Source organism: Rhipicephalus sanguineus, chromosome 1, assembly GCF_013339695.2.
Source record: "Rhipicephalus sanguineus isolate Rsan-2018 chromosome 1, BIME_Rsan_1.4, whole genome shotgun sequence".
NCBI lineage: Eukaryota > Metazoa > Arthropoda > Arachnida > Ixodida > Ixodidae > Rhipicephalus > Rhipicephalus sanguineus.
This window is the reverse complement of record NC_051176.1, coordinates 24,936,402-25,008,490: the sequence shown is the minus strand read 5'-3', so window position 1 is coordinate 25,008,490 and position 72,089 is coordinate 24,936,402. Positions and strand designations below refer to the sequence as shown.

General features: G+C 46.7%; 2 protein-coding genes across 2 annotated transcripts; both read right to left on the bottom strand.

The window, feature by feature from the left end:
- Positions 1-13,951: 13,951 nt before the first annotated feature.
- Positions 13,952-53,911, bottom strand: LOC125756980 (uncharacterized). The gene is made up of 5 exons (XM_049412062.1): positions 53,779-53,911; positions 37,144-37,355; positions 35,491-35,610; positions 14,973-15,142; positions 13,952-14,240 (listed from the first exon to the last, which is right to left on the bottom strand). The coding sequence occupies exons 1-5, from the start codon at positions 53,870-53,872 to the stop codon at positions 13,952-13,954; spliced, it is 885 nt and encodes a 294-aa protein (XP_049268019.1). The 5' UTR covers positions 53,873-53,911.
- A 717-nt stretch (positions 53,912-54,628) lies between these two features.
- Positions 54,629-62,386, bottom strand: LOC125756946 (uncharacterized). Its single transcript, XM_049412022.1, has 2 exons — positions 61,655-62,386; positions 54,629-54,682 (listed from the first exon to the last, which is right to left on the bottom strand). Exons 1-2 carry the CDS (start codon positions 62,384-62,386, stop codon positions 54,629-54,631), a joined length of 786 nt encoding a protein of 261 aa, XP_049267979.1.
- Positions 62,387-72,089: the final 9,703 nt, after the last annotated feature.

Below are 72,089 nucleotides of genomic sequence, written 5' to 3'. Positions count from 1 at the left end.
AAGTGCTATTAAAGGGAAGCTTAGTGCTATCGAGGTCGCGCAGGCGGAAAACCGAGTAGCAATAGGTGAACTTGGTGGTCGTATTGCTACGTTAGAAACAAAATTGTCGAGCATTGATAATCTGAACGGTGCAATATTAGACTGTCTTAAAATGCAGGAAAACCAAAAGAAAGAAATAGAGTCACTGACAAGAAAAGTGGAAAAATTAGAGAGCCGTAGTCGACGCCATAACCTCGTCTTTTATGGTGTGACAGACAACGAAGCCAAGAAAACAAGTAAAGAATCGGAGAAGCACATTACTCGGATATGTAGCTCCAAGTTGGGCATCCATTCTTTAACTATAGGACGAGCGCACCGACTCGGTAAATTCCGAGTTGGCGGAAATAGACCGTTAATAGCCAAGTTTCTGCATTTTAAGAAAAAGGAGGACGTTCTCCATAACGCGAGAAAACTGAAAGACTCGACTATTACTGTCTCTGTGGATTTTTCTCAGCAGGTGCGTCAGGAAAGAAAAATACTGTGGGATTACACAAAAGCACATAAAAAGGAAGGTGAGAAGATCGTACTGAAATATGAAAGTGATACTTAATGGTACACAATATGGTTACGACACAGAGAAATAGCAAGTTCTAGCACTGCAATGACCTTGTCAATCTAGCGAGGGAACCTTTCCTTCCTGGTAATTAACTGTAGAAGCATTAAAAACAAAGTGCGTGAATTTTGCGCATTTCTTCAGATGTCTAGGCCGTCTGTGGTACTTGGAACTGAATCTTGGTTAAATGACGAAATACGCGATGACGAGGTGTTTCCGGTAGACTACACGTGCTACCGTAAAGATAGAAATGGTCATGGTGGTTGTGTATTTTTTTTTAGTGAAAAGTGACATAGTGTCTTCCAAACTTGACGTTGTCGTCGGAACATGTGAAGCTGTCTGGTGTCGAATCGAGCTGGCATGTAAGAGACTAATAACTGTGCGTAGTTATCGTGCACCTGATTCTCCCACACACGTGATGTCACAGCTTGCAAGTGCCATTGATAAGGTGCATTCGGACTTCATGGTTATCGGGGGAGATTTTAAGTTGCCAAGCATTCATTGGGGGCATGAGCACTCAACTACGCTAGTGCCATATGAGGCATCTGCTGAAGAGATGATTAATATCGCCAGTCTGCATACACTACACCAAATGGTACTACAGCCGACACGTTGAAATAATATCCTTGATTTAATTTTTCCAAAGCAACCTAGTTTCGTAACTGCTACTTACGTCCTGCCCGGGATAAGTGACCACGATGCCGTGCTATGTGAAATGAATGTACATTACGTTAAAACATCAGTGTGCGATCAAAGGCGCGTATAAAATTATTCTAAAGCTAATGTTGAAAAACAAACGAATCTCTGGATAATTACTTTGTTGTGTTTGAGACCCTTGCGGAACAACAGAGCGTCAATGAATTGTGGATTCTTTTGAAAACAAAAGTCACAGTTTCGCCGCAAGGCCGAAGCAATGAATGCGATAGCAAGAAACTAATGCTATATGAAGTGACGCTCGCCAATGGATACTCTCAGTTTCAACAGCGCTCCTGTTGCAAAGGCGGCCGAAGCAGCCAAGGGAACTATATACGTGCTTCAAGTGTCGAGCTGTGACACTTGATAGTTCGCGCTCATCTTCTGTTTGTTCGTTTAGCGGCGTCCCTTGAGCTCGAGTGGCTTTCGTACGCTCCGTAACATGAGCGCGGACATCACGGTGAAAGCGTGAAACATCCCTCTTCCCCTCAGCACAAGAAAACCGCGCGAGCAGACAGCGGAAGGGCAAGGTTCTCCCTGCGCAAGTATAAGAAGAAGCGAGCGAGCTCGCCGACGACGTTTAAATGCGCCTGTCGCGCTCCTAACGCCATCTCGCTGGTAATGAAGAAACGCTTATAAGCGCAGCCGTCTCTGAGTCCGTCCAGCGGTAAAGGGTGTGTATATAACGCTCGCCGTTACCTAAGTGGAGGATGTGCGTTTCGTGGCGTAGTGGCTAGCGCCACTCGCTGCGGAGCAAGAGGTCCCTGGTTCGATTCCGCGCTTCGGAAGCACTTTTCTGAATTATTTTTCTTTGGGGCTTTTATATATATATATATATGTATATATATATATATATATATATATATATATATATACATATACGGTGCATGACGGCGGCGACGGCGACGGCAAAATCCAGCCGAGACTGTCCATATAATTGCCAGCGCAATAAAACAAAATGGTTGATTTACGAGATGCGTTTGTTCCACGGTGGCATTTAACGGCTAAGAAAGTGAAAAGTAAGCCGTGGGTCACGAAAGAACTGCGCAGACTTACGCGAAAACGGTTCAGATGTTACCGTACTTTTTGTGATACCTCGACTGATATTATTAAGGCACGACTGAAAAATGTAACACTTGAAGTTAAAACACGCACCGTTTAAGCAAAAAAAAATATTACACTGAATCTGCAATCCCTTCTCAAATATAAACCAAAGGAGTCCTGGAAACACGTGAAAAAAAAACGGTAAAGAAATGTGTCGATACCAACGCTTATTTCAGGTGCTGACGTCTTCCACGACAACATTGAAAAAGCTGAATGCCTCAATCGTCATTTCAGTTCTGTTTTTACGCCGCTGATTACACCCGGAGACGGTGATCACCACTTAAAACAAATACGAACAGATAATATGAAGTATATTAGCATCAGCACGCACGGCATTCAAGTGTTCTTGCAAAGATTAGATAGCTCAAAAGGATGCGGTCCAGATGACTTCACAAATGCGTTTCTTAAGCTTTGTGTGCCAACACTAGCACAGTTTATAGAGGTACTATTTGATAAATCACTTCTAGATACAAGCCTTCCTTTAGACTGGAAAAAAGCAATGATTATCCCAATCATTGTCCACGTGGGACGTCTCTAATTACCGACCAATATCGCTGACTAGTGTGGCATGTAAAATTCTTGAACACATAATGTATACCTCCATTGTTGAACACATGAATAAGTATTAACTATTTAGGCCTCAGCAACATGGTTTTCGAAGAGGTTTTATTGCGATAGCAATTATATGGACAGTCTCGGCTGGAAAATGTCCGTCCCCGTCGCCGTCATGCACCGTATATGTATAAGTATGTATATATATATAAAAGCCCCAAAGAAAAATAATTCAGAAAAATGCTTCCGAAGCGCGGAATCGAACCAGGACCTCTTGCTCCGCAGCGAGTGGCGCTAGCCACTTCGCCACGGAACGCAGGTCATCCGCATAGCTAACGGCGAGCGTTATATACACACCCTTTGCCGCTGGACGGACTCAGAGATGGCCGGCGCTCATAAGCGTTTTTTCATTACCAGAGAGATGGCGCTAGGAGCGCGACGAGCGCATTTAAAAAGTCGTCGGCGAGCTCGCTCGCTTCTTATATTTGCGCAAGGAGAACCTTGGCCTTCCGCTGTCTGCTCGCGCGGTTTTCTCGTGGTGAGGGCAAGAGGGATGTTTCAAGCTTTAACCGTGATGTCCGCGCTCATGTTACGGAGCGCCGCTAAACGACGCCGCTAAACGAACAAACAGAAGATGAGCGCGAACTATCAAGTGTCACAGCTCGACACTTGAAGCACGCTAGTTTCCTTCCCTGCTTCGGCCGCCTTTGTAACAGGAGCGCTGTTCAAACTGAGAGTATCCATTGGCGAGCCTCACTTCGTATAGCATTAGTTTCTTGCTATCGCATTCATTGCTTCGCCCTTGCGGCGAAACTGTGATTTTTTTCTTGTATTACCCAACTGACCGAATTTGCGCACGACGTATAATACGCGTTAGACAAAAGAAAAACAATTGACTGTATTTTCTTAGACTTCAAGAAGGCCTTTTTATACTGTCCCATACCGTTTACTTCTTGAGAAAATGTCTATGTATGGCATTAATTCACAGGTAATCGCATGGGTCGCTGATTATTTGACATTACGCCAGCAGTTTGTAATCGTTAATGGTGCTAGTTCATGCACATCGCAGGTAACATCAAGCGTCCCCCAAGGGTCAGTACTAGGACCACTTTTATTCCTGATATACGTCAATGACATAACTGAAGGCGTAGTATCCAATATACGGTTGTTCGCGGACGACTGTGTTTTGTATAGGGAAATTACGGATTCGCGGGACAAAGTGTTCATTCACAGAGACTTGGCCAAAATCAGTTATTGGTGTACACGATGGAACATGCAGTTGAACTTGAATAAGACAGTTTACATGGAGTTTACTCGTAAGAAATTAGTCTCAAACCTTGTACACAGTTAACAACGTCTATATAAGTAAGGTAATGAATACACATACTTAGGAGTGTACTTATCGTCTAACTTATATTGGCAGCAACATGTTGACTATGTAACAGGCAAGGCCGGGAAAGCTCTTGGGCTCCTTCGCCGTAACGCGAAGAACTTTAATATGTGAACTAAAGAATTGCTTTATAAAACGTATGTGCTTTCCGTTCTAGACTATGCGTGTGTCGTTTCGGACCCCTCAACAGTGGGCGACACAGAAAAACTTGAAAGGGTGCAGAACTTGGCCACTCGATTTGCTTCTGGACGTTATGACAGAAAGTTCAGTCAGAATTATTGCAATGGGATACACTAGAATGTCGAAGACGCAGACTTCGCTTGATGTTTTTTCAGATCTTTCATTCAAAAGTTGGCATTGATAGGCATCTTTATATAAAGGCACCTAACTACTATTCCTGTAGAGTTGACAACGAGAATAAGGTTTGGAATTTCCCTGCAAAACACACTCCTTTAGCAGGTCTTTTTATCCCAGAACAATACGGCACTCGAATCAATTAGACAAGTCTGTCGCAACAATATCGCCTAATGACATATTTTTGCACTGCTAAATTAATTCTTAGCGTATTATAGTTACTGCTCACCTTATGTTACTGCTAGTGATGACTGCTATATGCTTGTACTTCTAATTTGCTGTATTGTGCATTATTGTTCATATAATTATGCTTTTATCACTATAACACACTTCATTGTTAAACTAATTATATGCATTCTTGTGTACTTGTAATCTTGTTTCTTTATTTTTGGTTTGCACAATGATTCACTATGGTGCACTTTGGTGTAGACTATTGCTCTTCTTGTATACGTATTTATCTATGTTCCCTTCGTGCTGCTAGAGATTGCTACCAACTGTACGGTTTGAATTTTTCTTTGCTTTTTCCCCACCACTGTAATGCCATGTGGCGCTGTGGGTATGGCATAAATAAAAATAAACAAGGCAAAGTTGTTTCGCAAAGCCAATACAAAATGCTGTGCCGCTAACTTCATGCCGACGTCAGACTGTTCTTAGAATAAGTTGTGGCGTTTCGTACTTTAGTCATAGTTCATGTAACTGACAAATATCACTTTGGCATGACTGACCCATGCCAAGTATTGCTTGACGCTTATTACATATGTTTTCATGAAGTAAAAATCGAGTTCTTCGTGTTGAACATTTTCGGTAAAAATCAGATTACGGCTGCGACACAGGCGAGTGTCGTTGTCACTACAATCCCCTTGGGGGTGCACTTCCTAAAAAGTACCCGCTTCTCATGTAGGAGGATCTGAAACCAGGCAGCCGTCTTCAGTAGACACGAAGCCACGTTTACGTAAGCCATAGACTGAACACAGTCATAAGTGCATTCTTATTCAGGTTGGTCAAAACACTGTTGATATGACATGTGGGATATTAAATTCAATAATAATTTTCCTCAAAATGTACAGTGTCCATCAAGAAAATGTATTAAACAGTAATTATAGCAGTGAATATTTGCTATTTATTTTACGTTTGTTTGTTTTTTTCGAGTTAATTTTACCAAAACCAGTAGAGGTTCTTTAGCACCTAAACGAAGTGCTGGATTTGTGTTCCACAGAGTGTGTTCATACGAAGACTATCGGTTGCACGAAATGTTAGAATGCACAGGGTAACGAAAAGAGCAAAGCATGATCCAGCCTTCACAGACAACCTTATTACAGACCCGCCACGGTGGTCTAGTGGTTATGGCACTCGACTGCTGACCCAAAGGTCGCGGGATCGAATCCCGGCCGCGGCGGCTGCATTTTCGATGGAGGCGAAAATGTTTAAGGCCCGTGTACTTAGATGTTGGTGCACGTTAAAGAACCCCAGGTGGTCGAAATTTCCGGAGCCCTCCACTACGGCGTCTCTCATAATCATATCGTGGTTTTGGGACGTTAAACCCCAGATATTATTATTATTAACCTTGTTATTACACAGGAAAGCGCAGTCTGTGAGTTCCAAGTTTGTTGTGGCACATTTACGCATAAAAATTGTTTAGTGCTCATGGGTGCTTATTGCTCTGCACGCATTTGGGTTTTGATACAGTTAGAATTGTGAACATGGTATTTAAATAAGCATTTACAAAATTTAAGCACTGTGTGGTGCCAGCTTGTCCGGCGTGGCACATTAATTGAGAAGGATGAGTGCTCTTCCTAAAATAACTCCCTTAACCGTGCAAGACTGGCATAGATATTTTGCCTCGGTACAGTTTCATAAAAGAAATTGTGAGTTATGCATTTTTATCACCTAACCAATAAAGATACATATTTTTTAAAGCTTGTTATAACAATAGCCAGTGTTTTAAGTCCATACTTGCTAAGAGGATCACATCAAGAATCAGCTTGGAAGAGAGATGCTAATTGTTTTGTGACCAATTTCAGGTTTACACAGCTCTCATCTATTTTAGTAAAGTTAAACACTCAGAAAGCGCCATAATCGCCACCACAGCACAGGATGAACGAACGGCGTTGTACAAAAAAAAGTTTGTCAGCTATCCCAAGTTTCACACATCCACTGCACGTCAGCACACATAAAATTTAATCAGTTTCCTTAGCGTTAAATTATCGACAATAATTTTTAACCCTGGATAAAGAAGCGTTGAAAAAATTTGTGCATATACATTGTTGTGTAATATTCATCTTGTCCAGGGCTGTGGTTATGATCTCCAATGTCGAGGGAAATCTCGTAAATAGGACTAGTGTAGAGGATGATATGCGGTTAGTTCCGGTTTATGCTTCAGTTTGATTTTATTGCTATTTCAGCTGTGTATTGAGGCAGAAATCAGGTTTCGTCTAAGCATCGTGGACCTGGTGAAAAAGAAAACCAGTGTTGTAAAAGTGTTCTCAAAAAGCCAAGAACATGAATGTACTTTTTTTGGAATTGATGAAGTACTTGCAACGGAAGGTCACACATCCTCTCATAAATGAGGTATGAAATCAGTAAAACATCTTCTAAGATTGTTTGAAACAAACTGCAAAAGGAAAAGCCAATTTGTAAACTTAATGAGTAGGATTACAGAAATTAGGCTGCTCTGTTTAAAACAGTGAAAAACTAGTGCTGTAATGCCCTTAGGGAAGGCACATTTTCTGCACTTTTCGTAGGAACCATTCATTGACTTTCTTGTTTTGCGCTTGTTTCATGGTGTAGTGCTCTAGGCCATTGCAAATCTAACAATTGCATTATTACTGTCATCTTTTGCACAGCTTAGGTGCCACTGCCTTCAGGAGAACTTGGTGTCCCCCCCCCCGCCCCCCATATACACCAGATCGGAGGGAACTTGCATTTTTGGTGGCAGTCGGACAGAAGGTATTGATCTTTCTGCTGGCGGTCTGGAGCGTACCCTCATTCTACGTCTTTTAGAATACTACATTTATAGCCTGCATTACCCTCACCCTTTTTTACGAATGCTTTTACTAACGCAAAAGCTTGTAGTGCCATAGTTTTACCGGCGGGAGCTACATGGAAATGTTTTAAGTGCTTTTTAGTATTGCAAAAGAAAAAAAAAATATTGCTTAGAAGCAATATTAATGCAGTCTTTTTGTGTTTATTGTTCTTTTCTCTACTACAACAGCTGTCAAAATTTGAGACAGCGTTGTAAATATGTCTATTTAGAAATAAGGCTTATTAGAGACGAGTTTTCACACATTTATCAATTTAAAAAGTAACAAAACTCTTTGTTTCAACATTATTAGCCTAAAGAGCAGCCCAAGTTTTGTAGTACTTTTAAGTGCATAGTCTTCGCATGGTTATTGTCTTCTGTTATTTTTGTCAGTGTAGACAAATGCAGTCCATGTTGCTTATTGGCCAGCAGTGTTTCTTGGACATCATTGTCAAATAATAATCATTTTTAACAGTATTTCTGATGAAACATTGTTCTACTGCACCGCTTTGGACTGTTTTACAAGTAGATCACGCATTTCTACGTGAGACCGAAAGCTGTGCTCGAACGTTCGATGAGGGCGAATCTTGGCGGCATGCAATATTGCGGCAACATTATAGCCAATCGAGTAATAACACTGAGCGCTATTGCAGTAATACATCCTGACGTTTACCATGTACTTTATTCCTTTTGTACAACACATGACACGTTTATAGTTTTATGCTTTAGGTCCTGAACCTGCCCTAAAATGTGGAGCTTTATTTGGATGGCATAGGCTGCATTTCAGCACATGGCCGACAAAAAATGGCATTTAATGATGTAACCGAGGTTGGTTAAAAGCTGACGTTCCTCTAAGGCGTCTTGTCAGTGTTGATCCATATACTTTTTGTCATTTTTGAAATTGAAAAGGTGCGTGCGTGTGTGTGTGTGAAAGAATTTTCTGCATTGGCACTTTGACAATATAGGTTTTCCACAAAGTACCAACGTAATGCGCTCAGATTTCAAAACATTTGCCAAGTTTCATCAGGTCCCCGTTTTCCTTCCGCGCCCACAAATATTGGCATACAGTGTGTTTCCCAAGCAGCGATGTCTTTAACCTCGCCGATGTGCGCCAATAAAACTGAATGACAAGCGCTTTTGAGAATTATATTTGAAACGATTGGCCCAGTTTAAAGGAATTCCCAATAGAAAAGGTAAGATGGTTTCTCTTTTTTTACGACCTGCGCAGTACTATGACTCAGAAAACTGTATTCCAGCATTGCTTGAACCGAGAGGAATACACCAACGACCGCTACCAATGATATGCACATTGTCACAACGTAGTGCCCGTTCCATTTCGATAAAACTGACGTCCGTGCTCTAACGTGAGAGCCAATGTTATTTCGGACAATAAGTTACCCTTTAGGCACCAGTGTAGTCGACATGCCTGGTAAGCGCTTGATACGGCCGCAGCTTATCAATCTACACAAAGACGTCAATCCACCTCCTAATGCTGGTATCAAAGCAAAAAAAAGTTGCATTTGCAGCAACTTGCTGTCGGCTTCGCATGAAATCGATCTCACAATGCGTGAGATCGGCCAGAATTTTTCTAAATGCTTTTCACTGTAGTTGTGGCCATGGTGTTAGAATGATGTCTCCTGCAAACTTGCACTTATTTGTCCCCGTAAGCACTGTATTGGTGTGGTAATGATTGTGTACTTAACTTTTGCTTTGAAGGACCACAGAAAAAAAGACTCATCTTGGACTTCTGTGCTTGTGAAAAATGTATTGGCTGGAGGCATTATTGATATTAAAGAGAGATAGACGACTTCAGTTCATTCTGCTTTTTACCCACCATGGTAGTTTAGTAGCTATAGCATTGAACTGCTTAGCATAAAGCGTGCACATTTAAATCTGTCCATGATAGGCATACTTCAATGAGGGTGAAATGTAAAAACATGCATGCACTTTAAATGTGATTTAAGCACAGAATAAAGCTCCTGATGTGGTATAGATTATTCCAGAGTCCCCTGCTACACCTTGCCTCATTATGTTTTACGAATGTATAGCCCAAAAATTTCTCTTGTTCACCTCCTTTGTGAAAATACTAGTAAATAAATAAATAGTAAATAATACTAGAAAATACTAGTAAATAAAAATGTAGTACTACAGAATTTGGTCGCATACTCAAGAGACACTTGTGTTGTCACAATTGGATGCATGCTTAGACAACAAATGTCTGTTGTACCACGAAACGTGTTCGTAGTACTACAAATTTTTGTCGCATTAGTTAAGGAAGACTTCCTTTGTCACAATTCAATACACGCTAAGACAACAAGTTTATGTTGTAGCACAACACATTTCTGTAGTACTAGGAAATTTTGTCGCATACTGCAGGGACATTCCTATAGTAGCAGCCGGGTGCCTATTGTGACGACACATTTTTACACAGTAGAATAAACATTTGTCGTAGCACTTCAGCTTTCTTTTGTACCACTACACATTCGACACAACACACTTCTGTTGTGACGACAAAAATATGCGCTGCACAACAGACAAGTGTGTCGCCACAAAAGGAATGTGTAGTAACTACATGAAAATCTTGTTGTGACAAACGAAATTTCAGTTGTCTCAAAGCAAGTTCTGTTATCATTTTCAACTGGGGTTACTGCAATTGTTATACAACATGCAAGAAACAGGTCTGTGCGATCAGTCTGTGCGATTAATAAGTCGGCGGGTTCTCATTAAGGTTGTGTGTAAGGAAGAATAACGAGCCCTTAAATTCTCCTAGCTTCGTTCATGCAATTAATACAGTGACATATCTATGCAGCGTTTATTCAGGATTGAAGCGCAGGGCAATGAGCTCATTCATTATATGCATCAAATGCGTACGTTAATTTTGGCGCACACTTGTGGCATTTAGTTTGTTACTGTATTCACTGCACACTATAAACGAATGCAGTAAGTTCGCAGGTTGCAAAAAAAGGAGAAACCATCTCGACTTTTCTATCCGAAATTTGCTGAAACTCGGCCGATCGTTTGAAATATCGTCTCTAAAATATTTTGTCATCGATTTACTTTGGGGTGTAGTGGTGAGATTAAATACATTCTTGACTGGCCGATACACGCCAAGACCCGTGACCGCGGAAGACAAAGAGTAGATGCTTGAATTGTAACCCGTAAAATATTTGGACCATGTATACCTATATAACTACGGACAACCAACAGACAGGCAAGCCAAGGAAAGTGTAGGGGACGTAATTTGTGGCAATAATAATACAAATGTGAATAAATTAAAGCGGACGAAGAGACAATGTGCAGCCGGCAGGGACCGAACCTGCAACCTTCGAATAACGCGTCCGATGCTATACCAGTTGATCTACGGCGGCGGTCGTCTTCCTGTACACTTTATCGGGTATATCAACAACAAAAGACAACTTTTATTATATTTTGTCCACTTTAACTGCTGTTGTCTTTTCGTCCACTTTAGTTTCTTCAGGTTTGAAGCTTACCACAAATAACGCCCCCTATGCTTTCCTAGGCTTGACTATCTGTTCGTTGTCAATAATGTTGTGTCTGATAAAGGAAACGAGCCCTCAAAATTCCGCTTCCTTCGTTCAATATATGAATGAGGGTTACACACCTAATGAATATCTACAGAATGGCTAGCAATGTATGGGGTGCTTTGTAACCATTAAAATAGTGGTTTATACTGGGATTTGAAAATGTGAACCTATAGTAAGGGTTACCTAGTTTAGGGCGTACGAGCCGTCTAGTCATAACTTTTGAGATAGCGCTCGCGACTTTGCCCTTATAATAAAAGTTCGCAGTTTCTGTTTTAACGAGGCAACCAACATCGCGGGGCGATGTTACCCCTTGTGCTAGAGTGTACTAGAACAGGGGAGTGCTCGGAACGGCCGCGGCACCAATGTACAGAAAGTGAAGCCCAAACAGGGTCAATCCACCTGCGGCGCTGCGATTGGTAGTCTGCAATGTGTCGTCGTTTAAGAGTAGCGCGTGGCTCCGCCGATGTGATGCATGGGTAGAATGCCCGCTACCCACCCAGAAAGCCCGGGTTCGATCGCAGCTGTAAATGGTAGGTTTTTATTCTTAGTGTCACCTTTTGTAGCTGTGTTGGTTTGTTACTTTGTATCTTAAAACGAGCTTCTACTGCTACGTATTGCTACAAAAAGTAACGTAAAAGGTGAAATCTTGTTTCGAGTCTCGTATTCGCGAAAATATCGAATGCCATACTTCACGTTTTTGTTCCATCCCGGGCGGTGGCGCTGCAAATAACTGCGCTCACTGTCAAATTTCTTCTATTTTACTTCACATTTTGCGTTACATTTTGAACCAACACGTAGCAACTGAATCTAGTTTTAAGAAACAAAGGAAAACCAATACAGCTATAAAAGGTGACACTAACAATAAAAACCCATCATCTTCCGCTGCGATTTGAACCCGGGTCTTTTGAGTGAAAAGCGGGCATTCTACCCCTGCACCACTTCGGCGGAGCCACGCGCAACTCTTAAACGACGACACATTGCAGACTACCGATCGCAGCGCCGCAAGTGGATTGACCCTGTTTATGCTTCACTTTTCTAAGCTCGTTCCGAGCACTCCCCTGTTCTAGTACACTCTACTTGTGCCCTTCGTGCGACGGAGACGGCTAACTCTTATTATCCCTGCTTGAGCGGCGCTCGCACGCTTTTACTAGCGCGTAGAACATACTATGCGCGTGGCGGTATTCTACAGTTATAGTTTGATAGGACTTAAGGAGGGGCTTGTTGGTGGTGATACAAGGTAAAACTTGTGGCTCACAAAAAAAAAAGGAACGGACAAAGAAAGTAACTATTGGACGACGCGCTTACTTCGTGCAGATTCTGTTGGAAGTAAGCGTATCGTCCAGTCGTTACTTTCCTTGTCCGTGACTTTTCTTGTGAGCCACAAGTTTCACCAGTTATTGTTTAGCGGCCTTAGCGGAGTAACGTGATCGAAATGTGTATGCACAGTAAGCTAAACGACCCGTAGCGTTTACCGTACGCACGCTCTTTTTCAGATTTAGCGTTGCCGTGTTTGCGTGGTTAACGTAGTGTACGTAAAACATGGCGGCGGTTTTGGACGCCCACTTCGAACTGAATGTAGCGTTGATGTGGACAGATTCTCTTCTTTCGCAGCAAACGAGTGTGTAGAATAGCTTCGCTTGCCTTCAGGCACGCTCGACGCCCGAGTATTACGGATAACTTAACGTAATTTTTGAGATCGATTCCCATTTCGAACGTCCCTAGGCCTAACTAGAAGTTTACAATGAAGTTTACAATGTCGGTGTAGCATAGTGAAACACACAGTGCAAAATTACGACGGGGACGCAGGAAGGAAACACACACAGCGCTGTGTGCAACGTAAAATCTGCAACGTAAAAATTTTCGCTTTTGGTGCTTGGTTCATATTTATCTACTTTTATTGTTACTAAAAAAGTATTAATATTGCTAAAAAAGGATCACTATTAATATTTAACGCATTCACCCTACGCTAGATGACGCCACGGCCACAGCTTGGGCACGTAAACGCTATGCCGCTAAACTAAAACGCGCTCTCCGCAACGAACGTTTGCGGCACGGTGACGCTATTCCCTTAACCCCCGCTACACGCTAACACTAAGCTATAATCGTTTGTTATCTATTTGGACTTTGTGCGGAGCATGACAGCGACGGCAAAAGCCCGCCAACAGTGCCCATATCATTTCTATCGCAACAAAACAGAACGCATCCTAAACTCAGCAGTATATTTTGCATACTACGGTTCGTCTGCTCCGGTCGGAACGAATGGCGTTGAGAAAGAATACCAAATGGCAATGTAGCAGTCACAATATCTTCGCTACTGTTCAGTGATTACGAAGAACTTTTTCGACTCAATATTTCTAGGACGCGCCAAATCTATTCCAAGAATTTTTAGTGGCAAGGCCGAGGGAGGGTCCAGGGCCCTGTTACACATTAGGTGGATATCTCGAGCATGGCCACCGAAATTAAATCTGATACCCGTCTAAATCATACAAAGCTTAGCTTAGGTTCAGGCGTTTAAACATGTCGTCTGTTTTAGTGTGTGTGTTTGTAGAATTAACATTCAACGTGTTGTTCCTTCTTAGTCTCTATCGGTTATCCGTTAGCTTAGAAAAACGTCTCCGTGTACAAAATTTCTGGATACTCTAAAGGAGTCAGAAACAATTCCCCGAAGTTTTTAAAATCTTTATTTCTCTCTCATGGCCAACTTACAAGTGAGAAATTATGGGAAGGCGCTTCAGCCTGTTGCGGCGCCGCCTGATGCCAATACGGGCCACTGCAGCCCCAATGCGTTGTCTGCACGCCACGACTGCCTCGCCGATTGTGGCTGCGGCTGCCATGCCCATTCCCATTATCCAGACGGCGAAGAGCCCGGAGATGTCTTCAGCACGAATGGCCTCAACCGCGTTGTGCGGGCTCTCAATCTGTCGCCATGTCTGCAGCAGCACTTTTTCCAGGTGGCGATCGACCAGTCCGGACTCGCAGATCCAGCGTGTGCTGTGAATATACCAGGACAAACGCACAGATTACTGCCTCAAAACTATCATTCACGAGGAACATCAGCACTTGCTGAGAGGGTTTCGCCTCTGAAATGTCCGAAAAATCTCGACCGCTTAACTACATGCGTTGAGCCTTTTGAGACCGTTGCTTACTGATGCGTATCGCAGTTGCAGTCACTTGGTATTTTTCATATATCGTGTGCTAACTTCTTTAATAAGAAAAACTAAGCACGCAAAAAAAGAACGAACCCTAGAACTCCCCTGAAATTTACCGAAGAAAGATTGCTTAAAACTTATATCGTATTACGTTCCAATACCACGACGTCATTATGGCGCACGTCGCCGTTTCTGAACACGCATTTATATTGACTATCTGCTGGTTTCAAAGCGAACATTCCTCTGTCTCAATGATTCGTCCGCGAGCACCGAAAACGCACTGCAGGAAAGCCAAGTAGGTGGCGAGAGCTGTAGCGCTCAGCCAGGGGCGAAGGTCCCAGTGATATAGAGCGCTCCTGATTGTCTGCCACTATGTCTGTTGGCCCTAGCTGGGCGCTGTAGCTATCGCCACGAATATGAAGACAAATATAAGAAAGTAAGAGCGTACTAGCTTCCATAGACCGTGGTCACCAATAGAGCAAGTACATATTATCTGCACATGAAGAACTTCAAAGAATGAGATTGCAAGAAAAATGACGCTCTTTCCGAATGTCTTTCCAGACATTCAACTCACGTTTGATGCAGGCTTTTCTGCACAATCTTAGTGGCGTTGTAGCTCACGAATATTGCACACGGAACTGTGAGCACGTTCACCTTTCCGAAATAGAATTGACCCCTGGGAGGCTCGTGTGAATAGTGACGCCGAATGCCGTAGTGGTAAAGAGACTGCTCCATGAAGACCACCTGTAGTGATAGATCAAAGATAGTACAGTGCAGAAAACGCTAATGACCCAACGGTAGGACTTCAAAGAAAGATTTCGGTTCATTCCTTATTTATTTATTTATTTCAAGCACCAACCCGACCCACCACGGTGGTGTAGTGGTTATGGCGCTCGACCGCTGGCGGGATCGAATCCCGGCCTGTCGCGGCCGCATTTCAACGAAGGCGAAATGCTTGAGCCCCGTGTAATTAGATTTAGGTTCACGTTAAAGAAGACCAGATGGTCAAAATTACCACAGACCTTCATTGCGGCGTCCCTCATAATTATATCGCGGTTTCGGGACGTAAAACGCCAACAAATAGTATTATATAATAATTACAGTACCCTCAATTCCATAATATGTAACAATGATGTGTCACGTCTGTGTTGCCGGATTAAAAACGCACTGACAAAGAGTATGGATGTAAGTAGGGTGTGTGAAATGATAAAGAAGGCTACAACAGCAAATGCTCGTGTGCACATTTGGACAACAAAAAAGAACGTCAATGTGTATGTGGCACCGACAAAATTCGTTATCATCGAATAATACGTGGCAGCAAGATATTAATGAACATGCGAAATAAATAAATACACATGCATATATTGTGTCATCTACCGTCTAAGAGTTATAGAGGAAAATATGTATAATAATAATAAAGGCCGGCGAAAGTCAAAATTGTGCTAACGAAATGCACAAAACATTGTTTGCCAGCACTTGCATTGATGCCACAAGCGGTTCTGGTTTATATGCGCAGATGTACAGTCGCGCTCAATATGACTTGCAAAACGGGAGCGCGTGACTTCACGAGTTCAAAGACTGTCCATGGCTTCCACTAGTCCTTATCTTCATAACTAAACGCTGTTCTCGCACTCGGGAATGATTCTTAATAAGAAAATATCATTTAGTTGATGAAATGAAAACAAGTTGAAGCCATGCGCAATCTTTGAACTCATGAGGCCACACGCTCTCGTGTTGGAAGTCATATTGAGCGCGACTGTAACCGTACTGAAACGGGGGCGCGAATGAAACAGTACACAAAAAAATATTGACACAGGACGACGCGCTACTACCAACTGAGTTCTTTATTCAGGAAAAAAACATATTTCAAACACATTAAAACGCCCCCGTTTCACTGTGAACCAACACCGACTCTCCCAACTTATTATACTATGATATACCCGGTTATGTGGACGGCAGGATGAGCGCCGCCGTAGCTCAATCGGTAGAGCATCGCACGCGTTATTCGGAGGCAACAGGTTCGGTCCCTGCCGGCGGAAAGTTATATTTTTGTCCACTTTAATTTCTTCTTATTGATATCACAATCATTACAAATAACATCCCTTATAATTTCCTTCGCTTGATTGCCTGTTAGTTCTCATTAAAGTTATTGGCTTCAAATTATGAATTAGATCATCCTCTCGAAGCTCTCTTTAGTGATGGGAATGATATCCAGATTGAAGGATCCTTAGTTAAAATGAGTTGTATGGTGCAAAAGCAACTGAGGCTAAGCCGCGCCAGACACAATGTGTTTTGTGATAACCAGTAAATATGCAATTCTATAGCTTATGTAAAAAGCCTCTTTCCTTTAACAAACTGATGACATTAAACAGGGATAAGTGGACCATCTCCTAGAATTACTCTGGGGCGCATAGGTACGTGATATCAACACAATTCTGCAAAATATGTTTCTCCTTCCGTCATAATGTGATGGAAACGTGATTAAAATATGTATAAGTGATAACGGCTGTTTGCATTTTTCCCATTCCGGCAAGTATTCCTTTCTAAGCATAAATTTGTGTGCGAGTTACGTGTGCCGCATTCGAAGTTGGCATAGAATAACCTAAATGAACCATTCTTGGTGATGGCGCGTCTTCAATTCGCCCACTACGGGCTTTAACCACATGAAGCTTATTACTTGTGCAGGAGTCCCAGTGTTGCTGCCATTTTGGTAAGAACGACTGACGAATAATATTGCCACGCGCGCTTCTTCTTTTATTTTGATGTATTCGGACTTGACCCGTAAGGACGGTTAGCCACGCTCGACGCTTACCGCACCGCAGTGTTGTGAAGGTTCGCGATTGTCGTAGATCATTTCGTTAACATTGCGCGCAGGACGGGAATAGTCAAGATTATTCCCGATCTTGCGCGACCACCAGTGATAAGGCTGGAAAGTTCGATGCGTGATGTATAAAAGACGGCGCGTCCCACCCATGAGCAGTTTATTGACGGCCGACGCTTTGTTCGCCGCTATCAGGATACAGTGTGTATTGCTGTAGTTTGACTTTTCGTTTCCCGGCCACAACTTCGGCCAAATAAAAGTTTCATCTTGGACACGCCGACTGCTACCGTCGTCCACGTCACGACCACGTGAAAATAAGGTGGATGTATTTAAGGGGAATATTTTTTTGCAGAGCTGATTTTCGTGCTGCTAGAGACGCACATTCGTCTGCCCTTTCGTTGCCTAGTATCTCTATGGGTCTTAGGACCCAGCATAAACGGACAGTCACACCCTCCCTATTTAAAGAAATCATGCTTAGGGTATTGCCACGCGCGTTTATTGCTTCATTTTGATGTATTCGGGTTTCAGCCATCAAAGCAAGCCTCCGCGCAGACCGCGCCGCAATGCTTGCGAAGCTTCGTGATTGTTTGAGATGATTCTGTTAAGACTACGTGCAGGATGGGATTAGTCAAGTTTATTCTAGAGCTTACGCGAGCACCAGCGATAACGCTGGAAGGTTCGATGACTGCTGTATAAAAGACGACGCGTTCCGCCGATGATCGGATTGCCGACGACCGACGCTCCGTTCGCCGCTATCAGTGTACAGCGTGAATTGCTTGTACTTTAACATTGCATTCTCCTGGCACAAGTTCGCCCAAAAAAAGAGTTGCGTGTTCCCAGTCTTGCTACAGCCTTTTTTACCGTCACAACCACGTAACTATATCACAGAGTAAAGGTTGACACTCAAATTTTGAATGTAGCGCTTTTAACAAACTTAATGATCGTTTGATGGAGTGTGCCTCGCTAGAGTAGTGTAGGCGTCAGTCACATTTCCCTCTATGTTCGCAAAGTGGAGGTTCATTACAGTCTACTTATAAGCTATGCACCGGGGATGTTTATAAGCGCCATTAGATAAACGCAGACCGAGATTGTGTACGGGATCTAGACTCCGAATATGGGATTGTCTTGCCGAGCCGTAAAGAACGCAACATAGTCTAAAATATTCAGCACAACAGAACGATAAACCTTCAGTAAATATAGTCTATCGGAACCCCAGTGGTTATACGATAAAAAATGTACTATGTTAAATGCTCTATTTGCCTTCATTTTTAGTGAATTTTTGTCAGCCAGGAAGTTGAACTTTTTGTCAAATATCACGCCTAGAAATTTGTGTTCATGCTTTAATATTATCGCGATGTAGTTTAACGTCAGTACTGGGTGAGGGTGTAATCCTTTTTTTTTGCATAAACAGAACAGCAACAGTATTCTGTATTGAGAAACGGAAACCAGTTTTGTCAGCCGAATGTGTCAATTTATTTACGGTAACTTAGTTGCCTCTCATAAGCTGATAGGTTCGAAGCGCGGAAATCCATCTGAAGGTCGTCAACATAGAGAGTGTGCATAACTGTGGGTGGTATGACCTTATTATTACAATTGATATTAACTATGACCAGAGTTGTGCTAATAACGCAGCCTTGTGGTACGCCATTTCCCTGGATGAATGTGCGTGAAAGTACAGTGCTCAAACACACCTGAAATGTTCTTTTAGTCATGTAATCAGACAGTTTAGCACTTTACCGCAAATGTGTAGGTTAGCGAGGTATGGTAGCATTGCGTATTTCCATGCTGTACCATAGGCTTTAACTAGGTCAAAATAAACCGCAAGACAGGACTGCTGGTACCGAATTGCTTCTCGTATTTCATGCTCCAGTCGGACAAGATGATCTGCGGTAGAACAATTTCTTTTGTATCCGCATTGACGATCATCTGTCAAGTTTCTTTAATAGTAGACAATTTATAATACTTTCATATGTTTTCGCCAAACAACTGGTTAGAGCGATCGGTCTGTAGCTGCTCGGAGATGTTGGGAATTTACCAGCTTTTAGAAGTGGAACTATTATAGCATTAATTTTTTGGCATTGCTCCAGATTACAATTTTATGTTGAAGACAGTAAGAGCTTGGGAGAGAGGTTCTAGCGTGGAATAGTGGATGCTATCAGGACCCACTGCAGCTTTTTGTTGCCATTTGAGAGCACTATTTTTACTTCTTGTGTTGTTAGTGGACTATACTATATTCTGACAGGTGTATAGCACCTGTCAGAGACAGTTTTTGCTTCCCTGCAGCCTGTGTGTTTCAGCAATGTATCAAGAGTAGTTGGCTGAACTGGAAATGTTGTACAGGCGTTCCCCTAATATATCTTCTTGTTCTTGCATCGTTGTCTGGAAGTATGGACTTGTAAGAATGGGCATAGTGTAGGAGGAGTAGTCGCCCCTTGACTTTCTCAGCTGATCCCACATTCTTTTGGATGTGACTGCGCTATTAATAGGGAATATATATTCCTGTTGTGATGTTTTTTCAGCTTGCTTCCGGATATATCGCACTTTGGCTTTAGCCTGCTTCAATTCACGAGGTTACTATAAGCGGGGTACCCCTTCGGGACGCCACTAGCTTTATTTTGTAGTTTCTTCGCTACATTCCTTTGTGCACAAAACATTTTACTTTAGGGGTGTGCGAATATTCGAAAATTTCGAATAACGAATCGAATAGCGTTCTATTCAATTTATTTTAGGCTGGTGCGAATATATGAAAATTTTGAATAACGAATCAATAGCATTCTATTCGATTCGGTACTTGCGTCAAATAGTACATATTCGAAATGCTGAATATTTTTCGAATATTTTTCGAATCCTCAGCACCGACGGGAGAACCCCAAAAGAACGAAACTTCATCTCGCCATCTCGGGCTGCATCTCGGGCTGCAGCGCCCCTTTCGATGGCTATTCACCGTCGCTGACGTCCACGGGCAGATCATGAGTGCCGCTTTTTTGGGGAAGTTCAACTTGCTTGTCGACCTACGCCAATACTGCCTTCTGGACTTCACGACCAACCTGTACGTACAAGGCATCACCACAACTGCACCGCCCTTGCGTCTCCTACAATGAGAGCAGCATTTTGGGCTAGTTGGTGATCCATGACGTCAAAGAAATTGCGCGACGAAAACACGGACAGGAGACAAGCGCAAACACAGTGCAAACTTTCAACTGGATTTATTGTGCCACTGGATCTGCTTATATATGCCACATTATAGATCACGCATGCGCACGAATGGACGCGACGCGAAAAAGACCGCGCATCCAAAAAAAATAATAATGCGTGAAATAAACAGTTACGCGTAAGATGTTAGGAACACACGCTCCTTATCGGTGAGGGCCAGTGATGGTGAGCTAACGCACAAATCGCCTAATTTTATAATCGCCTCTGCCTCTGCCACTTCGCGAACTAGCTGCGTTCTGCCGCGTGAAATAACCGTACACAAAGCAAAGGAAGGAATACAGCCACAATCTCGACAGTGGTTCGCCAAAAAACCCCCGGTGCCATTTTTTACATTGTTGTGATGTTCACGTAGCCGGTCATTGAGGCATCGCCCGGTTTTCCCAATGTACTACCTCCCACACGAAATAGCGAGGCAGTACACGACACGCTCGGCATACTCAACGAACTTGTTCCGGTGCCGCTTAGTACACATCTCTGGCGGGACGGCACTTGGATCCGTGATCCTGCATAGCTTCGCGAGCTTGTTGGGAGCCGAGAACACCAGCTTCACGTTTGCCTTCTGGGCAATCTTCTTCAAGTTGTGAGAAATCCCATGTATGTAGGGTACAACGCCTGCTTTGGGACGTCTGCCGGACGGAGCGTCAGCGGCTGGCAAGTGCCCTCTGGGTCGCGCTCCTCTTAAAATGTGTTCCGCGACAGACACCAGCGCGTTTTTGGGATATCCTGCCGCTGACAAACGTTTAATTTGCTGCTCAAAACTTGCGCCCACTACGTGGCAGCAAGACTTTTTGAGGGCGTTCGGGAAGCACAAATTGACTATGGCTCGTTTGACAAGCTTTGAGTGCGCGGACATGTGTGGCAAAAGTGGTTTGTTGGCTCGCGGCTCGTACGACCAACACGTGTGGCTGTCATGAAAGGTTAGGCTAAGATCAAGGAAGCGAATAGATCCTTCCACTGGCAGCTCCTGCGTGACTTGAAGGGGACTAGCCACTTTTGAATCGTGCCTAACGCCTTGCTCGCTTCTAAAACAAAATGATCAGAAGGACAGTCAATAAAAATGAGGAAGTCGTCAACGTATCTAAAAATTTTAAAAAACGGGGTGCCTTGCGTTTGAAGCAAAATGTGATCCAAACGGAATAAAAACAAGTCACTAAGAATGGGAGCAATTCAAGAGCCAATACACACACCACTCTTCTACAAAAAATATTGGCGATCCCAGGTGATAAAGTAGAATTAAGATAAAACTGTAAAATGTTTAAAAAATTACTGCACGAGATTCCTGCCTCGTCTTGGAAGGAGACAGCACCGTACTCATCAATGCAATGCTCGATACAGGACAGTAGGCTCTCATGGGGTAAAGGATAATATAAGTCATTAATATCAATGGAAAAGGCCTGGAAGCAGCGGTGTGAATTAGTCTTGAAGAAGTCTATCACCTTGTCGGAGCTCTTAACCAGAAAAGGATCATTGACCGGTAAAAGACCCAGCTTATCTTGCAGATGCACGGCCAAAGGTATTTGCCAAGCATCATTCTCTGACACTACCACCCGCAAAGGAACATCAGGTTTATGCTGTATTCAGTGCAAAACGCACAAACATGATGTTCCTTTGCGGGTGATAGTGTCAGAGAATGATTCTTGTCATAGATAGTGTCATAGAATGAAAAAATCGCACCGGGGGTTTTTTGGCGAACCACTGTCGAGATTGTGGCTGTATTCATTCCTTTGCTCTGTGTACGGTTGTTTCACGCGGCAGAACGCAGCTAATTCGCGAAGTGACAGAGGCGATTATAAATTTAGGTGATTTGTGCGTTAGTTAGCTCACCATCACTGGCCCTCACCCATAAGGAGCTTGTGCTCCTAAGATCTTCCTACGCGTAACTGTTTATTTCACTCATTATTATTATTATTTTTTTGGATGCGCGGTCTTTTTCGCGTCGCCTCCATTCGCGCGCATGCGTGATGTATACTGTGGCATATATAAGCAGATCCAGTGGCACAATAAATCCAGTTGAAAGTTTGCGCTGTGTTTCTACTTGTCTTCTGTCCGTGTTTTCGCCGCGCAATTTCTTTGATGTCTCCTACAAGCCCACACCCAGGTATCGGCACCTTGGTCCACCATCCTACAAGAATTTCCTGAGCTATTTCAACCCCCATCACCAGATCGCCCAATCCTGCAGAAGGTCATGCACCACATTCCCACGAAAGCACCACCAGGATCACGTTCGCCTTCTGCTCATTAGAATAAGACATGGCGACAAGCACGAAGCAAAAGGCACATTTATGCTGAGCTTGCCGATCCTCTTATGTAGTGACAAGTTCTGTGGCGCAACAAACAAAAACCATTCATGCACTATCTACGCTAAGACAACAGCTATCGGCTCTTTTCCAACTAACACCAAAAGTGACGTGCTGCTTCGGGTGGGGCGTCCGCGGCTAGGCCCGTATTCTCAAACGATCGCAAAAGGCGATAGTATCACGTTTGGCGCGTATCACGTTATGCGTTCCATAACTGAAGAAACACTTGCCTGTGACGTCATTGTTGCACTGGCCGTTGGTGATACGAATGTCTCACAACACAGGAGTGAGTGTACCGTACGAGCGCAGAGCGACGTACGGTACACTCACGGCGTTTTCGAGCGTATGCTGGCTTCTAGGCAGTGGCCAGTCTTGGCTGTGGCTACTTGAAATATAGGACGTGTGGAAAATGCTTTCAACATTTTTTGTGCGATTGTTTAATGCACAGTATAATATTTAAAGAATGCAATTGCGTGAAATGTATTTTCGTTGAGATTATAACACGGCGTACTCGGAGAGTTAAGCTGTAGTGTGCCGCCGCAGTGATAGCAAGGTAAATGTAAATGGTAGCGAAGCTTCCATAGAAGCCCATACGTTCAAAAAATGGCTGCTCATCAGCTGCTCATGGGGCTTAGCGCCATCTGTGTGAGGAGGGAACACTTCCGGCAGAACAAAAAATAAAGCGGATGTGATGTAATATCCGGTAAAAAAGTGACGTCATTTTGTTGTCACTAGCGCGAAATTTGACCTCAAAATATTTTTATTAGGCCCCTGAACGCTAAGGACTCGCGCTACTGCGAGCCGGCAAGCCCTTGGCGAGTGCGCTTGAAGCCAACGCTAGCTAAACTAATATCGACCCGTGACTAAACAGCGGTGTTTAAGTGTACCGCTGTTCAATTCGCTTTGGTTTTACTAGGAAACCTTATTCTTGGAACTTTTATTCTGCGTTCGCGTCATCTTCCACAGCGTGAATAAAGTAGGCAGCAGCGTACCTCTCATGTTTGCAACGTTGCTGATTTGCTTCGCACATACGCAGGGGACTTAAAGAGCACTTTGCATGTGTGCTTCAGTTCTAACGAGAAGAAATGACGCCTGGTCCCGCCAAAATAATGATATTTCAGTTTTATTCAATGGTCACAATAACGCAATTTTATCACACCCTACACAAAGCGCAACAAATGTCGTAATAAGTATAAAAAGTGCGTACACTATATGCACTATGTTTTGCCTTATGTTCCGATAAATTAAACTTACGTGTAACGTATCAAAACATGCGAATTGTAGCGCGACAGATAACTTAGCGATCTGCTCACCGATAGCAGAAAATAAGGTAGGCACTGCGTGTTCACGAAGGAAACCGGGCAGCAGGAATACTGATCCATGAAAATCCAGCAAGCACACTACTCCGAACCGTTGCTCCGGTGTCTTATCTAGAAGAGAGGGCTCGCCAGGCATACGCGTGTTGCTATGCATCCTTGGAACACCACATCGTTTCCGCGATGTGGTGTTTCCGCGATGTGGTGTTCAACGTTGCTCGTTGAACACCGCAGCCAACACGTTCACCAACAATGAAACGCACCTCGCCACTTCGGGAACACCAAAATCAAGTTCTCACCACAATAATTCACAGAACGCATGCAAGTGCGAAACACCAGAACACGTGAGGGGGCGTGTCGTTGCAGAAGAACTTACGAGCGCGCCTTTCGACGCACTGCAAGAGCTGCACTGAATAACACTGACGTGCGCCTTTCTTCAGGGGGCGCTAAGAAAAAGGTTTTTTGTAATAATTAAACACTATCATACATTATTGGCACATTGCACCTACATAATATTGTTCCGAAAATAAATGTAATTTGTAAAATATCAAGATTGCTTCGCCCTTGAATAAAACTTGGTTTTTCGGTATAAGTGTTTGTTCCCTCCAAACATAGTCGCGCTTCAATCGCAGCACCCATAATTCCCCTTGCTGGCGTCGTTGGCAATAGGTTCTGAACCGCTTTTCGCCCGAAGCTTCGCGACCTATTTGAATCGACCTTGGTGATAGCGTCTCAACATCTCAGCATGTTGCCAGCTCGCGATGAGTCACGCGAACAACGACAACGCACGGTTGATGTTCCTCGGACGTTCAAACCACGAAGAAAGAGGCGCTGACAAAGAACGAGTACTGATAACACCCCAAGGTAATGCTCGCTGAAAGCTCCAGCGCAAAAAATGCTGCGTACTATCGCGCTCAGTATGAGCTACATCACGCGAGCGCGTGTTCTAGCACTCTGCAAGGTTGTAGAGTGGCGCCGATTATGGCATATTTTCGAGTTATCGGGAGAGAGTTTGGCTGCTCGCACGAGCGCGCATCGCCCCCGCTTGCTTGCTCTCCACTTGCTTTCACCCTCGCCCTCGTTTTGCCCTGCGGTGATATCATCTTGCAAAATGATAACTTCGAGGGTAAGAGCAAGCAAGCGGGGGAGATGCGCGCTCGTACGAGCAGCCAAACTGTCTCCCGATAACTCGAAAATATGCCATAATCGGCGCCACTCTACAACCTTGCAGAGGGCTCGGCCACGCGCTCGCGTGATGTAGCTCATACTGAGCGCGATAGTACATCCACCGAGGATGGAATACTAGCAGCTACCGCCTACGTCACTGAAAGGCTAGTCTTCACCACTAACCGACGGTGATAAGGTGTGTTCGTTTATTCCAGGCATTGCAGAGCGCCGTAGAGCACCGTCACGTCGACGGAAATACTAGATGGCGCCCTCACTTTCCCTGTTTTGGTCGAAACAGGGAAAGTGAAGGAAACGTCCCTTGATAAGCATAAACTCTGTCACGATTTCCTTTCTACCTTTCCTTTGTTTATTTCTTTCTGGCTAACTCACAGGGAGCCTGTTCAGGGGCGCTGCTTTACGATATCTTCTCCCAACCGGCTGCCGTGCAGGCGCCGGCCCTATGTGTTGGCTGGTAGGTGATAGAGTGATAGTCATCCGGCTAGCTGATAGCGCTGGCGCAAAATGAAAACACAAGAAAAATGTTCGTGCGCGTTTCCCAGGCGACGGCCCGGGCAAGCCTTGGTTTACGCCGGAATTGACGGTTGAGCGTTCGGCGGTCGCTGCTAAGCCCGCCGCTTCCAGCAGGCGCGTGACCCGCAGCTGCGCGCCGTATTCCGTAGGGAGTATACCTCGGCTCTTGCGGTGTTCCGCAGGCACATTCGCTAGGCGCGCGATACACGCTGTCGTGCGTACGCGCTTCCCTCTTTTGGCTTTTGGCAGGTTGCGGCAATTCCGTTGCCTGCCTTCTTTGGTGGCACCGGACGGCATTTTAAGGTCCACGCACTTAGTCTGCCGCGCTGCTTCTCCGCACGAAGATCGCGGTCGACAATCGCACCACGGACGAGCCCATTCACGCGTCTATGCGCTCACTCGCTTCCGCGCCGTACCAGTCGTCGTACCAGGATGTCCCGTTTACGTTCACTGAGGTGGTGGACGTGGTGCGCAACACACCCGATAAGTCGGCTCCCGGCCCTGACAACATCTCGCCGGCCATAATGAAGGCGCTGTTTCGATACCATCCGCGCTTCTTCATGATGGTCTCCGATGCCGCTCTCGCGCTCGGGTACTTTCCGCGCTGTTGGACCGCTCGAGTGACTTTTAAACATAAGCCGGGTCATCCGTCAGAGCGCACCTCTTCGTACAGGCCGATTTGCGTCAGCTTGGTGTTCGGCAAAACCCTCGAGCGTTTGCTGAACGGCCGTTTACAACACTACCTTGGGAGACGTGGCCTCGTTCATCCGCGGCAGTATGCTTTTACGCGGGGGCGCAGCTCGCTCCTAGAGCTCCACGCCTTGAAGGCGCACGTCTTACGCCTGAAGGCTGAACGCATGCCTGCTGTGCTCATGTCACTCGATTTTAATGGGACTTTTGACAGCGTATGGCACCCGCTCGTCTTGCGTTACTTTCGCGAACGTGGACTACCCAGTGAATTGTACCATCTATTGCGCACGTTTCTCGCCGATCGTTCCGTCTTCGTCCGTTCACATGCGGGACGTGTCGAGGCGCATCCGACCCTGGGCAGCCCTCAGGGCTCTCCCCTTTCCCCGCTCCTGTGGAACGTGGTGATCGATAGCCTCTTGTCTTTGCGCATGCCCCGAGGAGTCGTCGTGCAGGCGTACGCCGACGACACTATCATTTTAGTGCCAGCGCCCTCGCGTGATGCGCTCGGCGTCTTGGCGTCTGACGTCCTGCGCCGCGTCACTGAGTGGTCACGCGCCGTAAAGGTCTCACTCAACTGTGATAAGAACTTTTGTGTCTTGGTTTCTCACGGAGTTGGAGGCACGGAGCGCGTGCATCCCACCGTGTGCCTCAGCGGGTACAACCCCACTCTTTCGTTCACGGACTCCTTGCGCGTCCTGGGAGTAGTTTTCGATCGGCGCCTCACGTTTTTTCATCACGCCGATTACCCCGGAACAAGGTCGCCGTTCTCGCAGCCCGGGTCGCCGCGTTCTTTGATATGCAGCGGTCGTGCGTTCGCCTTGCCCACAAGGTACTCATGTACCGTGAAGCGATCCTCCCGGCTCTGACTTACGCGCGTCCGGTGTGGTGGGGCGAGAACCATGTAGATCGCCGCCTTTATGCGCGCCTCGTAACCATCCAGAGAGTTGCCTTGTTGGCATTAACACGTGCCTTTCGCGCGACCAGCATGGCGGCGTTGCAGGTCCTTATGCACGCGCAACCAATAGACATTGAACTCGAGCGGTTCGATGCCGAGTTCAGACTCTTCACGTTACGTCAGCACATTGCGTTCGGGGTCCTCAGGTTTCGGCCGGATTTGGTGGCGAACCCTCACCAGCAGGTGACGCTTCATCCTCTCAGTGCCTGCCGCGGGGCCTTTTGTACGCCTCTCGGGTACGCAGGCCCGTGGCGCCTCACGAGCTCCCGCGATCCACGTGTACACAGATTGATCGTTTACTACCATCTCGGCTGGCGCGGCGTTTGTCGTTTTCGGACTTCCCGATCGTTTCCCGGGCGTCGGCCGCTTTCGGCTTCTCCGGGCAATGTCTGCATACACCGCCGAGGTAGTCGCGTTCCACGAGGCGTTAGGGCATGTCATTGCGGAGCAGTACACCTAACCTGTCGCCTTTTACAGCGATTGCCTGTCGCTGCTTCGGGCCCTGGCTTCGCCCCGTAACGCCGAACCGCATGTAATCGGTATACGAGATTTACTGCGTCGTATATCACGGTCGGTGCCGGCGAACGTTTTCCATGTGCCTGGGCATGCCGGGGTGTTCGGCAATGAGGTCGCCGATTTTATCGCACAGCGCGCTGTCCGTGCGGGCCTGGAAAGGTCCCTGCCGCTCCCTTTCAAGGCTGTCAGGAGTCAACTCCAGCGGGAGGTATTGGTCCTTTGGACGGCCCGTTGTCGCGAGGAGAATCGCCACACCGAACTCTTTCGGTGGGTACAAGATCTGCGATCCCTACCGCCGTATTTTCCTCCCCCACCTGTGCTGGTGACACTCTTTACGGGCCATGGGCGCTTCCCGCACCAATTCCACCGTTTCAACCTCATGCGAGAACCCCGGTGTCCTTACGGGTCCTACTGTTTGGACATGTCGCATGCCCTCCACGCGTGTCCTCTGACAACTCCGTACCCTACACGCATAGAGCCACAGGGCGCATACCGCGCTGCCTTATATAACGTCGTCCTGCAATGCCCTCGAAATAGGGCACTCCTCATATGCTCATTGCGGTCACTCAGTGCCCAATTGCCTCACGTGTCTTGAGGTCCTCGTTTGCCTGCACACGCCTAGGACTACATTTCACATGTACTGGGGTGTTGTGTGGTGGGGCTCACGCAGGGGCCATTCCGGTGAGCCCCTTGGGTCTCGGTGGGCCTAGCCACTAGTGATGCAGAACTATCGATGGTACTATCGATACTATCGATAGCTGAGTCACTATCGAGCTATCGATGGTGAAAAATACTATCGATAGCGCTATCGATAGCAAGAAATTCGATGGTACTATCGATAGTATAAAATCAACAGCGCGGACTCACTGCAGAATAAACTTGGTTCCCCGCGCGCGTGGTACATAGTCTAGCCGTAGGAGCAGGCTGAAGGGCAAGAAAGTTGACATGATTGTGTTCGTCACCAGAGTGCTTTGCTGACACATGATCATAAAGTCAAACTGTTCAGCTGCAGCAGAAAGGAAGCCTTTACATGTGGTGTGACTGCGCGGCTCCAAATTGACATTGCATTTTATGATTTCAAAATAAAAAAAAAAACTATCAAGAAGGTAATTGTAGGGTGTAATTGTTTGCTTTTGGATACGAGTTTATCGATGGATATACTCCGCCATTTTCACGGAGGAAATAATTAATTTCTCTGCCAAAACTTGCTCACAAGTTAAGTGAAGCTGGTAGTAGGCTATCGCAAATATTTTGGCAATATGGCCGGCCAGAAACATCATCATCATTCACACCGCTATCTATAGTGTTGCCAAGTGGTTGTGATTGTGGAGAATGCTGCAGCAAGACTGGGAAATACGGAGCTCTTTATTTGGGCGAACTTGTGCCCAGAAAATCAAAACTCAAGATACAAGCGATGCATGCTGCGCAGTGATAGTGGCGGGAGCAGTCGTCAGCGGTTGAGTAATCTGATCATCGGTGGAACGCGTCGTCCTTTATACTTCTGCCATCAAACCTTCCAGCGTTATCGCTGGTGCTCGCGTAAGCTCTCGAATAAACTTGACTATTCGCGTTCGGCGCGTAGTCGTAACAGAATGATCTCAAACAATTGAAGCTTCTCGAACATTACGGCACGGTCTGCGTCAAACATTGCTAACAGTCTTTGTGGGTGACTGAACACCAATACGTCAAAACAAAGCAATAAACACGCTACTGCATGGAACAGCGCAAAAAACGGGACGGAAAAAGATTGAACACACGACACAAGCGCTTGTGTATTCAATCTTTCTCCGTCCCGTTTTTTGCGCTGTTCCCCTCAGTATCATGTACGAACTGGCCCTTCAAGAAACCCTTCTGCAATAAACACGCGTGGCAGTAATATTGCTAGTAATAATAACGATGGCACTACCGATTGCACTATCGATAGTTTGGCGATAGTAGCACTATCGATAGTTTGTTTACACTATCGATAGTTTCAAAAAAACTATCGATACTATCGATAGTCAATTACCGATAGTTCTGCATCACTACTAGCCACACGAGGCTTTCGGGTGCGCAATTGCATGTGAGCGATACACTGGGGACATTCTCGTTGTTGCATTTTCCGCTGCCACGACAACCTGCTGCGAGGCTGCCTGGCCTGGTCATCCGGCTTCCCTGACGGTCGTCATCGCCAGGCTGCGCTGGACATGGCTTGGATGATCACCGTTGCATTTGGACTTCGCGCGACAAGGACCACTCTAGCGGTTTCCCCCTTTTTGTGGGGGGGATTCCGCACTCCAGCGGGCCTCGGACTGTTCCTGGTGGCAGTGTCAAGCCTTGTTTTGCCACTAAATTTTTTTTCTCTCTTCTTTTACTACTCCTTTTAACCCTGTCTTTTTTATTTATTTCATTTTTTCTTTGCTTTCTTATTTTTATGTTTCATTTTCATTGGGCACGTTCTGCCCCTTCGTCTCCTGTCTCATTATTCATTAAAAAAAACGCCAGGCCTGCGCTGAAACCGCAGCACAGTCACAGCGAAACCTGGAAGAGCGGCGTTTCTAGAGCCCGTTAAGCTCTCTTGGGGCTACAATACAAGTACACTAGAAAGGTACCCACTACGCCATAAATCACAATTTTTGTGAAGTTGGGAAGCACCTACTAAGCCATTATTCGTCATTCTGCGGAGAAGCGAGGCACCAGCTACACGTCTGTAAGGCATTATGTGCACTTTGTTGACGCGACGACTGATGACGATGAAGAATTATGGCTCAGCCCTTTGTAATGGGTTGAAACCTTTAAACGGCCCACCAGTTATGTATATTTGCATTGGGTGACGCCCGGTCACTATTTCCCTCTCCCGTCATGCTGTATAACATACGTTGACGTGGGAGAGAGAGGGGGGGGGGGTGAATAACTTTACTGAGACCCCGAGGAAATGGACCAATACAAGTGGACTTGCGAGGAACCCACTACGCTATAAATCATTGTAATTTTTGAGAAGTGGGGCAGCAGGCATTGTGCCATTTTTCGTCATTCTACGGAGAGCGTTGGTACCTGCTAAACCCATGTAAGGCATTATGCGCACTTTGTTGATGCTGTGCCTGATGACGATGAAGAATTATGGCAGAGTCCTTTGTAATGGGTTGGAAGCATTTAACAACCTAATCGTTGCGCAATTCGCATTGTGTGACGCCTGGTTACAGAATTCGCGTTGTGCGAAACTTGGTGCTTATTTTACTCTTCTACCACGCTATATTGCATATGCTAATGTGGTTCCTTCCCGACATGAAGCCTGTATAGGACCTTTTTGCAAAGCAGTTTCAAGCACCGGCATGGCTCAGAGGTTGACTACTGGGCTCCCACGCAGAGGACCCAGGTTCGAACCTCGTTCCATCCTGGAATTTTTTTTATTTCGGTTTTTTTTTCTTATTTCGAGCGATACTGGTTACGGACACCGGCGGCGGACAACTACGGCGCCAAAAACGGCCGGTGAAATGATCTCATAACAGCTTTCGCTGTAAAAAAAGCCCACGGGGTATCTGCGCTCGCCGTCCCAACACCTTGGGACCCAAATGTGTTACCGTTGCCCATATTTTTCTTTTATCTAATTGGCTTTCCTTCTAAATTTTGCGCTTTGGGTTATATTTAAACCGCTTTTCATTTATATTTATTGGCTTTAAACCTCGTATGCTTCGGCAGGAACAGGTCTTTCCCGTGACTTTATTTTTTATTATTTTTATCCTAACAATGGGAATGAATTTTACTGGGGCGACGGCCCTAGCGGGGCTCCGGAGAGCGCCGAGACAAGAGGCGGGAGAGGATGGTGCGCGTCGCGGCGGCTCGGTTAAAAGACAGTACTTTCCAAAAAAATATCCAGCGACTTTAATGCGGCTGGGAGCGCTGTGACGTGGTGCTTTTCATATTGCGCGGGGATTGTTTATCACTTAGAAAAAATGAGTACGCACTTAGTACGTCGTTGAAAATTCCGCAGTTAGATGCCCCACGTGGCTGGCTACAACTGCCTCATTGGCGCTTCAATGATTAGAACAGAACTTCTCGAATTAAATAATCACAATTACATAAATAAATCTAGGTAACGAAAGAACTGCTCGCGGCTACTCCACTGTACTAGGAACAATATGCAGCAGGTTTTTTTCGGGTAATGCGATTGGTTTTTTTCAATCGTGCTGCGTGATAATTTGGACGACGTGTATACTTTTCATCTGAAGCTGTCAACGGAGCCTTACACACGTTTACACCCGTAAGCCTTCGCTTTCGTCGATTACCAACACTGACAAGCAAATGTTGATCGATAATGCTCTAGCTCACACGTGCGCGCGATGTCCGTGTTCTTTCAAAATGCGCATATCAAACATTTCTTGGGCAATCCTAGCTTATATCGCAGCCGAGGCAAAAAAAAATTGTACGGTGACATACGAATTCATGTTGAAGAGCGCTTTTCAGAGCGCCGGTAATTTCGGAAGCCAAAGCGCAGTGGGCTTGTTGACGAAATGAGTTCGCATCGGTGCTCTTATATTGCGATAGCAATTATATGGGCAGTCTCGACGGGTTTTTGCCGTCGCCGTTGCCGTCATGTCATTCCGGTATGAAGTACAAATTGCTAAGATCCTCCGCGCATTGTATGTTCTACCGCGGGTAAAAGCGCGCGAGCGGGGGCGACGAATGCGGCCGAAGCAGAGGTCAAACGAGCTGGCCCATTTCTGTCGCTCGGAGGGTGCAAGCGATAACATCACCCCGCTCGGGAGACCTGCCGTCGAAGCAGACAGGAAACACCCCGCCCGTCTTTAGCGAGCGTGAGGAGACGCGAGGCGGGTGGGGGGGGGGGTGTCGCGCGAGCAGCAACTTTTGACTTTAAATGAAATGGCGCGGTCACGATCGCTGGCGCCATCACCTCGACAGCCATCACAGCGGGCGGCTTGTATACCCTTCTAAATGCTGCGCTCTCAACGCGAAGTGCCTATGCGGCCAGAGCACATAGTCACTTCTTGGAACGGCCGTATTCTCTTACAGCAGCGTTTTGTAATTACGCGAGATCGGATAACAGCAGTTAGCTACCAGCCTCACTTCGTATAACACTTCAATTTGTTGCTATCGCATTCATTGCTTCGCCCATGAGGTGAAACTGTGATTTTTTTTTTCGTTGCTCAGATACCAAACACATCGGATTAAAATCAGCGTTACCTTGTGGCCGCCTTTGTCACGGCTTCCTTGTTGCCTTAACAGCGCACGAAGCGTTGGCAATGCATAGCAGAGCGAAGATGAAAAACGAGCAGCTAACAATTGACCGCTGCGATTTTCGACTGGTTTCGTTTTCGCGCCCATCAAATGATGGTGGATCGAGCTGGCGCGCTTGTCGACAGATGGTGCTCTACATTTTGAACAGCTAGGGTGGCTCGATGTGTGGGCCTCCTCCGCTACAGGGTGGAGACGCTGCTTTTGTGGGCGCCATTTTGGTTCAAACGTTCCCTTTCGTTGGCACTGCCTGGGATGCAGCGATGGACCGCCTTCAGTAAAATGCGCGGACATTTGGCTCAGTTTATCTGTTCTGACGGTAGGGCTTGCTCATATATTGGTTGTAACCAATGTGTTATGGAATTATTATTAAACCTAAAGCATTTCACGGCAAACCAAAGGCATTCTGAGCGTATCTATAACCTAACTGGACGCCTAGGTTATCGTGCTCTCGCGGCCGTTTGATTAACTTGATGTATACCAAAATTAGCAAGGAATGACAAGAGCGCATTACAAACATAAGTGACTGGTCATAACATGAAAATCATGTTATGCATTTCATGTGCGTCATGACATACATGGCCTGGTCAAGGTGCTCTAGCGGTTGTTATGGTCATCTAGGCGTCAAAGCCTTTTGCTAGCACCTGGTGTCGTGGAAGTCTTCGCGATGGCATGCCTGAGCTTCGCGTTGTTTTGGCGGGAATGGGTGTCTAAGTTTTCACGGGTTTGTCAGTGATGCTTTAGTCAGGTCAATCCGGATGAGCTTAATCCGCGCAAATCCGGATAGGCTTAATCTAGCTATACTATTCATATAACTGACAAAGCAATCTGAACTTACTGAAAATTGACTTGTTCAGGTTTAGATTATTCCTGATGAGCTTAATCCGGCTTAATCGGAATCGGCTTAATGTGGTCATTCTCAGTCATCTAACTGGCTATACAGTCTCAATTTATTCAAAATTAGCTTGTTCAAGACTGCCTTCATCCAGATTAGCTTAATCCAACTTCGCTTAATGTGGCCCTACGGATCCATCCCACTGGCTAGGCATTCTCAACTTGCTCAAAATTGACTTGTTCATTATTAGCTTAATGCAGTGATACTGATTAATCCAACTGGCTAGGCATTCTCAACCTACTCAATATAGACTTGTTCAGGATTAGCTCATCCAGATTAGGTTAATCCGACTTAATCTGAATTAACTGAATCCAGTCAGGTGTAATCTACCTCATGGCTAGGCCATCTCATCTTAGACGGGATTAGCGTAATTAAATTCAATTGAACACCAAATTATTCGGTCCTTGGATTACTGTAATCCGACATAATCCACACTAATCTGGCATAATCTGCCTTAATTCTTATCAGTCAATATTGATTGGCATCGACTAGTGTTGGTCGAAGCTTAATTGGGCCGGGATATACTGGCCTAACCAGGCTTATTTAAGCTTAACTTGGCTTAATCCGGCAGCTTCATTAGTATCGATTAGTATAGATCAGTATTGAGTGATATCGATTAGTATTGATTGGCTTGACTTAGCTTGATTAGCCTGAGCTTTAATTAGCTTGTCTTAACTAGGCTTATCTAAGCTTAAGTTGGCTTAAGTAGGCATAGGCAATATGGGCAGAATTTCTCTTGACTGCGCACGGCCTCACGAAAAGCGTGACAGATCCTCTGTACTAGCAGTTTCACACAATGATTATAGATTAGCTATAGCGAGACAACTCTTGAATTTCTGCATGAATTCGTTTAACAGCATGTTCACGGCCAACGATAAAAATGGACGGTCATACGCTACGTAAGGTCAACAACTAATCTCGGATATCTTAGTACTGTTTGTGGGATGCCAGTTGTTGCGTTTCGCTTGCACCTCTCACTTTTTACTGCGTTCGCTGTTACGAGGCGAGCGAAACATCCGTTGGCCTTTCGCGTGTGAAACAGCGAAACGAGCGACCGGTTTTCGGCAGATAGGCGCTGGAAACCGCGTGCAGCAGCCCCCCTTCGTTCAGCTTGGCTTCCCTGAGACATTGATCTACCCATGCGGGCTCAATATATACACGTAGTAGCAGTGGTTGTTTCAGGATAATAACGACTGCAACCTATAAACGAGCACAGTTCAGCATCGCTGAGGAGAGCGCAAACGGGAGTCAAAGAGAATATAAAAAAGCAGATGCCAGCTTTTTGAGAAAGTGCACGCAACACGGGCACCAGGTACCACTCTCCGATTATAAAAAACCGGTGGGCGCCTAGCAGCACTGAGAACTGAACACAGTACCACTCACATTGGAGGCGGGCGCTCGAGCTAATCGACCACCGCTGCGGCAAAATAAAATATACAGCTCAACCGGTTTATCTTACCTGTCGGCCATCCAGTACAGCTTCATATGTCTCCCGTCGGAAAACTTTATTGAACGGTAGCTGGCTGCGGTGTTGCTGGACACGGTGCCAAAGCTCTCGGTCCTCGGCATTGGCCGAAGTCTGCCAATTGGAAAATAAATGAATGAGGCGTCTGATACAAAAACGGAGAGTGATGCTCTATTGCACGATTGTACATGCACTATACTTTGTCTCTTGGAGATATATAGAGAGAGGCATACAAGGTCATTCCCGATAGAAGTGCAGAAAAACACTCCACAACCTTCACGCAAGGACACTGCGATATATCATAGACGACATATCACGACATGTCATATGGCGGCATATACACGACATATTGTACTCTGAACACGAGTTCAGAGTACAATATAAAATAGCGGAAAGTACTCGGGAAGTTCGTTGACAGTATGTTTTTTAAACTACAAACTCCGGGCGCAAAGTTGTAACAGCATAACTATTGCTATTCCTTCATATATTTAGGAGCTTAAATATTTTTCCTCAAAATTATTCATCATTACACAGTTCTAATTACGCTGTCTTCATTATGAAGTTTTACGTGCCGATACCGGTGTGACAATGAGGCACGCCGTAGGGCGTGACTCTGCGCTTACTTTGGCCAGCTGGGGATATTTAAAGAAGACCTAACTGTAAGTGCACTCGGGCTCTTACAACTTTATCCATCGAAATTCGACCAACATGGCCGGGAATCGAGCCCGCGTACTCACAGCGCGACACTTTACTGCTAAACGACTACGGTTACGCTGTATGAGGTTAAAGATGCAATTTGTACTGAGAAAACTGTTTAGATAGGTATACCAGAAAAAAATCATAATGCTTCCCACGGTCAGCTGAAAATGCCTCTTTTAAAAATTTATTTGCCATTCTGACTCTTCGAAATTGGATGTCCAGCCAAGGGGGCCACGCTCGTCACGAATACAAGCAGCCGCTTGGAGAACTACATTTCATCATGCGCAGTCATCTTCGGCAATTTCCTCCCGTCTGAGCCAGAGAAATCTTCAAACGCAGTCGAGACGAGAATACGCTTTTCAGTGCCGACGTCAAATCGCACCACTTTTATTAATTTCGCTCGCGTCAGGTGATACGACGGAGCGACACTGCCTTCTCTGGCATTCCTACCACATGTGTAGACGGCAAGGCACTCGCACGAGACGAAGCGAAGCATTTTGCTGCCTTTTCCGCGTCAAGACATGTGTCACCTCGGCCTCTCACCGTGCCGGGGTGACGTATTCCGAGCCATACACACCGTTATTCGGTTATATTATTATTAGTATAAGTAGTAACAGTAGGAGAATTCGTAGTAGTAGTAGTTGTTGTAGCAGTAGTAGTCATATTGGAGAACTATTCGAACTTTTCTTCACCTGCGCTGGTATTCTGCAACCTTCCAGATCGGCCACTTTTTTCAGTTGGGAGAATGAAAACACGCTGTGAAAAATCCCACACTACCAGTGGCTTACAGTTTCGCTATAAAAGTCTGAACTTCACTATGTCATTGCGCGATCTGGTGCGTAATAATTCAATATAGCTCACAGTATTACGGCATCACTGAGGCGATTGCCAACTTTGTCGAACACGTCTATTGGACACACTCTGTGCGCAATGAATAAGCATACGCACCCTGAAAAAGACGTCGAAAGCCATGCCATCGATAATAGTGGGCACAATGCGTCGGTGCTTGATGATATCTGCAACACTTTCTAGACGAGGAACCTCAGTCTTTATGGCCATGCTGGCCTGCATGTGACTTGTGAAAGAAGTGGTAGCAAAGACAACGGCTAACCACCACACACCGATGAGCACACGGGTGTTCTTCGGGCAGCTAGAAGGGCCTGCATGTAAGAAGCACCTCATGACATCTGAAAATGTTCCATCATCCACAGAAGTGGCTCGTCACGTGCACAGTTTGAAAAATGTCGACTGGTTCTGTGCTTTTAACCGCGGAGTTCCTTAAGGACGAGGTAAACCACTGCGGAGCGTAACGCTGCTTCTAGCGGGTATGTGTCACAGGAATTGGAAAGCTCCACTACTCACCTCTGGGCCACTACAAAATCTTGAAGGGTGCTTGAGCTTCGGCGTCAAGAGTGCAACGCGATAGCGTAATGGGGCCCCGTGCGCATCGCCTTCTCAATTGCTAGCCTAGCTTCGGTTCTCGGTGCATGAGTCTACCATGCCGTAAGGAAACGAATGTCAGTGTGCGTAACATTTGCCGTTTCAAACTATCATAGAATGCCTACTGCAAGTACAGTTGTTGAGTGCCCACTGCGTCATAATTCTTCCTTTTGCGAATCTGCAAAGGCCCCACTACGCGTCCGCAAGGCAATGAGCGAGCCTACTCAGCTGCTCACTTTTGTTGATGCTTTTGCAGCTGATGATGATAAAGTATGTGTGAGCGCTTTGTAATGGGTGGGCTTTTGAAACACCCACTCGTTGCGCAATCCACATGTTTTGACGCCTGGCGCGATTCTATGCTTCTGCCACGCAATATTACATGCGTTAAGGAGACTCCTTCCACTACATTACACTCGTATAGTGTTTTTTGCCGAAGCAGTTTCAAGCAATGGCGTGCCTCTGTGGTAGAACACCTGCTTGCCACGCAGACTGCCTGGGTTCGACTCGAACCGAAGATTTTTTATCATTTATTTTATGTGCATCTTTCTCAATTGTTCGGTCACGGACAAGGTGATCATTTTTCGCGCACAGCCAACGACGCCGACACCAGAATTTGTGCGAAACGAGCTCTTAAACGCTATCAGGTTAAAAAAAATGGAGAAGCTGTCTATAAATAGCCTAGCTGGTATGTTAATGAGAACTAACAGACAATAATTCCAAGGGAAGTACAGGGGATGGTCTTTGTAGTAATTATAATATAATTGCGAAGAAAGTAAAGTGAACGCAAAGATAACTTGCCGCCGGTAGGGACCGAACGTGCGGCCTTCGAATCACGCATCCGATGCTCTACCACTGAGCTACGGAGGCGGTCATCCTCCCGTCCACTTTAGGACGTATAAATGTGCATTCAAACCTAGGAGTGTTAGCACCAATCGCAGCCATGGCAGTGAGTGTGGAACACGCTTTTTCTGCCTGTTGGCGTCACGTAGCACGTGATGTTTTAACGAGCTGGCAGCTGACCAATAATCTCTCCCATACAACCTGAAGGCATCAAATCTGCCAGAACGAGACCCTCGCTATGAATGAAGGAAAGAAGATGACATTTAGGGCTCGTTTTTTGTTTTCATAGACACAATAATAATGAGAGCTAATAGACAATAATGGCACGCAAAGTAGAGGGTAGTAAATAAGGTATAAATTCGAAGAAAGTAAAGTGGACGAAAATATAACTTGCCGCCGGCAGGGTCCGAGCCGGTTTGTGCCACAGCTATTAAACAACGTCCACGACTCACCTCCGGTCAACTAAAAGATGAAGAAGCTGCCTATAACTAGGCTAGCGGGTATATGCCACAGAAATTCGGCAAGCCTCACAACTCAACACCGGTCCACTAAAAGTATAATAAAAATAGCAATATGAAGCCACCACCAGCGTTGTTTAACCAGTCTTCGCGACGTTAAGCCAGTCAAGCTGCTGCAATTTTTTTTTCTGGAGCATTGCTTCGTTTAGTAATGGCCACATTTGCACCAGAAAGGTACTCGGGCTAATAATATATTCCCTCATCTAAAAATCTAACTTACAGCCTGTCGGCTTACGTAAATAACATGATCACATTAACCGCAGCTCTGCTCTTAATATGTACAGCCTGTTTTAGAGCACTGCACGGGCCGGGCCCGGCCCGGGCCCGCTTTATGAAGCCCGATCCCAGCCCGGGCCCGTGGTTCCAAGTGCGGGCCGGGCCCGGGCGTACATGACCAAACCCAGCCCGAGCCCTGCCCGGGCCCGGGCGTTCATTATAAACTAATACAGGCCGCGCTTGTTAATGACCAGGCCCGACCCGGGCCCGCTAGAGGATATTAGTTGTTGATGATGATTATTAATGATGCCGTGCGCTTTGTAGCGGGCGATCGGTCGGAAAATCCGGTGTGTACATGCATCGAAATGTTGCTTTGCCCGCGGTGGTAGCTCAGCGGTTAAGCTGTTTCGCTGTTAAGTCCTAGGACGCGGGTGGGATTCCCGCGGCCACGGCGGCCGCAATTTGATGGGGGCGAAATGCAAGAACACCCGTGTATACAGGGTGTTTCAAGAAATGGGTCCAACCTGCTAAAAAAATCAAGAAAATGCGATATTTGCTCGCGGCTTTCAGAATTGCTTTTTCTGTAGCGGGAGGAATCTTAACGTAGTTAAGGACATCCTTTAGGACAGTGACTAAGAAAGTTACATTAATTAACTTTTTAATTAGTGGAGTTAGGTGATTGTGTGAAATGGGAGCATTGAAGTTCTTCATGCGAGGAACCTATCCGAGCTTTGAGATTTCGAAAAACGTCCTCTAGTAATGTTGTGCCGTAATGAAATTCAACGAAATGCAACGGCTTTCAACAGCGAAAGCCATCGAATTCGGTTGAATTTCATTAATTCGTAATTATTACTAGAGGCCGCTTTTTCGAAATCTCATTGTTGGGATGGGTTTCTGGCACGAAGAAATTTAATTCCCTAATTTGACAAAGTCACCTAACTCCACTAATTAAAAAGTTAATTAACTTTCTTACTTACTGTCTCAAGTCATGTCTCTAACCGTCTTAAGATGCCTAGCGCTGCAGAAAAAGTCATTGACTCATTTTGGGCGTCTCAGAAGAATATGGCAGTTGCGTTCTTCCATGTTTCTGTCTAGGTTTCGCCATTAAATTTGGTTGAATTTCATTACTTTGTATTTATTACTAGATGCCGCTTTTTCGAAATCAAAAAGTTGGGTTGGGTTTCTGGCATGAAGAACTTCAATTCTCCCACTTGACACAACCACCTAACTCCACTAATTGAAAAGGTAATAATTAAACTTTTTAATTACAGTCCCAAATAAATTATTTAGCCATCTTAAAATCCCTGCTACTACAGAAAAACCAATTCTGAAGACAGAAATCAAATATCGCATTTTCCAGATTTTTTTACAAGGTTGGACACATTATTTCTTGAAACACCCGTGCATATACTGATCTTTAGGTGCACGTTAGAGAACTCGAGGTGGTCCAAATTGATCCGGTGCCACTACGGCGTGCCTCGTAATCATATCGTGGTTTCGGCACGTAATACCAAGGAATATAAATGAAATGTATCGTATGTGTCAACCTCGAATAAAAGATACACAGTGTGTCCCAGCTATCTTTAGCCAAGGGTTTAAAAATACAATATTAGAGGCAGGCGAGTGCAATTACTTGCAAATTATTGACAGTCACCTTGCGCACTACAGACAATATTTTGTTTGGTAATTAACTAATTTGTTAATTATGATTATTTAATTAAATTGTTAAATATTGACTGTAGGGAAGAAATGCGGCTTGCAAAGTTCGAGAGCGTCTTCAGAAACCCCAATTCCATTATTTGCGATAAAGAAAGTCTCACTTATACCATTTTTTCCAAGCTGCAAAGAAAGCCCGCGAAATACAAAAAGAACCACGTGACTGGCGCATTCGCCCGCCGCGAGAATGCTGCCCTCAGCCGTGGTATGAGAGAACGAAATCAGCTGCGGCCGCCATATATGTATGTATATATATATTGTAACGGTCATGCGAAAGACAGAGAAGAGAAGGAGAAGAAGAGGAGAACGAACGGTTTTACAGCGAAAGCTGTTATGAGATCATTTCACCGGCCGTTTTTGGCGCCGTAGTTGTCCGCCGCCGCCGCCGCCGCCGCCGCCTCCGCCGGTGTCCGTAACCAGTATCGCTCGAAATAAGAAAAAAATCCAGGATGGAACGAGGTTCGAACCCGGGCCCTCTGCGTGGGAGCCCAGTATTCAACCTCTGAGCCATTCTGGTGCTTGGAACTGCTATGCAAAAAGGTCCTATACAGACTTCGTGTCGGGAAGGAATCACATTAGCATATGCAATATAGAGTGGTAGAGAGTAAAATAAGCACCAAGCGTCGCGCAACGCGTTGCACAACGCGAATTCTGTAACCAGGCGTCACACAATGCTAATTGCGCAATGAGTAGGTTGTTGAATGCTTCCAACCCATTACAAAGGACTCTGCCATAATTCTTCATCGTCGTCAGGCACAGCATCAACAAAGTGCGCATAATGCCTTACATGCGTTTAGCAGGTACCACGGCTTCGTAGAATGACGAAAAATGGCCCAGTGCCTGCTGCCCTACTTCTCAAACATTACAATGATTTGTAGCGTAGTGGGTTCCTCGCAAGTGCACTTGTAGTGGTTGCCAAGGAAGCCCATAAGCGCATGATCCATTTCCTCGGGGTCTCAGATAAATTACAGTGATTTAGAGCGTAGTGGGTTTCTCGCAAGTGCACTTGTATTGGTTGCCAATGAAGCCCATCAGGGCATGATGCATTTCCTCGTGGTCTCAGTAAAATTACAATGATTTAGAGCGTAGTGGGTTCCTCGCAAGTGCATTTGTATTGGTTGCCAAAGAATCCCATAAGCGCATGATCCATTTACTTGGGGTCTCAGTAAAGTTCTTCACCTCTCCCCGTCTCTCTCCCACGGCAACGTATGGTATACAGCATGACGGGAGAGGGAAATAGCAACCGGGCGTCACCCAATGCAAATTACTTAACTGGTGGGTCGTTTAAAGCTTCCAACCCATTACAAAGGGCTGAGCCATAATTCTTCATCATCATCAGTAGTCGCGTCAACAAAGTGCACATAATTCCTTACAGACGTGCGGCTGGTGCCTCGCTTCTCCGCACAATGACGAATAATGGCTTAGTAGGTGCTTCCCAACTTCACAAAAATTGTGATTTATGGCGTAGTGGGTATCTTTCTAGTGTACTTGTATTGTAGCCACAAGAGAGCTGACAACGGGCTCTAGAAACGCCGCTCCTCCAGCTTTCGCTGTGACTGTGCTGCGGTTTCAGCGCAGGCCTGGCGTTTTTTGCAAGGCCGCAGCGAGCTACCACCATCATCCATCTCCTGTAAATAAAACCCTCTTATCACAACCCGCTGTAACAGTTGTGGTGGAAGGTGCTGGGTACTCGACACCCGAAAACGGAGGTTGAGCCGCAAGTTCTTCGACGGAGCCGTCGCCTTGCTGGACTTCCACCGAACCCATCTGGGCTGGACATGTTCCACAACACCGACGGACCACAGCCCCCCTCAACTTCTACGCCGACCAGTTCTGCTCCACAGATACGAGATGCCCGTCCCTTCGCCGGAAGGCCGGATGAAGACGTCGAGGCTTGGCTCATCCATTACAAACGGGTGAGTGCCGCCAACAAGTGGGATGTCGCTTCCCAGCTTTCGATCGTCGTGTTCTTCCTAACAGACACTGCGTTAGTATGGTATGAGAATCACGAGGAAAAGTTAAGGACGTGGGACAGATTTGTTTCTGAAATCAAAGAGCGTTTCGGTGACTCCACGACGAAAAAGAAGAGAGCAGAACAGACGCTCATGCAACGCGCACAAGTGCCAGGCGAAACCTGCACGACTTACATTGAGGAAGTCATAAAACTGTGTAGGATGGTGGACTCTGGAATGACTCAAGAAGACAAAGTTGGACACATTCTAAAAGGAATCGCCGAGGACGTTTACAGTTTCCTCATCGCGAAAGGCACCCTGACTTCCGTCGCCGATGTCATTCGGCACTGTCGCACTTTCGAACAACTCAAGACGAGGCGCATCACGCCGAAGTTTGGCAGGCTAGCCAATGTGACGACAGTTGCAAGCATAGAGAGCAACCAGCCGCTCGATCTCGCATCAACGATCCGGCAAATAGTCCGTGAGGAACTCAACCTGTACGCGCAAGTGGCACAACCAAGCAGTCATCACTCCCACCTGCCACTAGAGTTCGAGCCACACGTTGCGTCCTTCTCCTCGCATCAAGCGGCGAAGGGGATTGAGTAGTACGATCTCACGCCTCGACAACAGCCACGTCTCTACGATAGAGGCCCTTCCTATCACGCTCGAGCACAACGAGAACCGAGTTTTTATGCTCGAGACCCCGTACCTGACTACGTCCCGCTGACACAAGGACAGCACCGACCCTATTACCGTGATGCGGCTTACGACCGATATAACGGATTCCAGCGAGCTGCAGAGACCCGTTACCCGCATGATAACGAACTTGCTCGTCGTCCGCAGCGGCCTAGGATTCGTTTCGACGAACACAGCATGAGCCGCGACCCTCCCGTGTGCTACAACTGCGGTTCCACAGGACACATAGCTGGGTATTGTCGTCAACGCCGCCCATCACGAAGGACACCACCCATGTTCTCGCCACCAGGAACCGGTACATCATATGACCTGCGGACGACCGACTTGTTTCCGAGGGACCGTTTTTCGCACGAGACCAGACGCAGCGATTCCCCAGCCTCTGAGCGGAGTTTTACACCACCATCTAACCGACCCCGTCGCTCGCCGTCCTCTCGGCGTCGTACGTCTCCTCCGCCGCCGGGAAACTAGCATCCGCGGCCGATGGAAGTGAGGTCGCCGGACGGTCTTTGCAAGATATACCTCTGCCTGTTGTGATGATAAAAAACAAAGTGAATGTGTTGATTGACGGAATACCGACGATGGCTTTAGTTGATACTGGGGAGACTGTGTCTGTGATGAGCCTCGCCTTCAAAAATCGGCTAGGCCCCAAAGTTATGTTTTCTTGGACCGACGCCATTACCTTTCGTGGAGTAGGCGACGAGTGGCTTCATCCCCTCGGTGTTTGTGCTGTGAGTGTTTTGTTGGCTGGAAAAGTGTTTGCGTTGGAATTCCTGGTTCTTCCTCGTTGTTCGCACGACGTGATTCTTGGTATCGATTTTCTTGAGCAATGCGGCGCTTCCGTCGACTGTGGTAGTGGCGAAATATCGTTAAACCAGTTATTCATACCGGCACTTTCTGAACAAAGTTCACGTGGCGAAGACAGGAACACACTCAGCGTGATCGATGAAGTGATAGCACCATCTTGGTGCCTGACACCCGTTCGTGTCTCTTCAAGTGCCGTTGATGCTGCTTGTGTTGACCTTGTAGTTGGGCCTCTCAGCATAAACTGTGCTAAAAAGAATATACTTGTGCCCTGTTCTGTCGTGTGCATGGCGAAAGGAGTCGCAACATTGTGGGCGCTGAACTGTTCCGCCACGCCGGTTGTGCTTACTCGCGGTATGAAGATCGCTTTCTGCGATGAAGCCTCATGCAGCTCAATAGCAGCACTAACTCCGGACCCCGCCACAGCTTCCTCTCCTTGCGATAATCGTCATCACGATTTAATGCTCGGTATCATCAGTAAGGCTATATATATATATATATAGTAACATGGTAGGGCGCAGACAAGAACGCCAGCGAAAGAAGAAGACGAAGACGGTTGTTGTTGGTTCAGCCACAGAAATGCGTTTGATGCCGTGTGTAGCTACCTTCAAGAAACAAAACGAATACGGCTTTAAATTTCCGCTTGTATAAGTATTATTATAACAAAAAAAAGTTTTGATATTATTTTCATTATTATTGTGCTTCTTCTTCTTATTATTTTTATTCTAATTCCTATTCGGAACAATGATTAAAGTGTCTGATCTGTATGTTTAAAAAACTATTATTGCACTCTTTCATTGATGCGTACGTGTTTTTTTGTATATGCATTGCTATTATTTATTTATTTATTTATTCTTTTTATTGGCATCAGCATTCAATACTCAAAATATTATTTAAAAAAATTTTTTTTGTAAGACAACTTCTTGGCCAATCCCCCTGAGTGGGTATGAGCCATGCAGTAGAGGACACTACTACTACTACTACTGGTGCTCGCGCTTGCTCGGCTTGGACCGCTGATCGCTTCAGCTGCTGCAATCTTCTAATAAACGCGTTACTGCCTCAACGTTAAACGCATACCATCAAGTGGTGGAGAGTGCTGGTTCTGTTCTCCATCCTGGAACTCCGCAGCCGGACTCTACTTTCCCCTTCAACAATGCCGAACGATGCTACCACACCCCAAGCTGCCCGCTGTCCCGGTGTTCCAAGAGAGCGGGACCCCGTCATTTTCAGCGGTACTGATGAGCAAGACGTCGAGGACTGGCTCTCTTCTTATGAACGAGTGAGTGTCAACAACAGGTGGGATGACAACGACAAACTTGGCCGCGTCCACTTCTACCTGAGAGGAGTAGCGGAACTCTGGTTGAACAACCACGAGGCTGAGATTTCCAACTGGGCCTCTTTCAAAACGACCTTCGCGGACGTATTCGGCCGACCAACCGTGCGCAAGCTCCGCGCAGAACAGCGCTTGCGTGATCGCGCCCAACTGGCTGGCGAGTGCTTCACTTCGTATATTGAGGACGTCGTAGGCCTCTGCCGCCGCTTCAACTCTGTCATGTCCGAAGCCGATAAAGTCAAGCACATCTTGAAGGGCATTGAGGACGATGCGTTCCACATGCTTGTGGCGAAAAACCCTGAAACAGTCGCAGACGTCATTCAGCACTGCCAGAGCTACGATGAGTTGCGAAAGCAGCGCATTTCCACGCGACGTCCTAGTTCGGACATGACCAGCACGTCAGCAGCGACCGTTGGTGCAATATCTTCGGACCCGGCGGTCCTGACACAGCAGATTCAGCAGTTTATCCGAGAGGAAGTGGCTCGCCAATTGTCTCTTGCGCCCTTTCTCCCAGGCAATACTCATGGGCTCACTTCATCGCTGCGACAAACCATCGAAGAGCAAGTCTCCGAGGCACTACCACCCACGTACCAGCCACCGCCTGTATCCGCGCCCCTCACCTACGCTGACGTCGCGAGAAGGCAGCCACATGCGCTGCCGCCCATCGCGGACACTGCTCCCCAAACAAACGCATTTTACGCAACGCGGGCGCCGGTAGGCCCGCACGTTCCTCTTTATCGCCGTCCTGCAACGCCTTCCAATAACCCTTGGCGCACATCGGATAACCGGCCAATCTGCTACTACTGTTGTCTACCCGGCCATGTTGAACGGTTCTGTCGCCGGCGCGTCCCTCGTCCAGGTACCATCGAGGACAGCTACAGCTACGTCCGCCCAGAGCCACCACAGTCAATGCCTCCACACGCTACTTCAGACACCTTTTCATCGAACCGCCGCGCCTTCAACCCACGTCGATCGCCCTCCCCGCGGCGACGTTCGCTTTCACCTATGGTTCGTCGACCACCACCCGCCCAAACGGAAAACTGACCATCGCAGTTCCGGAGGCAAGAACTGCGCCGCTGTCGAACTCTACAAGGCCTCGTTCTCTACCTGCCAACGAAATTTCTGTGTGCGTTGATGGTGTTGCCGTGCAAGCATTAGTCGATACTGGAGCTGCTGTATCTGTATTGAGTGAAGCAATGTGCCGCAAGTTAAAAAAAAATCACAGCATATCCACGGAATGAATGATGATGAGTGGGCGAAGCTGCGGAGGTTCATCGGTAAACCGTGAATCTTCCGTGAATTCTGCCCAGTACATCATCACCGACGTGAGATCGGGCGCGTTTATACTAAAGGTTCGATGAGTTATGACGACTTGCAGCTCACTTTAATTTTACATGTACGCTGTGAATTTTCATTGTTTAGAAAACCATTGCTTTAGAAAACATCTGGCGTCTTTCGTTAAGCAGCTGGCGTCTTTTCATTTTGCTTTAGAAACATCTGGCGTTCTTTCGTTTGCTTTTACAAAACATCTGGCGTCTTTCGTTGGTTTATTTCATCAATCAACGGCGTTTTGAACAAGATTTTTATTGTTTAATGACGCACAGGAGAAATCTCACCAGGCACTACCTTGGAGGTAAACAATGGCTGCTAATGGGAATGAGAGACAGAAGAAGTCGGCTTTTAGCTAACACTTACACTTCTACTTCTACTAACGTTTCCTACTGGAACATGCCAATGGCTGCTAATGGGGAATGAGAGACAGAAGAATTCGGCTTTTAGTTAACGCGCACGCTGCGAATTTTTTATTGTTCAACAACGCACAGGAAAAATCTCCCACCGGCACCACCTTGGAGGTCAAAGCGTAAGAATGGTTACGCACTACGACTACTACTACGACTACGAGGGACGAACGGGTGCCGCCTTAAGGAGCTTCGCCCCTAAAATTACTATTCCGCTTTCTGGCGTCTCCCTGCGCACGGCAACCGCGGATCACGTAAAGCCTTCTATGACGTGCACGGCTCGGCTACTCATTCAGGACGTTCTCTATGTGGTCGAATTCGTTGTCTTTTCGCAGTGCTCGCACGACGTCATATTAGGCTGGGACTTCCTTTCCGTCACGACGTAAACCTGCCTACTCCGTCATATTCGCCTGGAACGTTGGTGTGGCTTCGCGTTCCCTCCTCTGCTCCTGGCCTTTCCACAAAGCTACTGCCTAAGTACGAAGGCCCCTACCGCGTCCTACGTCAAACATCCCCAGTCAACTATATTATTGAGCCTGTTCAACCATCTACGGACCGCCGTCGTCGCGGCCGCGAGACTGTTCACGTCGATCGACTGAAGCCGCACTATGACCCACCAGTTGTACCTGTTCCTTAGGTCGCCAGGATGGCTCCTTTTCCGCGGGGGAGTGATTTGTAACATGGTAGGGCGCAGACAAGAACGCCAGCGAAAGAAGAAGACGAAGACGGTTGTTGTTGGTGCTCGCGCTTGCTCGGCTTGGACCGCTGATCGCTTCAGCTGCTGCAATCTTCTAATAAACGCGTTACTGCCTCAACGTTAAACGCATACCATCAATATATATATATATATATATGTATATATATATATATATATATATATATATATATATATATATATATATATATACGTTATCCGGCGTGTTGTTTATAAGGGAACCCACCACGATGTACTTGTTACTTTGACAAAGTCTGGTCCAGCAGACGAAACGTTAGTGAAAATATACAGTGCCAATCTATATCTATACTGGTGAAACAAAATAGCACTTCAACTGTTTTTCTATTTTTATTGCTAAGCTTTACTAAGAGGCAGCTCTTTGCACGTGTCACTTCAGCTTGGCACAGTATACCTTAGACCATGCAATGCATAACGTTCGCGTGTGCTCGAAGGCCCGACTTACGCCTTTTAATGAGCGGGTCCGAGTCCGGCCCGGCCCGCAGCCTCAAGCCTGTGCCCGGCCCAGGCCCGCGGCTTCAAGCCCGGGCCCGCCGGAAGACGCTTCGGACGGCCCGGCCCGCGGGCCGGGCCGGGTCCGGGCTTTCGGGTCGGCCCGGGCGTGTGCAGTGCTCTAGGCTGTTTCACCCTAAGGGAAAACTCTCAAATGTGAAACAGTTTCTACATTGAAAACTGTACTTATCGGCTGAATCGATAACTACACACACGGCCTAAGGTTCCAAATATTTTTAAAACCATTTCCCATAATAAGTTATTAAAGAAACATTGATTCATAATGGTAAAGCGCTAAAATAAATGGAGACTTATGAAGAACACAGGACCCGGCTTCTTCATAAGTCTTCGTTTCTTTTAGCGCTTCACCATCATGAATGTATACCAACACGCCCAAGTGGCAGTTGACATTGATTGATTGACAGTGACATAGCGTGGCGCGACAACAGCGTGCTGCCAATAAACGCCAGGACATTATATGAATTGTAATAAATAGCGCGAACAAAGGCAATGGGTGCGTGTACTGTGGCAAAACAGGGCGATAAAGCAGCCACTTCAAATAGACGAAATTATGTGACAGTAACATTATCACAATGATGAATGATATGTAAATAATTGTCACAAATATGAAATAAATTCTGACAGTGTTAGCAAAATAAATAGCCTTGGCCTTTCCTGCTTATGACACAGAAATTCTTCATGGTACCTGTTTTTGTTATTGCTGATATATAATTCGAATTATTGCAACACTACAGTTCTATGTGCCCCCCCCCCCCAAACACAACCGTCGTCACTATGAGCGTCTAAAAAAAGAATAAATGATCAATCTACTTATATGTATTATGGTGAGTAACCCTCCTGCCGCACGAGTACCATTCGTTTGAAGGGGCTCGAGGAAACCGCAGCAGAACGTAATACCATCCCGGCATCCTAATTGAGTCTTTATTACGCAGTATTCCAGCATGTTAAAAAAGCTTAGGTAACTGTGTCAGAAATAAGCTTTGTTCTAAAATAGTATGAGGTGATCAAGAATACATTATGAGAAACCTAATGCGAAGAGCTCCTTTCAGCTTCTTTCCTGCAATCAAGCTCGGCTTAAACGTTGGTACGACTCTCGTCACAATGACAAAAATTGGACGCCTCTGACCAATCTACATGCATTTGCGAGGTATACCTAAATTCGAACTATTCTTAGACAAGTCAGAAGGACGTTGCATCATTGTTATTTCGATATTGACATTAAAATTACCAATTGTTACCGTAACTGAAGATTAGTGGATGTTTCAGTATTCCAGAAAGTTGTAAATTTCTGATGAGATTCTCACTAGTAAAGTTTTACATTTGTGCTTATTACATTACCAGAAGTCTCACAATTATGCGTTGCTGTCATAACCGTGGTTTTGTCGGGAAGCAGATTACATTTGAGTCCCATATGACTAGACATCTCATTTGACAACGCGACGCGTATGGTGGGACGCTAAGTTGTGAATATAGCTAAAGCACTATAGCATGTTTATGCTACCTCGGCAATAATAAAGAGTTGATGATGACAGGCAGTGCTTATTGATGCAAAGGCGAATTGTGACCAAACAGGCCAAACTGGTGTAACGTGACACCAAGGGTGTGACAAACTATAATTGGTAAGGGTAACGTGCATGTAATGGTACCAAAAACCGTGCGCAATAAACGTGCCTGGAACGCGTGTAACGCCAGTTCTAAAAAAATACGCCAATTATAAAATTGTAATACGAAACAAATAAAAAACTGTAATACAAAATCGAGTGAGAATCGAACCCACGTCGTCTGCGTGGCAAGCAGGTGTTCTACCACAGAGCTACGCCAATGCTTGGGACCATACTGAAATTAACTTTCATGTTTTACAAACAGACGCGTCTTGTGCACAGGTGCACGGTATGAAATGTGATATCGCATTAAAACGGCGTACAAGTGTACGTTGGAATCAGGCGTCAAACCATGTGAATTCCATAACGAGTTGGTTGTTTAAAGCTACACGTCCGGCCACCCATTACAAAAGGCACACACATATACAGCGCGTAGTCCCTTACGAACACGTAGTGGGTGCATCGCAACTTGGAAAAATATCATGCGTGTAATTGCTGCTGGTTTAAAGCAGGCCACCCATTACAAAGGGCATACACATTCGTGCGCACATTCTATTACACACACGTAGTGGGTTCAGTGTTGTCATAAAAGTGCTTTGAAGAGGGCGCAAATCTTTACCTTCACATAGGTATGTCCTGTGCGTACGTGTGCGTGTGTTTGTTTGTGTGGCTGGCTGGGGTAATAAACATAACGACAACCGAAACAGAGCGTGATGAGAAGGGGGCCGAATATAGCTATCGCGTTCAACTCTTAAAGGCGAAGCTTAAGCGTCCCCCATTTTTTTCTTTTGTATTTGTATGCGAGGCCTGCTTGACTGGCAGGTTATAAACGTATAGCCAGTAATACTTATTTTACGAGGTAAGTAAAATAAAGTTCCCAAAGGGCTGTAGTTGCGAGCAACGCTGTTACGTGGTATCCGGCGACACTACAGTGTATCATGGTTCCCGACAGTGTATCATGGCCGACACTACAGTGTATCATGGCCGCCGAGGCTAGCAGTCTGCGACGCTCAGTCTTGGCTTGGCAGCCGTTTGAGATGGAGCTCCCACACGCTTTTCCCGCCAGGTACAAATTACGCTCTGTGATTCGTTTTCTTTTTGTTCTTTGTGCAAAAAGCACTGCGCCGGTGGACATGCATTCCCAACTGCGCGAAGACTACAGGCAAAAGTGTATAAGCGTGCAACATGCGCTCAAATGGTGCAGAGAATTCAAGCACGGATGTACAGACGTCCATGAGGAACAGTGTACCGAACGGCCATCGGTTTCAGACAAAACGATTGCGAAAGTGGAAAGAATAATGCTGAAAGACCAAAACGTAACGTTTCGGGAGCTCTACGAGATGAAGCCTGATGTCAGCAAGACCTGCATTGACAAAATTTTAGAGACTATTTAGGATATGCCATGGTCTGTCCAAGGTGGGTTCCCAGAATGCTTACGGAAGGCAACGAACGGCAACGTGTTGAAGCGACCCGGAAATTTCTTCAGGCCTACAAAACCAATGGCAAGGAATTTCTGGTCTCTATACTGGCACTGATGACGAGACATGGGTTCACTACAAAACACGGGAAGTGAAGCAACCATACCATCAGTGAAAACAGCCACAGTCGCTGAATCCGCGGAAGTTCACACAAACGCTGTCTGCTGGTAAAGTCGTAGCGTGCTGGCAAAGTGATGACGAGCGTCTTTCGGGCAGGAAGGGGTTACTGCTGTGCGAATTCATGCCTGTCAGTACCACAATCAATGAGGACCGCTACTCTGAGACGCTGAAGAGCATTCGCGGCGCGATTCGAAAGAAGATGAGAGGTATGCTCGCGAAGGGAATGCGTTCGCATCAGGACCGCACTCGTCCGCACATCGCCCGTGTAACGAACGGTCTCATCCACAACTTTGCATGGGATGCTGTCCCACAACCGCCCTACGGCCCAGACATATCCCCGAGTGACTACCATCACCCCCCTGAATAGCAAAAAAAGAAAGACACCTGCTTAAAACACATCTCAGAACCAGAGTGTAGCTGAACGAGGTTTTAAGGCACATTCGCGGCGTGGCGAGAGAGTTCTGCGATTAGGGCTTAAAGAAAATCATACGCCGCATGCAAATATTCACTGATATCAAAGACGACAATGTAGAAAAATAGGGGAAGGTCTAAGCTTTCCAAAAATATATTATTCAATGCCAGTAATCATGTTTTTCATTGTAAAGGATCATTTCGAACCTTATTTTACAAACAACCCTCGTATGATCACCACAAATCGCCCTTACCCTATACTAAAGCGGCCACTGTGCCATCCCTTTCGATCAGGCACGTTGTCTGGTCAATTAATGTGCCCACTTTACTTTTGGGACCTGAAACATACGTTTGCGGCCATGCTCTGACACCACATACTCGAACGCCAGCGCCTGCGACGTCAGAGATACTCATAATTTGGCTCAAACTCAGTGAACAAGAAATATGCCGTCACCGGCATAAGAAGCAGCAAAATAGGCGCAGAGTAGCCAAACACGGCAACCCTGCCGCGCGCTCATAGGCGTGCGCACAGGGTGTGCGCCCCCCCCCTCTAGTCACCTATAAAGGGGGCGCGCAAAATCTGCCCCATACATTGACCCCCCTTGTCACCTAAGAGGGGGGGGGCGAAATCTGCCTCGTACATTGACTTAGTAGGGTGGGGGGGGGGGCGCTGCGATGAACCTTCGCCCCTCTCCCTGAAGGGGAACCCTGTGCACGCCTATGCGCGCGCTGATGGTGCGGCGACGGTTTGGCGCCGCCTCCGAAAGCCGGCGTGACCACGTGGCGCGGATGGTGCTTTTACTTCAACATATCGGACTCATTTTTTTTCCAGATCCTAGCCTTTGCCAATTTCGCTGTAAAATAATGATCCTGTGACTGCATGACTGAACAAGTGAGCAAGACATTTCCCTACATTTAAGTTACTTAGTTCTGCTCTCCTGAGATATTCATGACAGATTGACGCGCCCGGTGACAGCATACCCTTCTTATATGATATATTGTTCCACAATGCGCCCGGGTCACCACCCTTGACGGTCTGTAAGTATTTTGTGATTGCTTGGGCCTTCGACACGCACGCTTTACTGCGTTTTCATCTTCGATTTTCACTGCATAGATAATAAAAATTCAGCCGGGACATCTATTAGGCCGATATTTAGTACACCTGGCATACTTCAGATTTGCAGAACGCTTCCTTAGCACTTATTATTGCAGCGGAACAATTGATTTTTTATTTTATTGATGTGTTTTTTTGCGATGACTTGGCTTAAAACAACAGACTTGTTTTTCTCAACCGCAGTTATGAGTCACAAGAATCGTATCGATTGTAAATGGAATTATGCTGATCATATAAATGACCAAGCAATTCTAATTCGCCAGATCCGCGTGGTAATAGGGAGGACGACGAGTGTACCACTGTAGTCCGAAAGGACTGCCTGTTGTAAAGCTGGAAAAGATCTATAGCATAACTAAACTTACCCTTGGTTAACAGCATGGCGAAAAGTAGAAAGACGTACTCGAAGAGTTTTTCTGTTGCGCCGACTACTCTGAAGTTGTTCTGGAACATGACCATCAGGATGGCAACCGTGGCAAGCGAAAGCACAATGCCGATCCATACCTGCAATACCAGCAGGACATGAGCCTTTCTCGAAAACGTTTCCGCAAAGGGACACACACTCGCGCTTAATAGGTACACATTTCTACAGTCAATGAGTCCTGGCAGAAGATCAACATCTTTTCACGCTATTCAGAAAATGGCACACAGAAAGGCTCATTGTCCGACTACTTGTTCCTCAGTAGGTATCGATGCGAACAGTGTGCATTGCAGTGGACGAAAAGAAGCTGGAGCATACGGCGAAGTACGGCTTCGTTTGTTGCACTCACAACATATGGAATAGGCTCACTGGACGATACGCGCATTTTAGCCGACAGAATGAATGAAAAAAGATATCTTGATGTCGCAATTCTATCAGTCTCATCTTGCCCACCTGTTGTATCGACGGTAACACAGCTTTTAACGATACTACTGTAACAATTGCTGCCCGTCCGCGTGTTTGCATAAGATACGTTCTTTAGAACGGATAAATCAAAACGCACCTAGTTTTATAAAATATCCGCCGCTTCCTGGGTTGATACGGGGCTGATATTGAAGTCATGACGGCCAGTGTGCACCACACCGATGCATGGATTCTGTGGGTAGCGTCGACGTGGTACAAAGACTGACAAGTCTCTACTAAAAATTTCGGAACCCGGTCGCTGGCATCACTTCGTTTGCCTGCAATGCGACGCTGCGTATAGGTGCAATCTGTACATTTAGAAGCATTTTATGTCACCGGTTCAGCGTTTCTACAGTGTTTGACACGGACGAGCGGCGGGTGTAGAGCTGCAAATGGACAAAAATAAGACGGTCTCATATATCTTTGCTAAAACGCACAAAGTCATGGTAGCGTCGGGAGCAGAAGCAAAGATTTGTTAAGTGTGGCCTTTCAGATCAAGCAGTGCACCTGGTTCACTGCATGTGCCCTGAAATTATGATGATTGTTCGATGTTATTGGCGCAAGGACCATACCAGGGCAATGAGTTCCAAGGGCAGTGTTAGTAAAACTATAATGCAGTCAATAATGGCACTACTAGATGTTAGGCCTCAATAAAATGGCACTAAAAACTATCGCTGCAGAAGTGCACAAAATACCCAATAGAGTGGGTGGGAAAGTGACAGCCGCTGTAGCTTAATTGGTAGACCATCAGATGCGTTATTCGAAGGTTGTAGCTTAGGTCCCTACCTGCGGCAAATTGATTTTTTCATCCACTTTAGTACATTTCCATTTGTGTCATAATTACTATACAACACTTTAAAGGTATCTCGTATAACTTGCATAGCTACACTGTCTGTTGGTTTCACTTGGTTGTGTCTAACAAGTAGAAACCAGCCCCCCTCTATTTCGTTCGTATCTACTCAACGTCTGAAAATGGATAGTAAAGAGAGCTATTAGCAGAGAAAGCATGATAAAATAGATCACCAGAGTAAAATATTTTGAACGACAATAGCACGCCTGTCTAGCTGACACAAGTGACTGGAGGCACGTGATGTAAAAATTGTGAAGGTCGTAACATGGGCCTCTCAGATGAGGTCGTGCTATGATTCTCTTTGATAACGTCCGGCATATTTATATTGTTTTAAAAGGATAAAACCGATGTAGGATCAGAGAGGTTAGCTGGGGATATGCGAAGCCAGATGTAGGGGAATATTGTTACAGACAAATGGGGGGGGGGAAGCTATTTTTTTTCTTTGGAGCTTTCCCTCTCTACATTGCAAGAAAACAGGGAACACGCTCAATCAGTCGCCATATTTAGGAGGAGCCGCCACAGGCGGCTCCTCATTGGTGAAAAGGAAGGAATACGTGCCGTATGTGTGGCCTATGCTAGGAAGGAAGGAACAGGAGAGAAAGGAAAGGCAGGGATGATAACCAGCCTAGAAAAACTGGTATGCTACCCTGCACTGGAGGAAGCGATGGGGGAGTTCGAAATATAGAGGGAAAGGGGAGCACAAAACGAGCTCAGGTAGTCGTATTTTTGTTGTTGGCAGCCAATTGCCCACACATGGTTTAACTAAGCGATGCTTATTCGATGCTATGACATCCCACGTTCTTTGCCAACAGCTCTGAAATCATTTGGGCAACAAGTCTGGGAATCCCAAGCATTGGGATTGTCACTTTCATGCGAAGCAGGTAACGTGTAGCAGCCTTTGCCATGTTTTTTTTTTCCTTTGAACCAAGCGTTATGAGGTGGACCGCCGTCTTTGTGTAAACTGCGTATTCGTGCGTACATCGCGGGCTTGCCAAATCTTAGCGATTTCACCGCACGCAAATAGCATGTGTATATAGCGGATTGAGGTAATCTTCTATCTTTAGTGTGCTTCATAGCCGATAACATCGCCTAAGCATCGGCAGTCACTATTCTTATTTGGGGTCGATACCTCATCTAAAAAAGGACTGAGTGACTGCTGCGTAGCAGACGCCAGCGTGACACTTGGCTGCAGCAGTATAAAACTCGGGGCAATCATATTTGTGATATCCACTGGGTACATGTCACGATGCATGTCCCTGTTGCACATATCCACATGCACTTCCTTGAGCTACAACACAGGCTATATTCTTCGACTGCCACGGCGGGACCTGTTTTTCGGGAGCCATCAGATGGTGTTCAAGGAGTGGAAGACCCGTATCTTCCGCCAGACTTCATACGTGCAGCCAGAAAGGCACTCTTACCGAAAAACGATTCTAAGGAAAACACGTGAGTTTGACCAGGAGTATATTTGTGGAATATATGGGACGTGCGCAGTTTGTGCTCAATTTGAAAGAAATAAACAGTGCGCGTATATCCTCTGCAAGTGGCCACTCGTTTGACTCCACGTAAGGCTTTCTACAGCGCTCAATCGGAAGGCACCTGTATGTAGGCGAATGCCCATATGGTAGAGTGGCCCAGCCTCTTCAATAGTAGTAATAATTGCTGGTGTTTTACGTCTCAAACCCACTATATGATTACGAGGGATGCCATAGTGGAGGGCTCCGGAAATTTCGACCACATGGGGTTCTTTCAACACCCACCTAAAACTAGCAAAACCGCCATTTGGGCTAGTTGATATCAATTCATCTTGAGAGTAAATAAGGGGAGGCGCAAAATAAAGCAGGGACGTTAAGAGGAGACCTGACCATTTCCTCTTTATGTCCCTGTTTTATTTTGCACCCCCCTTCTTTATTCTCAAGATGAACCTAAACCTAAGTACACAAGCCTGTAGCATTTCGCCTCCATCGGAATGCGGCCGCGATTCCATCCTGTGACCTTCAGATCAGCAGTTGAGCACTATAACCACTAGACCACCGTGGCGGATAAAAGTTAGCGTGGTCTTTCAAGCTTTCTCCCTGGGTAGTTACCAACGGGATCGAATACGTTTGCAGACCCGTTTACTTTCTTCACCCTATTCCAGACCTAAGCCTCATATGTGCAGGAGTTTATACCTGTTATGAACTTCTGCCAACTCTCCCGTCTAGCTTGGTGCTGCGTTTTTTGTGCCTTGGGATTTTGCTTCTTCAAAATTGACAAGACTTTCTGCAGTGAGGGAATCGCGCAACAGCCCTCACGTTTTGTTCTGCTTCTTTCGAGCTTTGCGGCACTCGTCGTTCCACAAACGTTCCACAAACACCACTTCGCGTATGCATTTGAACGTAGCATTAATAGTGAGATCAGTAAAATCATGGAGAAAGGAAAGCTAAGGAGAGGCTGTCACGCCACTTTGTAACAGCGGATCCTTTTAAGCAGGAGGTAAGGCTCTTGATGTCCGCACAAAACTCGGCGGGTATGGGGCACAGAAAGCGGGTATGTGCCTAGCATAGCGTATACTCGTACATGCATAGTTTAGCATGTCAAGGGGCTGGGAAAGGGAAGTGAGGCTGAGGAGTGATTTTAGGGTGAGGAGGAGGGACAGGAGCAGCTGGTAGGGTAAACCATAACATAACCGCATACAGTAACATCATAGCAAGTGGTGGGAAATAGAAGTGCGGATGAAAGAGTGATATGGGGGATGTGAATGTGTTGACGGCTGGCGCGACAGTAACGTCTCAGTCTACGCGATGTGCGGTGCTGACAGTAGCGGAGGATGCTCCAGAGGCAAAAGTAAAGGAGCCTCGCCACGCGCCAGCGGATCCTCCAAACTATGAACGTGCACACGTCCACACGTCCAGCCATCGCCTGCAGATTGATCGGTGTATACGGAGTGGCCCCTGTTCACCTTCCGAAAGCTTCTCACTTCACTCGCGGTGGCCACGTCTTCAAAGGTTTCCTCCCTGTTGTTCGCATCTTCGCTCCGCCTGGGCTTCCAGGGCAGCCACCCGTCCCTGGATAATCGCCAAAGCGCACCAGTTGCGATTCAATCGATGACCCTGAATGTTTCTTCACAATTAAACCTGCGCAAGCATTTTCCGTCGGCTGTCCGCTTCTTTTTCTGGCAACATCGAGCTACGTGCGAGGGGCGTCCACATCTACAAATTGCGGCACCAGACTCGAGCGACTTGGGGCACGCCACCGCAACCACAGTGGTCACGAAAATGAGCTTCTTAACGCAGGTCAGTTACCTTCCAAACGCGGCCTGCTCACGTTATGCAACTCATTGTCTTCTTGCGGTGTCGTGCCCCACTTGTGATATTGGTACTTGATGTAGCTTGCTGTGTTAAATGCTGTGGTTTCTTTGTAATAATGCTCAGACGCTAAGCTTGCCCCTATTGTTGTCACGCGACGTGGACTTAAACGCACGAGGTTCTTCACCGCTCTCCATTGAATCCATTGGAAAGACCATATCTCGATTACAATATATGAAAATTTGGTTCTGACAGAATTTTAACGAATCCGAACATCAGTCTACCATTGGGGCACTCAAACTTCAGTTCTGACAGAACTTTCACTAATCCGAACATCACTGTCTAGCATTAAAGCGCTCGTAACCAGCCTTTCGTCTCGTGTTGATACCCTAGAGTAAATTGTACAATCGACTCAGTAGAGCGAAAAAGGTCTAAAGGAAGACGTGAATGACAGCTTTGGCAAACATTCCGCTCAGGATTCTTACAGACAAACGCGATGACGCTGAAAATCGCCTGCTTCGCTTAACCTACTTTTCTGTGGTATCCCAGATACAAAAGGCGAGACCTGGCTTCAGTCCCAGGCATAGAGTTTCATACAATAACCTAGAGAGGAAACTGGCGCTGCGATCGTTCAACCACCATGGGAATGATGGGAAGTACAGGCTTCCGATTAGATTTCGTTAGCTAGCGAACTATCTACGGATCTTTCTCAACAGTTTCAGTTTTGTTCTTGGCGAGGCGTGTGTGGGAAATCTCCTTTACAGCCTTTATTAGCGCACTGCGCGATACCGTCCCAACATGGCGTACGTAAGAACAGTCAAAACTCTTAGCCTCAGTCCCCCTACTCCTCTTCTTCGTCTTTCTGTCCGCGCCGCGCACAATTTCCAACATCCTCCGCCCCGACAATTTCCCTAACGTTTCCCTAAAGTTCTCCTGGGGCAGTTTTCAATCGTACGTATCGTCCTTTTCCAAAACCCTCCCCGCGACGAATCGCGTTCACTAGAACCTTCAACGTTATTTGTGTCCGCGCGCAGAAATCATGAACTAGTAAGCCTCGTATAATCTGGTATAGTTCACGACTAACTGCCTTGAACGTCAGAGCTTTCTTATAATAAAAACATTAATGTCAGAAATGCGTTAGCCGTTACGGCACCAGCATAGATCTAAATGAACTGCTCTAACAACCACACATGGAAAAACAACAATGTAGGCTTTCAGATTAAAATACCTTCTCACAAACACAGGCCCAGAAAAGTCGACGCCGCTGACTTGAAACGGCTGTGATCGGGGCACTCTGTCTTTTGTAAGGTGTGGTGTTGATGTCGATGTAACATCCAGTCGGAATCGCTTGCACATTCACTGACAACTTTCTTAACACTCTGGCATCCTCTAAGAAGCCCGTACTTTCCACGGAGCTCAGCGAGTGTAGCGCCACCATGAAGAATGCGCCGATGCATGGCGTTTCCAATGAGGTGTATGCTGTGCTTGTCTGGCTGTAGTAAAGCGCTGTCTCTCACGTCATCTGAAGTTGTTGCCATGGCGAGGGAAGGTTTGGCACAAAGAGCGTCCCGGTCCACAACTCCCTCTTCAAGTTGGTCACTACAAGAGAACTCTCCTGTTCCGTACAAAGAGGCGTCAAACCCAACTGTGTTTCTTGTTGTCTTTGATGCCTCGCGGAAAACTTCTTCGGACGTTTTATCTTCGGCGATCTCCTCGGCATGTCTGTCTTTCTTGTGTTGCCTCATAGTTCTGTCATAACGTTCAACTGCTTCCTTCTTCTGCGAAATGGCGACTATGGAATTTTCAACCAAGCTATACTCTGCTGATTTCCAGGGTACTTTATCGCGACCATTTCGCAATTCGATTGTGTCGGTAAACCTTTCTAGGACGACGTCTTCTTGTTTCGGAAATGACTCTTCAACAATTCCAATAACATCCAGCTCCCAAATCCGTGGTAAGGGGTAAGAGAGGTCCTCTTTCTGGTGCACGTCTGTTCGTAGCACGGAGATATGACTGCTAGTATATTGTTCGCCTTGTCCCTCGACGGACGATGGTCCTTGGAGAGCCCACCCCATGCTTATTTTAATGGCGATTAACGCTTTGTTATCCGAGTCCCACCGGACTTCGCTGTTATTGGGCATGAGCTTCCACAACTGGTCGGATCCAATTAGGAGACTTACTCCAGGTTCGCAGGTGACGCTTGGGAAGACAACTGCATCCGCCAATGGTTTGCCTTCTGCGACGATGACTGTGCGCACTTTGTTCGTTTTCGGAGCTTCAATTATGTCGTCGCAGATGAAACGAACGACGACGGCTTCTATCTGTACTGAAGTGTTGTCGTATTGTCTCCGAAGCGTAACGGTGACAACCTTCGCGCGTCGAGTAAGTTGGCATCGCTGTCGTCCAAACGAGCTCATAACCATATCTATTTCCCGAATCGGAGTGAGCTTGAGCTTCCTGCAAATATCTTCTCTCAGAAACGTTCTTTGACTGCCGTTGTCCAGAACACAACGTACGTAGCAGCAATGCGTCGGTGTCATCAGCCAAGCGCGACAAGTCTGAATAAGAACGTCGGTGACGAGTCCAGGAGTCGTATTGTTCATAGCTACATGCATAGCAGCATCCGAAGTACTTTCGGTTTCTCTACCAGTACCTTCAGTAGCTCTTGAGGTACACATTGCCGATGCATGCCGACGTTTACATAATTTGCACTGCACTCTGCGGCGGCAATCTCGCACTAGATGTCCTTTCACTGTACATTTGAAGCAACGACCTTGCGCGGAAAGCAAACTGCATTTCTCTGCTATGCTTAGGTGGCTAGCGCATTCTTCGGTACTGTGTTCAGTTGCGAGGCAGAAGACGCAAGGGTTGAAATGAATGTTTGTCTTGCTATAAAGCACCGCGGCCGATGGAGGTGGCGCTATCTTCCGGGAGCTCTCGCTATCGTGGGTGCGAGTCTCTATCAATTGTGGAGCCGTGATCTGTGCGCTTCTCTCTCGGCATTCCACTTCTATGCGAAGAAACTCCAGCAAACGCCCCATCTCTTGTTCCGAAGACTCTGGACTGTTGGCGGCAGTCGAAACTGTACCCGACTCCAAGCTCTCCATTTTATAGTAATGAACTACTATGTCTGCGGGAATAACTTTCAGCAATATCTCGCTCAGCATGGCTGCGTATGACATAGCGCTAACTCCAAGGTTCGCGAGTCCTCTCTGGTTTACTTGTACTTCGTCGTACAGCTTCCGCAAGTCTGATACGTTGCTCGACGACCTGACGGGTTTTAGTGTGCGGAGCCTCTCCAGGTGTTTGTGCTCGATTAGCTTGCCGTTCCCAAATCTTTGTTTTAATAGGTCAAGTGCGTCGCGGTAAGATGAATCTGTGACCTGAATTCCGGCGACGGCTTGAGCAGCGGCTCCGTCGAGTAAAGACACAAGATAGTGGGACCGATCTGTGTTGGACAAGCTCGGGTTATCGTGTACGGAGTGCCGGAACATATCCCAAAACGGCTGCCATCGAGTTAAACTGCCGTGAAAGTGCAAAAGTTCTAACTTGGGCAATCGTGCACCAAACTCACGTTGATGTCGCGTCGGTTCCCTCTCTGAGGTCGCTGGTGGGTCCTCCCCAGTTGTGGTTGCAGGCGGATGCGCCGTCGAAGCCGGTGAGGAGACCTTGAGCCTGTTCATGTGGTGTTCGAGCAGGGCCAAAGTGCTGGTAGCAGCGTCTTCATATTTCATGACGGAATCGTAGTCTTCTGCCACCTGCTCGTCTGTCAGGAAGGTTTCCAACTCGGCGTTCAGCGCAGCTAACTCCATCTGGACCGCCTTTAACCGGCTGTGGAGGACGTGAAGCGTCGAGAGCTCGAACTGGTCTGACTGTACGAGCTGATTTACCTCATTAACAATCCTCGTACTCTGGGATCGACGCGACGCCCGCTTGTTCTTGGCACGCTCCATGACGGCCTGGTTGCAGGAAGACGTCCCAGATCGGAAGCGACAGCTCGTGGGATGAAGGCCGTGACTTCCCGGGTTTCGGCACCAAAACGATGTGGGAAATCTCCTTTACAGCCTTTATTAGCGCACTGCGCGATACCGTCCCAACATGGCGTACGTAAGAACAGTCAAAACTCTTAGCCTCAGTCCCCCTACTCCTCTTCATCGTCTTTCTGTCCGCGCCGCGCACAATTTCCAACAGCGGGGGCAGTGAGGTGCGTTGCTAAGCACTCAAGCAGTGCCCTTGTTGTTCAAAGAGGCTGAAAGCCGCTAGGTTTCTTCATGCCACGTTGCAGCTTTACAGGTTGTATTTGACAGTTTTAGCAAACCGTCGTGAACTCACCACTGCGCATAGATCTAGCATCCCATGCCAGTGCAGGAAATTGCATAGAATTCACGTTTATTCTTATAAGCGCTACTTGTCAAAACTCATTCACATCGACGGTAAAATGACGGCCAAGGTAAGTAGACGCACCGTCATGCTCCTCTTACTCGACTTCACAGCAAAACGAGAGATGCGTTGGAGACAGACCACTTGGACAGATGCACCAGGCATCGCAGCAGATGATACGTTGTTTTTCACTCAATACAGTACTGTTATTTCCATAAATAGATAATGCGTACCTTCGAGGGAAAAACAAGTGTGTTTGTTTTCAAGTGTTGTAAAAATATAATTCATTACTTGGTAATGCCAAATCTAGAACACAGTTGCAGAGCAATGTATACCCTGGTGGTTATTTGCCCAGGTTTCACTTCCAACTCCCCCTCACGCAACGTTTTCGCAGTAAGCTTTACGTACAAAGAATGAAGCAAGTTTCAATTGGAAATAACTTCATATCGCTTTGTTTTACACTCGACAAACAAGCGTCGCGAATCTCAAGAATCTAATCCATCCGAAGCAAATCCGAAGCCTCTACTTCCCATCATTCCCACGGTGGTTGTAGCGCCGCTCAGTGAGATCGCGCTGACACTAGCGCCAGATTCCCCTCTTGGTATTATTGTAAGAAACTCTATGGTCCCAGGCAAAAGAAATTAGTATTGCCTCTGTAAAACTCGGTATTTCCACGCCCGAATCCGACTTGGAGCGTGTACACCGACTTCGTCGTTACCAGAAAAACGAACCTGGACCTATCACTGTTAAATATACCCCGTATAAAGATCAATATAGAATTCTTGCCGAGGTGTCCAAGCTCAAAGACACGAGTTGTTCAATTCGCAAAGACTATTCAGCTAGAGTTCGACATGCGCGAAGGAAACTTTTTCTTCATAGTATACAGAGCGGGAAACCCTTCAAGCTACGCTTTAATAAGTTGCTGCTTGACCACAAGCAATTTTTATACAATGCAGGAACTGATAGCATTCTTGAATTGAAATCGTAGCAGTCATTGGTGTATTCTATGCATGCGCGTCCACGCTAACATCATGGGACCTCTTCCGAACCGGATTTATGAACACCTTCATGAGCGTCATCCGGAAAGAGCTGAAACCCTTCTAGAGACGCATGTACAGCTCCCCAACGAGAACATCGGCCTGTACACTGATGAAATTACTCGCTTATTTCGCTATGCCGGCCCCGCCATGTCCGAAGAAAAGAAAATTCTCTTCCTGATACGGGGAGTGAAGGAAGAACTTTTCGCTGGACTTGTGCGCCACCCGCCGAAGACGGTCTCGGAATTCGTTTCGGAGGCCACCACAATCGAAAAGGCGCTAGAAATCCCCACTAGGCAATATAACCGCCTGATGCCCACGTCGAGCTACGGGGATATTCAAGCGCTGAGAGCCAGCGACCTGTGCGAGACGATCAGAGTGGTCGTGCGTGAAGAGCGGCAGAACATGTGCCACAGATCGCAACCTCACGTGGAATTCGATAGCCGAGATCGTTCGTGAAGAACTTCAGCAGTCACTTGGAGTCCTTGAACTACCACAGCCTCAGCCGTATGCCTTCAACTACGCTGGTGTAGCCCGACGCACCGCCTCCCCCCCTCCACGCCCACGTCAACACGCCGCACAGCCGCAGTAATGTCGCCAGACGCCGCCGCCATCACCGACGCCATACCGCCCGCCTGTCGGCCAACGCTACACGCCGAGGAAGGCCGACGTTTGGCGCTCCCCAGACAACCACCCGCTCTGCTACCACTGCGGTGAAGCCGGCCACACCTACCGCCGCTGCCAGTACCGACACATCGGGCTACGCGGTTTCGCCGTCAGCGCGCCGTGTCCACAGCGGGTGAATGACCTCACAACATCGTTGACTACCTCGCAGGAGCGCAGTGGACACGCCGAAAACCTTCCCGATCGCCGTCGCCAGTATGCTACATGTCACCACAGCGCCGCCAGTACACCGGTCCTACTCGGGGCCGTTCCGCAAGCCCATATCGGGAAAACTAAGGGCAGGAACCGATGGAGGTGTGGTTGCTGTACGACTAAATACCGAAGATCCTCCTGCGCCGACAATGTCACCGCGACAAAATACGCCGCAAGCCGAACAAGGCCCTGACGTCGAAACTTCGTGGCCCGAAGAAGACGCGACAACGTAACGCGGAAGTAGCAGAACAAACGGACGTAGCCTTGATCCAACGGCACGACCTAACCGCAACGCAAGACGGCAAACTAGCGATTTCAACGTTCTTATCGACGGCCACAGCACCACAGATCTCGTCGACACCGGAGCCGACTATTCTGTAATCAGTGAACCGCTCGCCACGAAGGTAAATAAAATCAGGACCGCCTGAATAGGCCCCGGAATTCGGACTGCTGGAGGACACACAGCGACGCCGGCGGGAATCTGCACAGCGAGAGTCACCAATAACAACAGGATTTATCCCGCGAGCTTCGTAGTGCTACAGCTTTGCTCGAGAGAAGTCATCCTTGGTATGGACTTCCTAAGCTTACATGGTGCAGTCATCGACCTGGGATCCGAGACGATAACACTATCCACACAAAAACATAACCACCGCACACGCCGCCAGGAAAGGACGCCTTGATAGTGCTGGAAGACCATGTCACCCTCCCCCCCTCGCACCAGCGTCATCATTTCCTTCGGCACTCAAAAATCAGCAAACCTGGAAGGCGTCGTTGAAGGAGACCAGCACTTGTTGATCAACCGCGAGATTTCCGTCGCAAGAGCAATAGCCGAGCTGCGTGGAGGGAAAGCAACAGTGGTGCTCACGAACTTCAGCAACGAGTACAAGCACGTGAACAAAGGCACGACGGTTGCCTACATCGAAGAAATTGTGCAAGCCAACAGTATTTTCGCCCTCACCGATTCTACCGAATCTACTCCGACGAACCGAGCTCCTCAACCAGCTTTCGCCGTCAATCCGAGCCTTCCAAAGCATAAGCAAGAACAGCTCAAAACCCTGCTCCTGCAATACAACTACTGCTTTTCGTCGTCGTCAAGAATGCGGCAGACTACAATCGCAAAACGCCGCATCATAACAGAGGAAAGTGGCAGGCCACTCCACCGGAGCCCGTACAGAGTTTCGACTCGAGAACGCGAGGCCATAAAGAAACAAGTCGATGAAATGTTACGCGAAATCATTATCCCTCCTTCCAAGAGCCCGTGGGCATCACCCGTGGTGTTAGTGAAGAAGGATGGAACCCTACGCCTCTGCGTCGATTATCGCCGCCTGAGCAAAACCACGAAGAACGACGTCTACCCTCTCCCACAGATAGACGACACCCTTGATCGACTTTACAACACGAGGTACTTTTCTTCGATGGACCTCAAGACCGGCTACTGGCAAATCAAAGTCGACGAGAGAGACCGAGAGAAGACTGCCTTTATAACACCAGACGGCCTGTTCGAGTCTAAGGACATGCCCTTTGGTCTTTACTCGGCACCTGCGACGTTCCAGCGCGTTATGTACACCGTGCTGGCTGGCTTGAAGTGGCAGACGTGCCTTGGGTACTTGGGTGACGTTGTTGTGTATGCCTCAAACTTCGACGAACACCTCCAGCGCCTGGAAGCTGCACTTGGAGCATTGAAGACTTTCGGACTCACCCTAAAGCCAGATAAGTGCCGCTTCGCGTACGACGAACTCTTGTTCTTGTGCCATGTCATTAGCAAATGTGGAGTTCGCCCGGACCCGCGGAAAACAGCTGCCATTGCTGCCTTCCCGCCGCCCTCCGATAAGAAGGTCGTACGCCAATTTCTGGGCATGTGCGCCTATTATAGACGGTCCTTCAAGAAATTTTCACGTTTCGCCGAGCCACTGAAGCAACTCACGAAGATTGACGTCGAATTCAGGTGGGAAACGGCGCAAGTTCACGCATTTCAACAATTGAAACGACGCCTGCAGACGCCCTCCGATACTTGCGCATTTCGACGAATACGCCGATACGGAAATACACACTTATGCAAGCAGCGTTTGACTCGGCTGTGAGCGACGTTGTGAGCGACCACCATGCCTCGGGTTGGCTAGCTAACTTGAAGGACCCATAAGGTCGTCTTGCACGATGGAGCTTGAGACTTCAAGAATTCCACATTACCGTCCTTTACAAATCCGGACGAAAGCACTGACGCCGACTGCCCGTCTCGTGCCCCTGTGGAGCCGCCGCCGCAAGACGACCAGGATGATGACTGCTTCTAGGGAACCATAAGTGCCGACGACTTTGCTGAACGACAGGGATCCGACTCGGAACTCAGAGGCCTGATGGAACCGCGAGGGCAAGACCACCGTCGTTCCGAACGTATTTAAGCGAACACTGGCGTCGTTTATCTTACGCAACGGCGTTCTCTAAAAGAAGAACCTCTCACTACTTCTAGCCAAGTACCTTCTCGTGGTACCTTCACAATTGCGACCAGAAGTCCTCCACGCCCTGCACGACGACCTGACAGCAGGACACCTCGGTGTTTCCCGAACGCTGGCAAGAGAGCAGGAAAAGTACTACTGGCCGCGCCTTGCCGCCGACGTCACTAGCTACGTAAGGACATGCAGAGAATGTAAGTGACGCAAGACACCACCAACAACACCAGCAGGCTTTCTTCAGCCGATCGAGCCACCTCGGCGACCGTTCCAGAAGATCGGGATGGACCTCCTGGGGCCGTTCCCGACGTCGACTTGCGGTAATAAGTGGATCGTCGTAGCTACCGACTACCTGACCCGCTACGCCGAAACACGGGCCCTTCGCAAAGACAGTGCCGCCGAGGTAGCCAAGTTCTTCGTTGAGAACATCGTTTTACATCACGGACAGAGGTGCCACCTTTACTGCTGACCTAACTCAGGTGATTCTGAGGTACAGAGGCAAGTCACCGCCGCACAACCACCTACCGCCCATTGACAAATGGCCTCACTGAGCGTCTTAACAAGACAATCGTTGACATGCTGGCCATGAACGTCGACGTCCAACACAAGACCTGGGATGCCATCCTTCCGTAAGTGACCTTCGCATACAACACGGCCGTGAAACGACGCAGATGACGCCCTACAAGTTGGTCTACGGAAGGAACGCGACAACGACGCTCGACGCCATGTTACCCAACATCCGTGACGAAGAAATCTTCGATGTCACCGTTTACCTTCAGCGTGCCGAAGAAGCCCGACAGCTCGCCCGCCAACGCGCCAAGAATCAGCAGATGACCGACAGCCGCCGTTACAATCTTCGACGACGCTCCGTGGAATACCAGCCCGGCAACCATGTTTGGGTCCGGACGCCGATACGTCGATGTGGACTCAGTCAAAAACTTTTTCGGCGATACTTCAGGCCATACAACATGATTCGACGTCTCGGCGCTCTTGATTACGAGTTTATCCCCGACGGCATTACGAACTCCCAGGGACGACGACGCGCACGACCTGAAGTCGTCCATGTCGTGCGCCTTAAGCCGCTTTTTACGCGTTAGAGAACCTGAGGACTCTACTTTTTCCTGTGTGATTGTACTTTATATGTGCATGCACTTTTTTCCCCTTGTGTGTTCTGTTGCAAGCATCGGGACGATGCTTTTTCAGAGGGGGGCAATGCCATGCGCGCTTCTTTTGCTATGTTTATATAACTCCTCCGTTACACGTATAATCATTATCTTGCGCAAACCGCGCCCAAACGTCTGGGAACCTTCCAGCTTATTTCACAATCATCTTATAGGCTTGAGCACGCCAACGCGAACAGTTGAGTTCATCCTGGAACCAACACGACCACCAGCGATAAGGCTCGAATGTTCGATGCCGCATGTATAAATGCCGACACGCCTGACCGCAGGGTAGATTATCGACGGCCGACGCTCTGTTCGCCGTTATTATTGTACAGTGTGCATTGCTGTAGTTCACTTTCCGTTTCACGGCCACAAGTTCGGCCAAATAAAGAGTTTGATCTTCGACACGCTGACTGCTGCCTTCGTGTACGTCACGACCCCGTGACAATATTTACACTCACTACCCTCCTGCAAATGTCATGCTATATGGCAATTTTAATTTTCGAGATATTATCTCGACAAATCTGGAGTCACATAACCGTAAGTCCAAAGGCTCACTTGACATGATCCTGACATTTAACCTTATTCAGAGGGTTAATACACCAACCAGTGGGGGCAACATTTTAGACCTCGTTCTTGTTTTTGACCTCGATATAATTAAATCGCTATCATCCGTTCATGATCTAAGCGGTCACAACTTACTGCTGTTAAACCTCTTATCAAATTTCCTGTCCGGAACACATCAACTTGCTGTCTCCATAGAACACATCAAGGGTTATTACAAAGCAATTTTCACAAAAATGAACTCCGATTTAGGAAGGTTCGTGATTTTTTCCGTCGGACAGCTCCATCTCGTACAATAGTCTACAATTGGCTGTTATTTAAGAATAAAGTAATATCACTTGTTGAGTTACACGTGCCTCTTGTATGAATTCGCGGTGAATCGGAAAAACCCTGGTTTTCGAACGCACTAAAGAGGTTGTTAGGAAAGAAAAGGCCTCTTTTTCGTGATGCGAAACACTCGGCAACTTCTTCAAAGTGGGACAAGTACATTAAACGTTTGCTTGAACATACTTCTGCTTTGAGACATTTCAAAAGAAGTTCTTGCACCACGGCTGCGCATCAACCCTAAAAATTTTTGGAAAAATCCCAAATCAAGTACAAGCTCCTATAACCATTCTTTGTGTTACCTGATGGTTCCAATGAGCCAGCTGATGGCCGATGACATCTAATCAACTAGCAGGGACAGCTGCGCGAGTTGCGATAATGAACTCGTACTTTTCATATCGTAAGAGGTATATCAACTCGTGCTTTTCCTCAGTTTTCGCTCATGAACCTAGGCTAAATGACTTTGATCTGCCCAAGCACTCTTTTTCCCAAATGCCTCCTATTACCATTACTTCTCAAAGAATTTCGAATATCATTGAAAAGATGAAGATTTCTAGTGTCCCCGGGCATAGCGGCATTGCTGCCAAGATACTAAAGCGTACGAAAGTATATTACAGTGCTACATTACAAATAACCTTTAAGCAGTTCATTACTGACAGTTCGCTTGCAAATGACTGGAAAATTAATAAAGTAGTAGCGGCATATAAGTCTAGCAGCCGGTAGGATCCCTCCAACTATCGTCCGAGCATTGCCTGCCAACTCCCTAGAACATTAAAATATATCTTCACTAAGCTTGCTTGTAGCGCACGTAAAAGACCGGATAAAAGATACATATAGGCACACAGAGCTGTGTGTCTATGTGTGCCTATATATATATATATATATATATATATATATATATATATATATATATATATATATATATATATATATATATATATATATATATATATATATATATATATATGTACATTTTTTGCCCTATCTTTTAGGTGGGCTACAAGGAAACTTAGTGAAGATGTGCTACCAACAAGCCCGCATCGATTCCCTCGTGAATTGCAATATAATCGCAACTAGCATGTCGTCTTGGTGATCAGTCCTTCTGGTTTTACAATCAACATGGTTTTCGGCCTGGCTTATCATGCCATTTAGAGCTGAGTTTATAAGTGAACTTCACTGAAACTTCGACTCATCATTTCGCACCGATGCCATGTATTAAAATTTTTCCAGACCTTTTGACTGTGTTCCCCATCAGCGACATTTATCCAAGCTTTCATGCCTCCAGCTGGACTCTCTCACGTTGTCATGGATCCGTTGCTCCTTGACAAATCGCCTCCAATACACAGTTGTCTGTAATCGTAGCTCAACCACTACTAGCGTGATGTCTGGTGTACCAAAGGGATCCGTCGTTGGCCCTCATCTTCATAAACGACCTTCCTTTCCTTGTGCCCCTCATCAAGTTCGAACCCACATCAAGCATACCTTAATAACACTTTGGGAGCAATACAGAACCGTGTGAGGTGCAGCCGTGATGAAAGCGTCACTGCCATCATTTCATCCCTCGGACTCAAATCATTGGTGTTCCTTAGAAGTACTGTGTGCTTCTTCGTCCGCCTTACGGTGTTTTAGGCGTCTAGTTTTTTCCCCTCATTACATTGGTGTTCCGTCGGAAAATTGCAAGGCTGTGCCTTTTCCATCGGCTACACTGTGACTTCCCGCCAGGGGCATGGCAGAAATGTTTTTCCGGGGGGGGGGTGCACCTCCTCGAACTGAAATGGGGATGGGGGCCGGGCAGGCAAATGTGGTCGAGTTCATTTCGTGCTCTGTAAGCCATGGCGACAAAAAAATTCGGGGGGGGGGGGGTTGCACCCCCTGCCTACGCCACTACTTCCCGCAACTGCATGGTAAACTGCTTAAACCCCCAACAGTACACCTCGTCACCTTTTTAAGTCTTGTAGCACCCAGCGGTTACACGGTTCAACGCCTTCATTCAATCAATCAATCATTTTAAGGGCGGAACACTTTAGGGGTTCGGGCTGTCGTATGCTGTCGTCGTCGTCTCATGTCGGTTGGCGTAACGCAGCCGAAACCATACATAGCATATCCATCTATAGCATAGCCATGTGAGACAAGGGGCGGGGAAAGAGAAGTGAGGGTGAGGAGGAGGGAAAGGAGGAAGGGAATATGCTGTCATCGTATACTGTCGCCGCTTGGCGTCACGCAGGGAAACCATGTCTAGCGTAGGCATGTATAACAGGGGGCGGGAAAGAGAAGTGATAGTGAGGAATAATGTGAGTGTGAGGGGGATGGAAAGGAGGAAGGTAGAGGGTAAAGCATAGCACAGCCATGTGTGGTGTCACGCAGGCAAAACTGTGTATAACATAGCCATGTATAGTATGGTGTAGTTAAAGTGCGAGCAAGGGTAGTGAGGGTGAGGAGGAGAAAAAGGATAGAGCGGGAAACACAGCCATATATGGTGTCACACAGTCAGAACTATGTATAGCATAGTTATCTCTAGCAAGGGGGCGGCAAAGAAATGTGAGGGCGAGGAGGAGAGAAAGAAAGAAAAGGGAGTTACAGTCATTGTATACTGTCGTCTCGTGTCGCTTGGCGTCACGCAGGGAAACCCATGTATAGCATAGCCAAATATAGCAAGGGGTGGGACAGAAGTGAGGGTGAGGAAAAGGAGGGAGAGAGAGGGTAAAGCACACCATAGCCATGTATGGCATCACGCAGAAACTCATTTGTAGCATCCATTATGAAAACAGCCCTGCAACAGGAGGACAGAAGGAAAGAAACAATGCGTCCCATTGTTTCTTTCCTTCTGTCCTCGTGTTGCAGCGCTGTTTTCGTAATGAATCCAAACCA

Bases quoted from the DNA above. Each gene is read 5' to 3' on its own strand.
- LOC125756946 (XM_049412022.1), bottom strand. From the start codon at position 62,386: ATGGAGCGTGCCAAGAACAAGCGGGCGTCGCGTCGATCCCAGAGTACG. The intron at 54,683-61,654 runs GTAAACCAGAGA...GTCCATTTGCAG, and splicing joins AGCTGTACGACGAAGTACAA to CTCTACACCCGCCGCTCGTC.
- LOC125756980 (XM_049412062.1), bottom strand. From the start codon at position 53,872: ATGGTCATGTTCCAGAACAACTTCAGAGTAGTCGGCGCAACAGAAAAA. The intron at 35,611-37,143 runs GTGCGTATGCTT...TCCAATTGGCAG, and splicing joins CTTTCGACGTCTTTTTCAGG to ACTTCGGCCAATGCCGAGGA. The intron at 14,241-14,972 runs GTGAGTTGAATG...GTATATTCACAG, and splicing joins CAGAAAAGCCTGCATCAAAC to CACACGCTGGATCTGCGAGT.